Raw genomic sequence first — 68,529 nt, 5'->3', positions numbered from 1 at the left:
TTATGTAAGATTATTACAATTTTGTTTTCCTTCTAGCGGTGACATTCTTTGATAATAATCTTTCGTAATTTCTGTCTTCATCACTTTTTATTAGCTATTTAACCTTTTATCTGGCTCCGTACGCTTAAACAGGAAGACAGGAAAAGAGGAGGTAAAAAAAGGGAAAAAATCATAACAAACTACGTAAAAGTAAGACCTTATTCTAAAATGGTGGGTAAAAAAAATATGGATGGTGAAATTAAATAAGTTAAATTCTTGGACTAACATCGGCTGGCTCATATAATTCAAAGTTTGCGAATATAATGAATTGCAGTAAGTGTAGGTGATAGTTCTCGAGTCATGCAGAACCGCTTTTAAAACAATTTTGATTTAACGATTTTGATTGCATCAACACTCTCGGTAAAATATAATAATTGGGAAATTTTTACCATTCGGTTTTAATTAATGGAAACGGTAAAGTGATAACTCTAATATACGGTGGAGGTCGTGTGGTGGATATTCCGAATAACTGTTATGAATCAACTTTATTATATTATATTGTATGATTTATGTATATAAATGCAATCTTGACTGTAACCTTGACTTTAGACTCTGTTTAGGATCTACAACCTTCAAGCAGTATTAAATGTCAAACAGTATTAAAATTCCCTACCTCAATAACACGACGGGTTTCAACAATTCCGAATACCTTCGGCAAAAACTATGCATCAAAAAGTAAGGTGAATTAACTTCAACAAACGTCGATAATAGTATTTGAACTATACAAAACGACTTCTAGACGATACTAACTACTAAAACGCTTTCATAAAATCTCGGTAATTAATAAAACACCAATTCAAATATAGGAAATTGAAATTACATTATTTCATAACTGTTCTCGTAATTTAATTAATTTTAAAAAACCGAATACAGCCTAAACGAAACTTGGATTTTAATCACAACTTATTTTTTTATACGTTGCAATTCCCATATTTAGAAGTTAGAATCACATACTCTGTCGCTTTCACATACTTCCCTGAGTTCATGTTCATTCGCCGAATACGAATTCCTCCAATTTCATCTTATATCTAACAACAGTCACTTTTAGGTGACTTACAGCGCCATCAACGTGTCCATACTTTGTCGATCTCTACTACTTCCCTAGATTCATATTCATTCGGTCGAGAGCAAAATCCCCAAATTTCATTTGATTTAACAATAATCACTTTTGTATAGCATTCGACATTATCGACGTGTCCCTTTGTCTTACTGCTTGATTCTCTACTCGATTCTCCTTTTTCAAATTTCAGTTCCATATCTATGGTGTTTTACAACGGGTTATCAGAATAATTATTCATCTTCTTTGTTGTAATAACGGAATACAGTGAAAGACTTTAAATTATCACTTTATTAGAACCCCCTGCAGCTGGCTTCCGCACGGGAGGATTGAAACTTCCCCAGAAATTGCAGTACTATCAGTGCTCGCCGTTCCTAAAGTGTTTATCAGAACTGTAAGTCACAGAAAAAGTGTAAAAGTTGAGATACAAGTAAAAAAAGGAAAAAAGAAAATACGATGTTAGAGCATTATTAGAATCAGGACGACTACAAATACATATAACAGCCAACCATATCTATATTCAACAAATATTATATATTCTTCCTTTTTCCGAGGGTTATTACATATTATTATTATTCAAAAGTGAACCGTCGTGTATTTGACTATAACTATAATATAAACTCTACGTGTTTACAAAAACTATAAAAAAAAAAAAAAAACGGAGAGAAGAGAAAGAGAGAGAGAAAAATGGCTACTATACAGTTGATAAAATTCTCACACACCGGGTACCTGAAATATAGCACCTCTTTCCAAATACAGGCTTATCGGAGAGTTTATATATCTACCGACATGAGTATTACAAAAGAGATGCTACATTTACAAGTACCTACTGTGGGAGGACGGCGAACTAGAAACAATGGATTTTCTTTCGGACGTCATTGCTTAAAAAAAAAAACAAAAAGAGGAGAGAAGTTTTAATGTTGAAATAGAGGTGGAATAGATGTACAGTAAATAGAGGAGTTACAATAGGAAGGGGCTTTACCACTTAAATACTGGATGAAACGCTTGCCTCTTTAACGTGGTTGTTGCTGGTAATTAATAGTAGATTAGAAAGAAACTCTATTTATAGTCAATTTTAGTATTAATACTGCAATATTGTATTAACAAACAGTAATCACCGAATATAATGTTAGCCGTATTGAGTTAGTCAGACATTGGTTAATTTTAGTGTTATTACTATAATATTGTATTAACGAACAATAATCACCGAATACAGTGTTAACCGTGATAAATGTACTGATATCCACGTAAACGGCGGCGAGAATAACACGACAATAATAAGATTTACTAAAAATACAATATCTAGCTACAACAAAACATTTCAAAATGTATTTAGTTTAGTTAATCAGATCAACTATTTAATTTGTTAAACTAAAATCGAAGAATTTTAAAGTCGTATTAGGTTAGTTTGTGTTATAGTCATCATTCCAAAATCTAATTTATTTTTAATTACTTAGCAAATACGATTGTAAACAACTGTTTTGAATAACATAATTATATATAAGTATGCTTATTATATAACAAAAACACTCAAAACACTATTAAATAACAATAATCACCAATATTGAACACCGTACTATAGAACACTATAAATAGTCGATACAACAACTAATAAAAATAAGCATTATAGTTATATATTTAGTATACAAACCCAACGTACTTTAACAATGTGAAGTGTATATTTAAATATCAGATAACATCTTATAGTGTTTTATTAATAAAAATCAAATACGGAATTACATACATTTATATTTACTCAAAATTTTGTACACGTTCAATATTAGCAGGTCTATCGACCTTTATCACTAAAAAAAAATAACGTAAAATATCATACCAACGACATTATTTAGTCGATTGCTCTGAAAGTATTTACAGCAATTATCCATGAAAATATAAACAAAAATATTTACTTTATATTAAGAAAAAACAACTGTAATAATAATAAAAGGAAAAAAGTAAGTGACTATTTTTTTTAAAAAAAAAACAAAAATGGTAGATAGACGGAAATTGTGATTTTAAAAATGTACTTTATTCTAAACGTAATCATAACCACATTTTACTCCTTTTTAACAAAAAAATATTTTTAGTATTTTTTAACAAAATATTTCACAGAAATTTTGCTAATTTTTTTTTAATGAGAAAGAAAAGATTTATGTCTTTATCGCATTTCCATGCCACTATATTTTACGTTATATATATGTATATATATATATACACGAGTACATCGGCTTCATAAGCGACTGTGGTTTTCAACACAAATAGAAATTTACTCCATTTCTCTTAAAAACAGTTTCAAAAAAAATCCATCAAAACTACAACGAACCTTACTGTGTTCGTAGAAGGTTGAATTACCAGGTGAATGTAGAAAAAAGGGGGGGGGGAAAAACATCTAATCTTCTTGATCCATTTAGGATATATGCAGTTTATACAATTCTTATTTTTATATAAAAATCACATATATCTCAGAAAAAAAAGGAAAAAAAAACATGATTACTGCATTTCATTTTATAAAAAGTGCATGATTTTTATTAGTAGTAGTACCTACAAAATACTAGAATGTTTAAATTTTATATAAACATCATATTTCTAACACCTATTTCGTTTTCTTACGTCCAGGATGAAAACAGAACGGGTATATCTTGATAAGCTAAACCCTAATTCAATTAATTTCACTGTTAAAGTGAAAGTCGTAGAAAAGGCTAGACAAAGAATGTCCTCCAATTCTAAAGCAACAATCTTTCAAACATTATATTTACTAGATGAGAAGGTATATTATGTTTTTTTACATATCATGTGATTCATGACATTATACTACTTGTGAATATTATTCATCACGTACATTCTATAAAATCGGGTTTAAGTTTATTTATTTTTTTAAAAAAGAAAAAAATACAAATATTTCATAAAATAATTCTCCTTTTTTTATAGCGCGGTATTATAGAAATTGATCAGTTATATGAGGTATTTATTTCACTAACATACAAAACACACAATCATTGTATTCTATATATATATATACTAAAAAAAAGGAGGCATTTTTTTCACAACGTTGCTACCACGGCAGCTCTTACAGCATTAATACTTAGATTGTTATTTCAATAGCTGAAAATATTTCTATACTAAACGTGATCATATTTACAACTGAGATTTACATTCCTGGTTTCAGCTGTGTATTTTTCCCGTTCCCGGTTTGGTTTTGTACTAATCTGTGACACATTTCGTATCATTAGTACACAAAATCCTACATTAATTAAATATTATTTAACACTAATACTTTTAAAATAGACTTTTGTCGACAGAAGTGTTTCGGTTGACAATATGTCGGTCATTTTTCCTACAACGTGTCTGCTAATTAAATGATGTTTGTACTGCTATAAATACTACTGATGCATCTGTAATAAATGCATACGCCGTTATTGCGGGCGATGCATCAACTAATGATCTTGTTGCGGCTGCTACAAATGGTTCGGCTAGCAACACCGATATTACTGGTGTTACTTCTATTAATGTTGTTACTGTAGAAACTCCAATTTCTCTAATAGTACCTATGTATATGATGATAAAATGATGCATGTTGTCTCTGGATAACTATATAATAAATATCATTATTAAAAATTAAAAATGACAATGTATTGATTAATAACTCATATCTATATTTTTTTTAGAATAATAAAATGCGTGTCACACTTTTTGGAGATCAAGTTAAAGCATATGATGAAGCCATTGCATACAATGGAGAGTATGAGATCTCTAATGCAACTGTCAGGCCACTGGAAAATCAATATCGTACTTCCAATGATCAATTACCATATCAACTTAATTTCAGTCACCGAACAGTTGTTCAGCCTGTCTGCCCCGAAATTGGTCATGTAGAGCCACAATATCAGTCAATAGCTTCAATCCCGAGACTGGAAATTGCTGATGGAAGATATGGTAATATCCTACACGTGCTTTATCACTTGTATACTATCACATATGCCACGGTGTATACAAATCATTTTAAGCCTTATTTTAATAACAGACGTTTCTAATTAAATTATACAATTTCCTGGAATTATAAATGATCTTATCTTCTTTTTTGTTATTCCCCTTATAATTGTACGCACTTCAAATTATAGGATACAATAACTCATAACTATTCTTATGTTATTTATCTTTGGTAACTGTACAGATGTATTAGGTGTGATATTATTCGTGGAAGAAGCAGCATGGCAGATCAACTCTAAGTACAACACCCAAGGCTATGTCCGAGAAATTGTTATTACAGACCAAACGTAAAGAAAATACCCATACAAAATGCTTTCCAACGTTATCATACAGTTTATGCAAATGCTTAACTAGCGGGCTCTACCTGTGTTACAGACATAACCAGACGTTGACCATTTCTACATGGAATGACCTCTCGGGAACTGCGAGTGATGCGCTTAACTTTTGGGCCGAGAGATTCACCGTAGTCGGATTCACAGCACTGAAACAAAATCCTCGTAGAGGTTAAACACCTTTAGAAAAATTAAAGAACAAAGTAAGTCACTTAATGTCAATCTAGAGTTTTAAAGACTAACATATCATTTGCTTTTCAGCATTTGCGTTGTCAACTACCATGTCTACGAGAATTATTCACGACCCTAAAGGAGATAGGGCGAATATGTTACGTGAATGGTAATTATAATAACTACAAATGCTAATGTATAGGAACTGTTTGTTCGACACTCATACTTTACATATTTACAGGGTGGTTGCCCAAAAACAGCTACTATTAGACAAACAAGCGAGAGTTTTACAAATAAGGGACTCCACCCAACAACAATCCATGAAGACAATTGAAGAACTTAAAGAAAAAAAGGTATACAAAATTGTTAAGTGACTACATAGGGCTGTATAATATTGATATTATATTAACACGTTCATGCAGGCTGCAAACGCGTTGATGGAGGAAAGACATTGGGTTCAGGCAATTATTCCAAATGCTGCTTTAGAAAATATATTTGTCTATACGGGCTGTTCTTGATGTGGAAGAAAATGCAGCTTTCCGGAAGGAAGACAATTCACGTGCATTATCTGTGACAACAGAAATTGTATTTCAAGTCCAAGGTTTGTTAAAACCTAAATTCTATATAATGAGAGAGAGGTAAAATTTAGTAATACCCTGAAATATGATTTATATATATTAAGGTATTATAAATCATTTCCCAATAATAATTATAATTAAATATCTAAATACAGTTGTTAAATTCACATTATACGGTAAATACCTTGCAAATGACTTTACCGTTTTTGAATTAAACAGGGTTGCTTTCAAATTCGAAGTGGTTGATGTAACAGGTTCAATAACATTAACATCGTTTAACAATGACACGGAGAAATTATTTGGAAAAACCGCCGCCGAAATAAAAACTATGAAGGACCTTGTATAATTCTAACACATTTATTATATTTTACATATAAATGTCAGCTGCTTTAAAACATCTACTTAGTGTTCTTTATCAATAAGTGACACGTGTATTTATTGCAATTGTTTATCTAGGATGATGTGGTTGCCTTTCGAGAAATTGAAGAAAAGCTCCGCAAAAAACCCACTTTCTTAAACCTCGGTCCATCCAATTCCCTTGGTTCAAGTAGCGTGTTGGAATGGTCACTCAAAGTTGTTGGAACTGCCGAAGATGTATCTAAAAAAGACCCAACAAAGGGGACAACTAGAAATGAACATGAATATTCAAACTTGAATAAGAATGAAGAATTTACACCAACAAAACACCAAAAAAGTGCCGCAGTTAATATACCAGAATCAAATGTTGAAACTACACGCGATGAAATGCCAATTCCAGAAGGGAAGGACAAAGGAAAAAACAAAATTTCGGAAATACGTTTCCGACAGACTCCGATGTCATCAAAAGGTACTTGTTTTACCACATATTAGGGTATATTAAAACCAATAAAATCCTCTACGGTATTTAAAAACCATTCAAGACAGTTTATATGTATATACATCCCTATTCACAGGTATTGTTATAACGGATGGAAGCCATAGTGATGCTATCAACAATGTTGAAGCTGTCAACACTTCGAAGATTTCAACCGTTGAATGGACGGAGCTCTGTCGTGCTCGCGAAGGTGGAACCAAGCATTCTCCCCTAACTTTAGCGCCCATTGGAGACACCAAAAGCAGCTTGGATTGTGCCAAAAGTACAGTTGCAAAAAAAACTCCGTTTCACAACAACAGATCAGAGTACAAACGAAAGTCATGAGGCTGACAAGATAAATCTAAAACAATGATATAACCAGAATCTGGGGTATAAGATAAACCAAATTACCTCGGAATCCTGTTTTCTCCCATGGCTTACTTTTCTTTGGTAGTTATATTTTGCTTAAGACTCTTTACATTAATGTTTGTAGAACAATGTTTTTAAGAACATTTTGCTCCAGTGTAGAATTGTTGGAGAATCTAAAATTTTAGTAGGTTTTCTAAGAACACCTGCGATGGTAAATGTTATCAGAGATCACTACGGAGTTCCCGGAGGTTTATCATACAAAAATACCATTAACAAATAATTCAACGAATCTACCAAAAAAAAATTTACTCTAACGTTTCAACAATGAATGGTTATAAGTTAGATCTAGGCGGGTACCGTCAGAGTTTGAATCATTACCTACATTATTTCACTAATCAGCTGAATTAACATGAAACACAGACTGTATACATTACTACGAAATTTTAAACAACCGCCGACCACAAACTAATACCATCTGTATCCGAAATACCTACTTCCGTATATAAGAACTACTACATCTATACCACGGCAGCTGAAAACGCGAAGCACACGCAGGAAACCCAAAAAAAAAAAAAAGGCGCCGAAGGTATCAATTAAAACACGACATAGAACATTAAACATGCATTCATAAAAGTTAAAAATACCTATTTCTTTAAAAAAATGGCGCCGGAGATATAAATTATGACACAACATACAACGTTATACGTGCATTCATAAAAGTTCATAATCGTAGTTCAAGGTAATGAAAGTCAAAACAAAATTAATATAACACGCAGCCGAAGTACCTTGGTCCCGACTTTTCCACGCACAACACAAACCCTCGGCAACCCAACAATCCGTAATTATAAGAGTAATTTTAAGTAAAAAAGCTATAATTGATAACATAATTATAAGTTAACATAAATATTAAGATTAATTAGTCAACAGTAAAAATAATATACTTTTAAATTAATAAAAGTAACATTGAAAAGTATACTTTTATTGATGTCCCAGCACAGGACCCTTTATCCAAGGCCCATAACAGCAGAAACATCATTCGGATTCGGCGGCACTAAGTTGCTTCCACTGAGCCCCTTCTTCTTTAATAGTGTTGTTCACACAAATAAATAATATTTTGAATAACTGTTTCAAAATCATATAATTTTCAATTTAAATTTCCTACTAAATACTCTGTACAAAGTATTAATTGCCGTATCTACAAAGAACTAATCAGCTGAATTAACATGAAACACAGACACTGTATACGTACTTCGAAATTTTAAACAACCACCGAGCACAAACTAATATTATCTGTATCCGAAATACCTACTTCCGTATATCAGAACTCCTACATCTACACCACGGCAACTGAAGACGTGGACCACATGTAGGGAAACAAAAAAATGGCGTTGAAGATATAAATTAAGACACAACATACAACGTTAAACGTGCATTCATAAAAGTTGGAAATACCTACTTCCACATATAAGAACTACTGCATCTATACCACGGTAACTGAAGATGTAAAACACACGTTAGAAACAAAAAAAATGGGATTATTTCCGTTTTACTAAAACGCCTTCATTAATTACTTATAATGTGGTTTAACTGTACATGATTATTGAATTCTACCCTATAATTCCCATTCACTTTCCATCACGCTTAACCATTTTTCTTTTTATATTATATTATATGCGAACACTCTTATTTTATCTCACTTTCCAAATTGTTTTTAATGCATTCACTTTCCAAATTGTCTTTACGTTTCCAAGATAATAATTCCCATTCACTCTACATCACGCTTAACCATTTTTCTTACTCTTTCTCATGTATTCTTTTTATTAGTGTGCTATGTTAGTCTGTTACGGAAATCAAAGTAATGAAAGTCAAAACAAAACTAATATCACATGTAGCTGAAATACCTTGGTCTCGACCTCTCCGCGCACAACACAAACCTTCGGCAATCCAACAACCCATACAAAAAATTAATTGCCATATCTACAAAATTTTTTTTTAAAAAAAATCCAGCCTTACAACTATGAATCGCTGATTGGACCTCGACTAACCTCGTAAGTCGGCGGCATACCTTAATTCGGGAACCTAAGAAAGAAAACTTTGTTTACATTCCGGTAGCTGAATGTTATCGTCCGGAGGAGGAGGAAAAAAAAAAAAAAAAAAACAATAGTTAACAAACTATAGACAATCTTTTATTTGACCTAAGATAGCCTCGGAAAGAAAAATTCGAAGCGTTAACCAATTTATCACACTTAAGATTACGAAAAGCTCTAATCATTATATAAATTCAGTAACTGCAAAGTACAACTTCTGACCAAATTACAAACATTCATGTAAATGAATCCGTTGACAAAGCTGTCCGAGATATTTGGTATTGTTGAAGTATAGCTTCGGCATAAAAAAAAAAAAAAAAAAAAAAAAAAAAAAAAAAAAAAAAAAAAAAAAAAGAAGAAATTAACAATTATTATTTTAAATATATATACAGCAAAATGTTTCAGCAATCTGAGATACATATTTAAATTTAACCCTACCTTTAACAAAATTTTATTCATGGAGTTCAAATATAAATTATTATATAAGTTTAAATATCCTGAACTTTTAACATAGGTTCGATATTAGAAAATCTTTCAGCCATAAAGAGAGAAAAATCACTACCTAGGCTAACCTCGTTAGTCAGCGGCATACCTTGATTCGGGAACCTAAGAAAGGAAACTTTGCTTACATTCCGGTAACTGAGTGTTATCGTCCGGAGAGAAAAAAAAAAAAGAAAAAAAAAATCAATAGTAACCAAGCTATAGACAATCTTTTACTTGACCCAAGCAAGCCTCGGAAAGAAAATTCAAAACGTTAATCAATTTATCACACTTAGGATTACGAAAAGCTCTAACCATTATATAAATTCAGCAACTGCAAAGTACAACGTCTGACCAAAATTACAAACACTCATGTAAATGAATCCGTTGACAAAGCTGTCCAAGATATTTGGTATTGTTGAAGTATAACTTCGGCACACACGAAGAAAAAAAAAATAAAAAAAAAAAAGAGAGAGAAGAAAACAGCAATCGTTATTTTAAATATATATAAATATACAGCAAAATGTTTCAGCAATCTAAGATATAAACATTTCAGATTAGGTCATAAATGAACATCAGAGACGGCTAACTCATCTTCATCTCCAGAATAGATGGGAAGTTTAAAATCTATCGAATTGTGACGAGTAGTATTCTTAGTTATCTTACTAATATCAAGTAAGTTATTATTATGATTCGTCTCATTTTTCGAAGCAAGAAAATGAGACCTTTTGTGACCGCCAAGAGCTTGTCCAGAAGCAAAAACCTTTCCACAAATTGGACACTCGTAAACTTTCTTTACCAACGTCGACTTTACAGTAAGAACGCTTACGACCTTACCCTCTATGTCTTGTGATAATGATTCCTGACAAGTAGTATTATTAGTTATCTTACAATTATCGAATAAGTTATTGATATGATCCACCTCATTATTCGATACAAGAACATGACACCTTTTATGACCACCAAGAGCTTGTCCAGAAACAAAAACTCTTAGACAAATCGGACATTCATGGACCTTCTTTATCATCATCGATTTTACGGTACGAACACTCGGGGCCTCCCCCTCTATGCCTTTCGGCAATGATTCCTGACGAGCAGTATTATTAGTTATCTTACTATTATCACATGAATTATACTTATGGATAATCCCATTATTCAAAACAGAAAGATGAGACGTTCTGTGACCACCAAGAGCTTGTCCAGAAGCAAAAACTCTTTTACAAATTGAACATTCATAAACCCTTTTAGTCGTCGTTGAATCCGATCCGTCGTCCGCTCGATTTTCATCTTCTTTAGAATTACTAACTCTTTGCTCAAAATCATAGACTCGATTTTTCTTATGACTTGCTCTGTGGCCCCCTAATGCTTGATACGATCTGTATTTCATCTTGTTCTTTGATGTTATTGTGGAACGCTCACCAACAGAGCTATTCCATTTGTTCCTCGACATCATCATGAGGCAAAACGCTAGGTCTTCCTCGGTAGTAACTTCCGTAGTTGAACTAATTGACAAGTCCGCCTCAACGTCAACCGCACTCGATTTCCCCTAACCCCGAACGTAATGTTGTCGTTGTTGAGGACCAAAGTAACGATAGTCGATCGAAGTTGAAGAAGCTGGTGTATGAAGAATTCGCTTTGATCTTGGTTTTCGAGTACGATGATTCTTCTTCCCAGCCAACTCCATCACACTTTCTCTGTGTCGTGGAGTAACAACTGACGATGATGCAGTCGGTTCAGCTACCAAGAACTCATAATGATCACGTGTTGCAATTCCGTGTTCTGAATCACCCGATGGTAAAAAGTGCGACACAGATTGATCGAGCATGTGAGCTCTCATGTGCTCTACTAAAACTCTCCTGCTTACGAACTTCCTAAAACAAAGTCTACATCTACGCTTAACCATTTTTCTTTCTCTTTCTTTAGAAACAAGTTAATTAACGTTAAAAAACAAGGTAATACAAAAGAAAAAAAAAAAAAAGAGGAAATCGAACTTCAAAGTTGTAGTAATATAAATTAAGCTTCAGACATACAAATTTAGTACCTTTATTTTTCAGAAATCTGTAAGAGTGAGGATTAAACTTTGTACGCAGAGTGTTTTTTTTTTCGTTATTGCACGGAAGTTAATGTCACAGAGAAGGTGGAGATAGGAAGCTCATATAAATAAGTGAAAAACATTCCCCCGCCAAACTAATTTACATCATTTTTTTGACTTTGCTTATTGTTTTTACTTTTTTTTAACTACGATCTTCTTTTAAGTGGGGAGAAATGACAAATGTAAAACAAGCAACGGTAATAATTATGACACAGTCACTATATGCATTACTTAGATTATTTCACTAATCATTTGAATTAACGTGGAACACGATCACTATATATATAATACATAACTTGTCATCACTGAACTAATGTACTAAGTATAAGATCCACAAATACTGTCCAGGGTAAACAAGGTATAACAACCAAAATAAAAATGGCCTATTCGGTAGGTGTAAACATCAGTGTTAAATTGAGGAAAAATGTAAGTGCAATTCTTAAGTGCGTGTTTTCGTCATGCATTTACAAAACCAAGTTATAATACCTCACAAGTTGTAATGATAGCAGTGAGATAAAATAAGAGTGTTCGCATATAATATAATATAATTAATTTACAAATAATTAATTCTTAAGTAGGGTTTAAGGTTTAGGGTTTGAGGTAAGTTAAAATGTATCTCGGCTGAAGTGTTTAGGGCATATAAGTAGAAAACATCCACTCTTTCCACTCTCTAAGGTATTTAATTTTGCAGACAAATGTATTTGAGATAAAATAAGAGTGTTCGGATATTTGACTTTGCGTAGTCTCAAAGTTATAAGAGAAAATTCAATAAATATAATAAGATTTAAGATATTACTTCTTAAAAATATCTTCTTATATTTACAGCAGAACGAACTATTTAGATGCTTATTAATATTAATTAAGATAAAATTCTAAACGAATTCGGGATTTACTGCACAACTGAACGAACGTAAATTGGCCTCGGGGAGTGTGTCGAGGAAGGCTCCTCCGATGCCAAAATCAGTACGGATGTAAGAACAATAGAGAAAAGCTATGCAGGAGAGTTTGTTTAAGATAAAATGAGAGTATTTATACCTTCCTCCAATTTAATGGACTGGGCCGTGGGAATTAAATGGGCCACCGTTTGATTGGGCCTTAATGAGTATGACTTGGTAAGGGTGTAGAAGGTTATACCTTGCCTATTGAGCTTGGTTTATTTTCATTTGTGGACTGGGCCCAAATATAAGTTATTTGAACCCCAGACAACTTCTTATATTTATACTTTCAAATTTCCAGAGTGTTTTTCCGCGTTCCTATTGCCAGATACATGCATCGAACTGTCAAATTACACCTCTTCATTCCACCGATTCACCTTCTCACTCCTCCTAACCTAATCACTCCATCCATTATTTAAACCACCATTTCCTCTATCTTCTGTCTACACCTATTCCATCATCTTGCCTCAAACCTTCCTTCTTTTCAACAATGAAACCCGAAACAAAGTCCATTATCTCTAAATCGGCATCCAAGTTCTCCCACACTGGTTGTCTGTAAACGTAACACCTTTTTTCGATATCCAAGAACATCCATTTTTTTATGTCTCCCTACAATTTCGATAACCAATTTTCGGCTTTTTCTATTTTAGTTACTAAATACTTCGGATCTATAGCTAAATCCTCTACCTCTACTATTTAGTTCCTAAATTAATTCATCTTTATCTCTCAAACGTCCCCATTTCTCTCTTTCTAAAACTTCCTTAGATCATAATTGAAGGAGTTACAGGAGTTTCATAGAAGAGGTAATGGAGAAGTTTAAAGGAGAAATATGGAATATTTCAGGAACTAAATAAAGAGAAAAGAGAATTTAATTATAGGGTAGAAGTATTTAACAATCGTGATGGAAAAAGCCGAACATTGGTTACCGAAATTTGAGGGGGATATAACCGAAATAATGTAATTGGATTTGAAAAGGGGTGCTATATTTACAGGTACCCGATGTGGGAGTCGTTTATCAGCAATCTCACTTGCAATGCTCTAATGTGACCATCTTTTCTGTAATCTTGATCAGCTGGATCATCCGCGTAAAAAATTACGCAATAATTTAAAGTGTTTGATAAATTCTTTTCAATAATAACAATTTCCAAAATAAAAAAGAATTAAAAGTGGTTGATAAATTCTTTTGCAGCTTCGGCTGTGGCATAGTACTCGAAGTTTCCGAAGACGGAAACTAACAACACTACATCGTAAATCTAGGAAAAAAAACATTGAAAATAGAGATTCACATTGGAATTACAAGAAAATATAAAGACAAATTAATACAAATATTTAAAAAACCACAGAAAAAAAGGAGCAATAAAACTTATTTCCTATATTTATTGAATTATTATTATTATTATTATTATTATTATTATTATTATTATTATTATTATTATTATTATTATTATTATTATTATTGTGTGAATCACGCCTCTTCACTCCATCATCAATTCATCATACCTATTCACTATCCTTACTATTTTCAATTAGTTACACACCTGTAATATTATACTTATATATATGTAGCTCTTCCATGCTTTCCTTTTTTATTCTGTCCTGACTTTACATCTTTCAATTCAAACCTCTTCATCATTTATTTTGGATTTTGTGCGTTTCTTTCGTCATAGCAACTTCTTGATACATATATATTTCGGCTTCCTTGCGTCCTCGAATTTAAACTGCATTCTTTGTTTCAGTGAGTTTTCTATACTATAATTTTAGTTGTCTCTGTTTCGTTTGTGGTGATCAAGTTCCCTCCACCTATGTTTCGTTCTTTGTTTTTATTCTATATTTTTTACGGACCAGTAAAGTTGAATTATAAATTGTTTATTTGTGTTTTGGATTATGCTTTTCATTGTCTAATTTTTTTTAACACGACTGTTTGACTTTATTTTGAATAATTTATATCTTCTACTTATGTTTATTTGTTTATGTTTTTTGTATTCATATCCTGATTCCAATTATTTTCAATTTCCCAACAACGTTTCACCAATTATAAATATTTAGTGTAAATGGAATTTTATGTAAAGTTTATAGATAAAGATTACATGGCATATGATTTGGTTTTTGTACGCGATTGAAATTTGCGTACAAATGTGTCGACTTAGAGTTTAAGAAGAGAAAGGTAGGATTTCACAATAATGTTGAAACTTATGTTTTACTACACATTGTAGGAATCTTTTTATATATACGTTATACACCAATGGAGATTGAGGAAGAAGTTGAATTAGCGATTGAAGAATACAAAAGATTTTGTCAAATACATAAACGTATTTTGGAGGTTTTGAAATTGAACGCTATGGAAATGCAGAAAGAAGTTCTACGTAGACAGGCCGAAGTTGATAGGATATTGAAGGAGGCCGGTGAAGGTTCACAAAGTGCAATTAGCGAAGCACCAACAGTGGTAGTCAATTTTATTACATTTCTAAATCAGTTAAAGCCTATTTCAGCAGATGGTATAACACAAATTAATAGGCTCAAAGAGGATAAGCAGAAGGAAAGGGACGAGCTCAAATCGGTGGGGTTGAAATATAATAGACAAATAATTTATAAGCACCCATAAAATATTCTTATTCTAAATTTTATTAAATTGCATTAGATAAAATTGTATAATTATAAGAAAATGTAAAATATATATCTAGATCGTTTTCTTTCTGTTTTAATTTATGTTTACGTCAAATTACTGTAATCAAAGATGTTTTTTTTTTCTTTTTTACTTATATTTACATGTCCTCATTCCAAAACACAGCTTCTTATAGGACCTTATACCATTCGATAATATAACGTAACTTTCGGCCAACACATTCGTCTTCAAACCCGTGGTTCAATTAAATCACTTACCACACCTGAACATCGACGACATCAATTGCGGATATGAGGTTCGACACTTCGACGACGGCAAATCTGATATACTTTCAAATGGAATTAAAAAATCAAACCTCAAAACTTCTTGCAATTATTTTAAAATATATGACTATATATCTTCCAACAATTAAAATTGACCAATTAGATTGACCAATCGATGATAACAAGAGATTTCGACCTAAGAAAGGAGAAAAAAGAACGGAATTGACAATTGATGTCGCTGGAGGAATTGTTGTACAGTCCACAATATTAATGCTCAAAATTGGCACTATTCAAAATTGGAAATTGCACAGTACTCTACTATCCGTAATTGGAAATTGGTTTCGGTGGCATCCATAATTCGCAATAGATTTCGTTACTGTTCACAGGGAGTCCAGCGATTAACTTCTCTCTTAAACCCTACAAAGAGAGGAATTCACTGGCAAACTCAATATTGACAGTATTGAACAATGCCAATTTGGAACGTCAGTAATTTGAACAGTACAACATTTGCTTCAGCATTTGTTTTCCGGATTTGTCCTTGTCTCTTACATTCGGCCTTTTGTCCAAACAATCTCTTTCGATATGACCAAGAAGAAGAGAAAGTAAGAAAGGATAGAAGAAATAGGAAAAAAAGTTCAACTGAATGCCGAAGAAAGGAAGATAAGAACAATGGAAAGGAAAAAAGCACAATATTAAGCTGTTTATATTGGCAATTGAACTGTTCAATACTGTCAACAATGAATCTACTGTTGAGACAACCGCTGGAATCCTCTCCTTTTAAGAGTTAAGAGAGGAGTTCACCAGTACTCCCATTATGAACAGCAGCAAAATCAATTGCCAATTATGAACAGCAGCGAAATCAATAACCAATTATGAACAATTGTGTCTTGTGCCATTTTCCTTTACTTAGTCACTATACTCCTTTCTTCGGCACCCAGCTGAACTCTTCCCAACCCATTACTAAGTCTAAGGTTTGGAGTTAACAGAATAGTGACCATTTTAAATAAACAATCAACAACCCTAAATATTGTGACCATGCAAGAAAAGGTTGAAAATAGAGAAGAATAACGTGCCACAATAATATTTTATTTATAAAGTCCAGATATAGGACTACATGAATTTATATATCCTCGTCTCTTGGAAGAGGTTCAATAGTAGCAAATTTTTCAACCATAGTCGAAGAAAACACCCTGACATAGAATGTTATATTACCAGCATAATAAATAATCATTAATTCACCATCAACCAAGTGATTTTCATTAACTAAATTTTGCCACCCAATATCAAAGCACATATTGCTTCTGGTATCTTCAACGACCTTCACTAACTCCACAGGCCATATACGACTGTTAGGGCCTCGAAGAACTTCCACGGGACTATGGATTCCGGCTAACAAGGTAGTCCAAACCTACGGAAATACCTATAAGATCCGTACAATTATTTATAAACAGAAAAAAACACATTACAAAAAATATATAAAATGTAAAACGAAAAAAAAATACCTGCTTATTTCTATATGCATCTCCAAAAATAACAACATGACTTGGTAAGTTACTATACATCTCTATTATACAGAAAAATATATAGAATATATTATGACAAAGAAAAAACTGTACTTATATACAATCAAGTTCCACTAAGAAGAAGCGTATACTATATTGTGAAAGTATTTTAATTATATATACATGTGACTGATCAATCGTTAGACTTATGAATATAACTAAAGTTTCATAATATTCTTCAACCTATGTTGATTAAAACGTTTGAATCCTAAGTAAATCCTCGAAAAATTATAAACTAAATAAATTTATTCTATTTCATTAATAACAACATTTGACTAATTATAATACTTAAATTAAAATACAATTAATACTCGAGTATAATTTTCAACGTCATTTATCTTGACATTAATTTAAATAATGACTTTTAATCTATATTAAAACTGAAAACAATGTAAAAACTTTGGAAAAACAGGCAGAAAAAAACCCTATTACCAACACTCTTACTATTTAATATGTTACGGAAACGATGCACCAGTATATTATTTCGACTACATATCACACAGAATCAACATGTTGTAAATGAAGCTGTTAACAGTCCACAAATTCAGCTATAACTCAACAACAACCCCATATACACCGAGATGAAAGATTAGTCAATTTATTTAAAATAATTATTTAGTTAGAATGTATCGCAGAAAACTTATCTCACCTTGTACAGTCTACACAAACTTAATTGCCATAAAACCAAAAAAAAACAAAACAACAACTGTCTAAGCATATTCACCACCATTTGACAAATTCTTTTTAGTAAATTCCTTTTCAAAATAACAATTTTCAAAATAAGGAAGAATTTAAAGTGTCTGATAAACTCTTTTTAATGATAATAGTCTCCAAATTGATTTTTCGTTTCCAAGATAGTAATTTCCAATTTGTTTTTGCGTTATTTCCAACTGCTTTTTCAAAATAGCAATTTCCGAAATAACACAAGAAAATATTGGTAAATTCTTTTCAAAATAATTTATTATATTTATGTTACCACTTTTCCAATGTGTGAAGTGTTATCCGCATTCCCACTATCAAATACATGTATCGATGTGTAATACTTATTGTCTTTGTTCGTTGAATTGTCAAGCCACGGATCATCACTCCACCTTTTCATTTTCTCGCTCCTCTTAACCTAATAACTTTATCCATTATTTAAACAAACGTTTTCTCAAAATAATACCCAAAACAAAGTCCATCATTTCTATATCATCAATCAAATCCTCACAAACTGTGCATTTGTTAACATAGCAGTTTCCAAATTGACTTTACGATTTCGACGATCAATCTTCGGCCCTTTTCATCTTTGTTGCGAAAATTCATCCGATCTATAGCTAGATCATCTTTCTAATTATTTAGTTCGTAAACCATCTCGTCTCTTTCTTTCGAACTTCCCCATTCCTCTCAATCTTTTGAACTTCCCCGTTGGTAGCTTTAGTTTACTTTAAAGTGGAGTTAAAAAAAAAGCCACAAAACTTTCCGCAATTACTTTAAAATTTGTGGTTGGATAACAGCTAACAATTAAAATTAAGGCAGTGGGAAGATCACGAATAATTCTATTACGAAAACAAAGAAAGGTAATAATTTTAACACAATCACCGTATAGATTACTTAGATTATTCCACTGATAAATTAAATTAACAAGAAAATCCTTACACAATACCGTGCGAATCCGAAATGCTAAGATTTCGGCGACTACAATTATCTTATCTAAGGCCCCCGTTGCTTACTGTTCTCAATTGGAAATTGAATTGCCGGGGTAAAACCGTCAACACACAAAGGGCACTGTTCAGCGAAGAGGTACTGATCATAAGAAGGAAAATAAGAGAGGTACTAAATACTCTGTACCTCGCTTATTTGCCTTCTTATGAACAATACCTCTTCGCTGAACAGTGCCCTTTGTGTGTTGACGGTTTTACCCCGGCAATTCAATTTCCAATTGAGAACAGTACATCAATTGCTTGACGGAATTGTCCTCACCTCTTAGTTTCGGCAATTTGCCGAAACAAACTCTCTCTATATATATAAGTGGTTTTCTATTTTCACTTCCTTAAGCTATTTTCATTTCCTGTTTCTCTCTCTTCTATCTCTTCCGTTCGCCATTGGAGTTAGATTTGTTTGCTTAGTCTGGGAAACATTGAATTCAGGTTTTTGTTGTGATTTAGTTTTTACAGTTTGGATTAAATTGTTGTGTATTCGTTTAGTGTTTATCTATTCGGAAGAGGTTTAGGTAAGCCTTTTAATTTATTTGCATGTTCTGATTTTGTTAATTAATTTGGATTTCTCGATTTTTTTGGGTCTATTTGTTCTTTAACATGAAAGACCAACTACTATTTCTTGCAAGATAATATAAATACGTGTACAGTATGGTGCCTCGGCTACGTGTAACTGATTCCAAGACAACTTTCGTTAAAAAGGATGGGCAAAAATTGGTATGTAAAAATGGGAATTGGGCTCACGAGGGCGGCACTGATAACCTCAGCTATTGGGCTTTTACCTTCAGCGTTATCACTGGGAATATATCCATGTGGTGCATCGACTATACATTCATGGTACGTGTCTTGACTCATATGATACATGGGCCGTCTAAAGGAATTAAAAGTGTGTGACAAATTCTTTTGGAGCTTCGGCTATTGAATAGCACTCGAAGTTTCGGCATAATATGTGACGGCAACGGAGTTTGAAACTTCGGCCATTGCATTTAAATGATTGAAAGTGTTTGATAAATTCTTTTTAATAAATTCCTTTTCAGAATAACAAATTCCAGAACAACAACTTTCAAATAACATAATTTATCATTTGTGACAGTCTCTCTCCTTGTTCTTTTGTCATCCAATTTTAGGTAACAGTGGGATAGTCTAAAATGTGTGGGCGTTAAAAAAAAAAAAAAACGAGAACGGTATTAAGCGACAACAATCACCGCCATTGAGGTGCCGCGCGCATAGCGCGCGGAACCACAACTAGTTAAACTAAAAGAAAAGAAAACCAAAAACTATGGCAAAACTAACCTACCCCAAAACTACTACTCCTATTGTTTTTATAAAACAGTGAAGAGGAGTTTTTTTTTAGAGGAAGTCCACTACTACTCCCACTAAAACTAATATTACTACTCCTAAACGGACATTCACCAATCATGAGCAACAGGAGCAAGCAACCAAGCCTAAGAATGCACAAGCCCAATAGCTGAAGTAGCCTAGCGCTGACATCCGCCCATTTGAAGTGATCTTCAAATCTGATTTAATTATTGGGCTCTTCTCCTTTGGGCCGTAATTCCTTCTTCTCCATATTTAAGTATTATACTACCAACAAAATTAGTATTCCAAACGAACCGAGCCCTTAATCACTGAACCAAATTTAATTAGCTCATTCTTGGGCTTCAAATACACGGTCATAAAATACGATCCGACTCCAACATCTTTGTAGTGGCTTAATAAGCTCGGGAATTGACATAAATCTGCAAATTCCTACAAAATAATACCAACTCTACAAAAACACTAGAAAACGCATATTAGCAATAAAAATAGCTCCGTAGATCTCAAATAAGCACAAATATGACCGTGGGACGGGGAATAAATATATATATAAAATAGACTTATCATTATCCCCGTGCGATACACGGTTAGAATTGCAATTTCTTATAAATATTAGATTTAGATATTCAAATAATGTACAGTTAAAAATATATATGAACCAAATTATATACAAAATTAATAATTAAAATAGTCAAAAGAAAATTATTTAAGCGTACATATCAATGAAATCTGAAGAAAAGGTGGAGTTAAACAATGATTGGCATTAACCATGAGTTGAGCGTATTAAACAAACAAATTACATTGGCATTATCCGAGTCCATGTAATACATATAAAGTGTAGATTTTAAAAAAAATAAAAAAAAATAAAAAATAAAAAACCATTGATGACATCAAAAATTTAATTAGAGGGAAAATTTTCACTGAGAAAACGACACGTATTATTTCGGGGTTTTCTGATGTCCTGCGGGAGAGTTACAATTCCGGGACTGGTATCCTTGCACCTGTACCTGCAAAACAATGGAGACTCCGGGTGGTGGGAGCTCCGCCTCCGACGATCAAGTTAGTGTTTGTATGTGGAGTAAAAAAGGTGCGAAAAGTAAAGGTGGGAGATCTAGTTCCTTTAGGGGAGGAGTGATCGATGTGTTTAGGTTTCTCTAGGTGAGAGTAATTATTGCAGAACCCCCCCTAATGAGGATTAATGAAGGTATTTATAGTCTTGGGAAGCGTGCCCAATCTTAGGTTTAGGTCAACCTAGAGCTGATGGGGCTTTTCCCGGATACTAGCCTAGGTGGCCATCTTCCTAGGTGGCAATCAGCAGGCCACTTGGCGTGGCATGATTGGTCCATGGTGGACAAATGGTTGTGTGCCACGTGGCAGGCCCTGAGAGGTCCAAATGGAGAACACTTGGCAGGACCTGATTGGTCCACGTGGCGTACACTGATTGGGCGGGGAAAACCCCCTAATCATTTGCCCCTCACATGTGGCACGTGACTGGTCACATGTCACTTGTGACAAGTGTCGGCCTGTAACAGGCGACGGCCTGCTACAGGTGTCGTCCTGTTATAGGCCGAGAGTTTTTCTAGCCTTATTTCAAATTTTGGGGGTGACCCTTCGCATTCTCATTTTACCCTATATAAGGGCATGTTGACCAAGTCTTTTGTTCACATTTTGCGAACTTTGCAAGAGAACTCTCGGACCCCTGAACTTGAGCTCTGATTTTCTGGACGACTGATTTTACCAACCGCCTGCTTTTATTAGACGCCTATTCGATCAAGCTTCCTTTTAGAACTTAAGTTTTAGGTAACCGTATGTTCCTTTATCCTTTTCTGCTTTTGTTTTGGGGTTTTTTGATGTGTCCTGCGGGAGAGTTACAATTCCAAGAATGCCCTTCGACGCCTGTGCCTGCAAAATCACGAAGACTCCTGGGGGTAGGAGTTCCGCCTCCGACGATCAAGTTAGTAAAGATATGGGAGGTAGAATGCACGTAATGTAGAAGTTACTTCTCGCGTAATGGGAGAATTCTGCAATTAATATTGCTCGGGGTAAGTGTTTTTCTTTTTGAGGAGTATTCAATGTGAACCACAAATGTTCCAACCCCCATTAATGAGGGTCCTTCCACTATTTATAGTGGGGAAGGGATGGTTCCCCTTTTAGGGTTTAGAGGACACGTGTCAGCAGAGGATTGGAGCCCTGCTGACCAACGGCTGGATGCCACGTGTCACTAGGCCATTGGGCCACGTGTTTAGGGTATTTTTAGCCCAAACATTTGTCCCTTACTGGTGCTGACGTGGCAGGGTGCCACGTGGCGCCGGTGAAAGGTTTTTTTTTTTTTTTTTTTTTTTTCAAACTCTTCAGATTCCTTTTGAAGGATGGAAAAGCAGAAGGCGAAGAGTCACGACTTTTCACCTTCTGGGACAAATTCTATAAATAGGAGAAGATGTCCCCCGAGCTCTCATTTACAAACTTTGCCAAATTTCTGAAGATTTGAGAGCAGCCGGCAATTTGAGAGTTGAGAGCATTCGGAGTTGAGATTCGTTGAGAGCAACCGGTCTACAGACCGTCTGGGTCGTTGCAAGCTAGCCAAAGGTTTTCGAGAGGGTAATCAGAGAAACCCAGCCGGATTTTGAACCGCCTGCGTCTTCGCAAGCATCCCAGAGAATTTCCAGATTTTCTTCTAGGTACCGTCTCTATTCTTTCTAGCTTTTTCATGTATTTCCGTTTGAGTCTTTTACTCGCATTTTTGTTCATTGGTCCCATAAGTAGATGGACCCCTTATACCCATACCCGGAACCTAGCTGTGAACTCAGCCGGTTTATTAGTACGGCTGAGTCTAGTGGGTCTGCCGCCTCTGTTCTTTGGGACAACCCTTTTTCAACACCCATATCGACCGACTCTGTGTCTGTGCAGGACACAATGGCCAGAATCCGGTCTACTGCCAGAGATCCCAACTACAGAAGTGGGAGCTCAGATGAGCAGCCGCCTGAGGTCCCAGCTTCAGGCGGTGAAGTAGAGCATGGAGAGGTAGAGCAGAGAGGCTCACCCGGGGGCGCTCCTAGCACCCCGGGTGATAGCATTTTAAACGAAGAGAGTGCTCCCCTCCAGGAGACCAGAGAGCAGGTAGGCTCTGATAAGGAGGTCTCCAACTCCCCAGCCGGCTCTGATGCCGGTCACGTTCAAAGTAGCAGTAGCAGCTACTTAACCGAATCTGAGGATAGCGAGGAGGCGGAGAGGCCTTCTTGGGATAATAGGAACGATCCTCTCATGATCGCCGTCTCCTCCAAGGACCGCGAGCTCATGCGGGCTGCGCTGCCAGATTTTATCAAACGGCGGCCGCTGGGGGGTGACTATACAATAAAAGTCCCGGCTGCTCTGGGAACAATATGGTGGGAGGATGGACAACCGAACGCGAACGCTTGGTTCGGGTGCTACGAGGCGGCCTTCATGGCCGGAGTCCGCTTCCCTCTCCACGACACAATAAAAGCCATACTTAGGGGGTATGGCCTAGGTCTCTGGCAATTAACCCCCAACTCATGGGTAAATATTTTAGGGTATATCGCCGCCTGCGAGATGCAGGGCCTCAACCCCGGCTGGGAGGCGTTTGCCCACATGCATTACTTGAGTAGGAGCCCAGGCGGCTGGAGAGCCTGGTATACCTTGACCACCAAGCCCAAATACCTTATGACCTTGGACAAGCCATCCAAATGGTCGGACTGGAAGCATCGGTTCTACTTGGTTAAGGCCCCAACTACGGCAGAGAACAGAGAATTCCGGATCTACAACCGGAAACCAGAACTCTTGGGGACCAAGTGCTGCCTGCCCCCTGTCCCGGAGGATGATAGAGAGACCATCCTTGACTCCGGGTTTTTTGAGTTAGTTCCTGACACCCTCTCATCCGGAGAGATAGTAAGGGTACCTAGAAACTGGGTGCCCAAACATGAATTTTTTAGGGACGAATGCTTCTTGTCCGCTTGTGGCCTAAGCAGCATGTTTAAAAAACGTATGTATTCGGAACTCAGCCGGTTTCTTTCGTACCGGATGCTTTTATTTCCTTGCTTATTTATTATTCTAACCGTGTGCCTTCCTCTGCAGAAGAAGCCAAGAAAATGCTGCCCACTGAGAAGACACCGGCTAGGTCGGCTGCCGACATCCGGAAAGCCAATCTCGAGAAAAAACTTGCTGCCCAGGCGGCGAAGAAGGTATAACCGTCTGATCCTTCTCGTTTATTTCAATCCTTTTATCCCATAACTTATATTTTTCTCGTTTACAGGACGGGAAGCAGATGCCCCGGTCCCTTCAAAAACAGGTCAGGCCTCCGCCGACCCAACAAGAGTCTGCATCCAAGGTGCAGAAGACAGCCGACCGGCAAACTACCGGCGGCAAATCAATAAGGGTCCCAGACGGGCCTGGATCTGCGGATGTGCTTTCTGCCATCCCATTGAGGACCGCAACCGGTCCCTCTGAAGGCCGTTCGGGCCGCCAAGGTAACTTCGACCTTACACTGCTTGATCTGCCCATGCGGGTCAAGTCTTATTCACAGTCTCGATCGCAGCCGGGGGATTCTCCAATCAGCCGGCAATCTATAGGCAGAGCATATGCGAGTTTCTCACCGTCTGTTTCTGGTGCAGATAATTCTCCCCGCTGGCCGGACGGGGCACAATATGCCCGGGCCATGCTGAAAGCCGTCCCCAGGGACGAGAAGGAGGCGATCCCTGGGATCAACTCCTTTAATGCCGACCGGGTGCTGGTCGACCTGGCCGACGTATGCTCCAACAACCATGCGGTAATTTTCTTGACGTGCATTTTTAAATATGCAGTATTAACCGGCTGTATTTTTGCAGGCTATGCTGCGCGTAGAGGGGCTCAAACGAGCTTATACCCGCAAGTCTGAGGAGGTAAGGAGAAGCAAACGGGCTGTTGATGACACCCATAATGTTGCTGACTACTCTTTGTACATGCATGGCTTAGAATCTAAATCTATACGCATGGAACAGGCGGAGAAGACCAAAGCCCTCCAACAGCAGATTGATCAGCTGAAAAACCAAGTTGACCAACTGCAGGCGTCCCTGGATGATGCCAATAAAAAGTTGGAGGAACAGACAGAGCCCCTCCAACGGCTGAGCAAGGCGGAGACTGAAAATGGCCGCCTTGCCAAAGAGAATGAGCGCCTGCGCATAGAGGCGGCTGCTGCCAATGAGAACTTCAAGGCCACCTTGGAGTCGGAGCAGGAGAGGCTCATTGAAGAGAATGAGCATGACTGTGCAAACCGGATACAACGGGCGTTTTCCCTCATCCACCCGGAGGCGGACTTCACCGTCTGGGAACTCGCCTTCAAATATTCTGATCTTGCCATTCTGGCCGAGGAGGCGAATGAGCCGGGGCCCAGACCCTATGACGCTTGGGTTAGGGAGGATATTGCGCGACGACAGGCGGAGGCTGCTGAAGAGGAAGAAGTCGTTCCTGAAGCCGACGCAGCCGCTTACCCTGATCCAACCCAGAACCAACCGGAATAGGACCGGCTCACTGTTCGCCTGGAGTAGCAACTACTTCCCGGCCTGCGTGCCTAGCATTATCTTGTAATAGCGCCGGATGAGATGGGCTAAGCTGTAATAATTTTTCTTTTGAATATAAACATTTTCACCGGCTGAGCCGGCTTTTGAATGCTTTTTATGTTTCTGCACTTCAATATTAGAATTCTTGTTATTTTTTATACATATTTCTGCGAGGATAACCAAAAGAACCCCGCCGGTAACACTACCGCTTGGGTCTGCGCAAACAGCAAATAAATTTGCAAAGGTTGCCAAGAAGACCCCACCGGTAACACCGCCGTCTGGGTCTTCGCAAACTAGGCGAAGAAATTTGCAAGGGTTGCCAAGAAGACCCCACCGGTAACACTGCCGTCTGGGTCTTCGCAAACTAGGCGAAATTTGCAAGGGTTGCCAAGAAGACCCCACCGGTAACACTGCCGTCTGGGTCTTCGCAAACTAGGCGAAGAAATTTGCAAGGGTTGCCAAGAAGACCCCACCGGTAACACTGCCGTCTGGGTCTTCGCAAACTAGGCGAAGAAATTTGCAAGGGTTGCCAAGAAGACCCCACCGGTAACACTGCCGTCTGGGTCTTCGCAAACTAGGCGAAGAAATTTCGACCCAAAACCAAACCGGATGGCGTCTGGGTAATTGCCCCTGGATAGCGGTCTGGGTCTTTGCAAGCCAGGCGAATATCCATATGATATAGCTCGAATATGCACTAAGTGCCAACATTAGATTCGGGAGCCAGTCGGTTTATACTGAATTACCGGTCGGGACTTCGCAAACTAATCACGCCAGATTAGGATGTCCATTCACCGGTTGGGCTTTTGCAAGCATACCCCTGAATGAATTATGGCCTAGACCAAATGTTTAGGCCTGCTCTTAGAGAGTCAGGCGACGGTATTGAGTACCGGCTGTCCTTCCAAAAAGTGAGCCGGCTGCAAGTTTGGGGTTGCTAGCCTGCCCTTTTTTGGTGCGAAGGATCAACAGGCGGATTTGTCCGCCTGTGTGATCGCTTAGAACAATTTACCACCCAAATGGGAGATGTTCTCTTCGATGAATTCACCCGTATGGGTGTCACCGGATGAAAAAATTAGTTACTGGTGCCGCTTGTGGTAGGCACAAGACATGGCGGCTGTATACAAAATTGAATGTAATTCTCATAAATCATTTGAAAATTTTCAAAAGATGTACAATACTTAGAAGTAGTATTTTTTGAGGTTATCTACATTCCAAGTTCTAGGCAACTTTCTTCCGTCTGGAGTTTCCAGGCGGTAAGTGCCGTCTCGTACTTCTTCAAAGATCCGGTAGGGTCCCTCCCAATTTGGGGTTAATTTGCCTTGTTCATTGGCCCTACCGGTTGCCTCCATTTTGCGAAGCACAAAATCTCCTTCTTTCAAAGGTCTTTTACGAACCCGCTTGTTGTAGGCTCTAGTCATACGCAGACGGTAGATCTCATGACGCAAGGCAGCATTCCCCCTTCGCTCTGGAAGAGCGTCTAATGCCAACCGCATGGCTTCCTAGTTAGCCTCCTCATCATATAACATAATGCGTAGAGTAGGCTCATAATGTTCAATGGGAAGAACTGCTTCAGTGCCGTATGTCATGAGAAATGGGGTCTCACCGGTTGCCCCCTTTTCGGTTGTCCGGATAGCCCAAAGGACATGAGGTAATTCCTCTGCCCATAGTCCACCGGCTCTTTCTACTTTCTTCTTTATCCCGTCTGAGATCAACTTGTTAAAAGCCTCAACTTGACCGTTTGCCTGAGGACGGCCAACGGATGCAAAACAATGGGAAATTCCTTGGTCTCCCAACCAGGTCTTCAGGACAGGCGTTTCGAACTGCGGTCCGTTGTCGAAAACCATGGACATTGGAACCCCGAACCGGGTGATGACGTTTCTCCAGATGAAAGAAATCACGTCTTTCGTTTTAATCCCTTTTACCGCCTCTGCCTCAACCCATTTGGTGAAGTAGTCTACTGCTACAAGAATGTAGCGGCGGCCGCCTGATGCAGGCGTATAAGGTCCCAAAATGTCCATGCCCCATTTAGCAAACGGAACCGGACTATGGATTGCCGTGAGTTCTGTTGCCGGTTGATGTATCAACTTAGCGAATTTTTGGCACTTGTCGCATCTCTTTACTAGATCCATGGCATCCGCTTCAAGAGTGGGCCAGAAGTACCCTTGCCGTCTGGTTCTTCTGGCCAGGGACCTGCCGCTAATATGCGAGGCACAAAACCCCGCGTGCAGATCTTCCAACACTTCTCTCCCCCTATCCGGGGTTACACATTTCAAAAACGGCTGCAGGTATCCCTTCCGGAGGAGTTCCCCTTGATGAACAACAAAACTTGAAGCACGCTTCTTGAGCGCTGATGCTTCTGAAGGGTCATCCGGCAAGGTACCATCCGTCAAAAAGGACCGGATGGGATCCATCCAGGTAGCAGTTCTGTCCAAGACTCCAATGGGATCATTCTGAATACTTCGTTTTTCAATGACTTCCCAAAAGACCGTCCTAGGAGCATCACCGGAGGCTGATGATGCCAACTTTGAGAGGGCATCCGCCTGATTGTTTTCAGACCGGGGCACCTGTCGAGGATGAAATTCATCGAAGGACCCAGCCTCCTCTTTGACCGCCTGCAAATATTTGATCATAGCCGGATGGGTGGCTTCGTAGTCACCAAGGTATTGGCTAACGATCAGCTGTGAATCTGAGCAGGCGTCGACCTTTCTTGCACCGGCTGCCTTACACATGCGCAATCCGGCTAGCAGGGCTTCATACTCTGCCTCATTGTTGGAGGCTTGGAACTTAAACCGTAGTGCATATTCAAACTTATCCCCTTCCGGGGAATGACAGATAACACCTGCACCACAGCCGTTCACCATAGAGCTGCCGTCTACAAATAACTTCCAGACCTGATCAGGGTTTTCCGGGTGCACCGGCCTAGTCATCTCGACAATAAAGTCGGCAAACGCCTGACCTTTCACTGCCCGCCTGGGTTCAAAAGTCATCTCAAGGACTTGTATTTCAACAGCCCACTTGATCATTCTACCGGATGACTCTATAGCAGTCATCGTACGCTTGAGCGGCTGATCTGTGTATACCACAACCGGATGTGCCAAAAAATAAGGCTTCAACCGCTTGACTGCTACGAATAAGGCCAACCCAAATTTTTCGATCATGGGGTACCGGAGCTCAGCATTTTTAAGGACATGGCTGATGAAGTACACCGGCAGCTGAATGCCGTCTCTCTCAGCGAGGAGAACGACACTAAGGGCGTGATCAGAGACGGCTAGGTACATGTACAGAACCTCCCGGGGTAGGGGGCTCACTAGCCTTGGCAAAGAATGCAAGTGCTGCTTAAGCCTCTGGAATGCCGCCTCTGCTTCTTCACCCCATTCAAACCTTGACCTCTTCCTGATTGCCTGGAAGAAATAGAGGCACTTGTCACCTGACCGGCTGAGGAACCTCCCCAATGCCGCCAGACAACCGGTCAACTTCTAGACCTCTTTTACAGTGCGGGGAGACTTCATGTCAATTACCGCCTGTATTTTTTCCAGATTAGCTTCGATGCCTCTTTGGTCAATCAAGAATCCGAGAAACTTCCCAGACTCAACACCAAATACGCATTTCTTTGGGTTAAGCATGACCCGGTGCCGCCTGAGCGTGGTGAAGGTTTCTCGCAGGTCTGCTAGGTGATCCGTCTGTAGCTTGGATTTGACTATCATGTCATCGATATACGCCTCTACATTCCTGCCAATCTGGTTGATAAAAACAGTGTTTATCATGCGCTGGAATGTAGCCGGTGCATTCTTCAACCCAAACGGCATCACCGTATAGCAGAATAACCCCTGATCAGTGACAAAAGCCGTCTTCTCCTGATCTTTCTTCCAGAGAGGTATTTGATGGAAGCCGGAATAAGCATCCATAAAGCTCATTAACGCATGGCCGGCTGTTGAGTCGACTAGGCTGTCAATCTTTGGAAGCGGGTAGCTATCTTTTGGGCATGCTTTGTTCAGATCTGTGTAATCCACACACATCCGCCAAGTGCCGTTTGGCTTCTTTACTAGAACGACATTTGCCACCCAATCCGGGTAGTAGCATTGCCTAATGAACCCAGCATCCAACAGCTTTTTGACCTCAGCCGCTGCCGCTTGAGATCTTTCTCCACCATGATCCCTCTATTTCTGCCTAACCGGCTGCTTTTTGGGATCTACGGCTAGCTTGTGGACAGCAAGATCCGGGCTGACTCCTGGCATCTCTTCCACTTCAAAGGCAAAGATGTCTTTGAATTCCTTCAGCAGCTGGAGCAAGCCTTCTCCCAACCGTTCGAAGGCTACCGTCCCGACCTTGACTGTTCTTTCAGGACGGCTGTCATCTAGGATGACATCAAGGAAGTCACCAGCCGGCTGAGGTCGTTGGTCATCTGACCTTTCCCCGGCTAGTGATTGCTATTTCTCCTTTTTGACGGGTGCCAGTTGGTCCGCCTTTCTTTTCATACCGGCTGCCCTTGGAGCCGGGACTGCTGGGTCACAGTCATCAATATCTATGGGCTCGCCCTGGCCGGCTGCACCCACAGTTGTCTTGACGTCAGAGAGATAGCACTCTCTTGCCGTCTTTTGGTCCCCGCTTAGGGCACCGACTGTACCATCATCCTTCTGAAATTTGACCAACATGAGGGACGGGATGATGACAGCCTTAGATGCGTTGAGGGTAGGACGGCCAAATATCATGTTGTAGGCGGACAACTCCTCCACAACTAAAAACTTGACTATCATGTGGCGTCCTTGCCCCTTTTCACCCAGCCGGATCGGAAGATCTATGCTTCCGACCGGATGCACTACTCCACCCCCAAAACCGACTAGTGGGTGAGGATCCTGGTGCATGTTACCGGATGTGTACTTGAGCTTGGTCAAGCACTGATAACTGATTAGGTCAGACGAGCTCCCGGTGTCTATTAGGATCCGGCCAACCTTCTGGTTGGCAACCTTGCATTCGATGACGATGGGGTCATCATGAGGCCGCCTGACCTTGCCCCGGTCCTTTTCAGAAATAAGGACCTCAGGGAAGATGTCTTTCGACGCCTGGCCCTCATCCACTGAGATGACTAGCTTCCTGATGTTGTCTTTGGTGCCCCGGATGGTGGGACCCCCTCCGGCAAAACCGCCTGTTATGGTGAAGATGGTCTCTTCATCCGTCTCGGAGTTTACTGGGCCGGTTTTTGCCGCCTGCCCTTTCTTGGCCTGGGTATTACCCTTAGCCTTGGGTAGGTAGGATTTTAGGGCCCCCTCATCTGCCAGCCGGTCCAATAGCCGCCTGAGGCTATAGCAGCCATTGGTGTCGTGGCCAACATCCTCGTGGTATTGGCAATACTTGCTCTTGTCCCGTTTATTCACGGGGCTTTTCATTTCAGCCGGTTTGTCGAGAGACATCCGGTCTTTGATTTCCAGGAGGATGGTGGAGCAATCTTTTGTGAACTCGTATTTGGGGACTTATGGTTCTGACTTCCGCCTGATCTTCTGGGCCGGATGTCCTGATCGGTCAGCTGCCCAGACCCCTTTTCTCTTTTCTTCCTTTCTTGCCGGCTGATGCTGTTGCCGGCTCTCTTTTTTGTCAGACTTTTTATTATCTGACGGCTGCTTGACAGCACAAAGCTCCGTCGCCTGTATATAGGCTTCAGCTTCAATTAACGCCTCTTGGAGGGTAGCAACCCTCTTCCGGACGAGGTCAAACTTAAAGGTCGACCCATCCTTCAGACCTCGAAAGAAGTCTGTATAGGCCACTTCGTCTGATAGTCCTGGGATCTGAATTCTCATCAGATTGAACCGTCTGACGTACGACCGGAGGCCCTCCCGGTCGCCCTGCTGTATTGCCCCTAGGTCGAGGCTAGTCTTTTTGGCAGGAATATTCATTGAGAAATTTGACGTAAACAAGTACGCCAAAGTTCGAAAGCTGTTGATGCAACCGGCTGGTAGGTTACCAAACCACCGCTGGGCTATGCCCTTGAGGGTAGCCGGGAAGCATCGACACCAGACGACATCATCTAACCCCTGGAGGTACATGAGGTTAGAGTAGGCCATTAGATGGTCTTCTGGGTTAGTGGTGCCGTCATAGGCCCCCACCAAAACATTCTTGATCTTAGGCGGCTGTGCCGCCTGGGTTATCACTGGTGAGAACGCCGTTGGCTGTTCCCCCAAATTTAGCAGGCGCAGCTGCCAGTCCGTGGGTTGGAACGGTTGCTGCGCTTGCCCACTGAAAAGACCCGGTGACATAAAAGGGGATCCACCCAACCCATTCGGTGTGCCGAATAGGCCAGGCTGGATCACTTTGGGTCCAGACCGGGCAGAAGCTTCGCCCGTCTGGCTCCCAAGGTTCGTTCCCGTACGCCTGTGTGAGACGTCATGGAAACTGTCCGGGAAGGTCGACGTTGAGGCCGAAGCAGACGCCTGACCTCGCTTCTCTTGGAGAAATGTGCGGGCGTCTGAGAATGTTTTCTTGGAGCCATCCGGCTGTACATGCCGGATGGCCTTTCGCAGCTCCCCTTGAGGAAAACGGAGTCTGCTTGGATCAAACCTTAACCCCTCCCCCTCCTTTGGCTTGGGATGAGGGGTAGGAACTCGTTCTTTGACCGCCTTCTTTCCAGAAGGCTTCTTGGCCGGCTGACCCTTCTTTGGAGTAGCTGACCGGATGAGGCTCTTGATCTCACCCTTGAAACTATTCATGAAAGACATGAGTTCGTTTCTTGTAACGGGGGCTGAGCCCTCCACCGTTTGGGCAATTCCAGCCGGTTGACCGGCTGGGTTGCTGGGAGCAACTTGGCTGATTTCCCGTTCTCTTCTATCTTTAGCACGAGGGTGCTTCGTTCTGAAAGACCCATCCGGGGCCACATATGTTTCAATTTCGTCGCCACTTTCATGGTCCGTCTGGACCTCAGGCTCGACCACAGGCCGTTTGCCTTGATTCGGTGACACAGTATCAGAAGTCATCTTAGAAGTACTCTCCCCACAGACGGCGCCAAATGTTTCGGGGTTTTTTGATGTGTCCTGCGGGAGAGTTACAATTCCAAGAATGCCCTTCGACGCCTGTGCCTGCAAAATCACGAAGACTCCTGGGGGTAGGAGTTCCGCCTCCGACGATCAAGTTAGTAAAGATATGGGAGGTAGAATGCACGTAATGTAGAAGTTACTTCTCGCGTAATGGGAGAATTCTGCAATTAATATTGCTCGGGGTAAGTGTTTTTCTTTTTGAGGAGTATTCAATGTGAACCACAAATGTTCCAACCCCCATTAATGAGGGTCCTTCCACTATTTATAGTGGGGAAGGGATGGTTCCCCTTTTAGGGTTTAGAGGACACGTGTCAGCAGAGGATTGGAGCCCTGCTGACCAACGGCTGGATGCCACGTGTCACTAGGCCATTGGGCCACGTGTTTAGGGTATTTTTACCCCAAACAGCTTTGCTTTTGCATTTTTTCTTTCTTATTGAAAATGAGGCCTCAAAAGCATCCGGCACGGCCTAGGTTAGAAATCAGCCGGTCACCGGGGACGGCTGAGTCTAGGATTAGGGGTGCCAACTGCCCTGCGGTACTTCAAACTTTGCGCAAGTCCCGGAATCCAACTGTCTTTGTATCTATGTTGGACAGTATGGCAAGAACCAAAAGAACAAAGAGGATTAAAAACTCTGATGGCTCTTCATTTCGGGTTCAAGTTAGCGAGCTATCGGACCAGATGCCTGACACCGCTGGGACCCGAGGTGGCTCTGCTGCCGAGAGCTCTGAGGAGGGGGCCAAGGTGGCTCCTTCCCATTTTACAGTTGACCTAGCTAGTCAGCAGTCGGCTCCTTCTGAAGAAAGGTGGGTCGGCCCCCTCAGGGAGAGGGGAATCGGGCTCCTCTGATAGTGAGTCCGAAGCCAGCTCTTCAAGCCGTCTTTCTCCAAGTTCGGAAGAGAGGCATTCTTGCTTAGATGAGGCGAGACTATCTCACTCAGTCGAAAAAGGGGTCAACTGGTCAGAACCGTCCTCCTCCCATAGGGAGTTGAACACCGCTTATTACTGTCACGTCCCAAAGGGCCGAATCAAGGCCATGAAAGAACGAATAGAGACTTTTTTGTTGGACCATGTGATGGGTCCGGATTTTCAATTATTTATGCCGAATGCTGAAGATGCAGTCGTCTGGCCCGAGGGGGCTAGCTACGGGGACGCCTGTTTAGGATGCTACGAGGCGGCTATTAAGGCCGGTCTTCGATTTCCCTTGCATCCGGCCGTTCAATAAATCCTCGATGGGTACGAGGTGGGGCTATGGCAGTTAGCCCCTAATTCCTGGTTTAACATCCTTGGCTATGTAGCCGGATGTGAAATGCATGGACTTGGTAAGGGTGTAGAAGGTTATACCTTGCCTATTGAGCTTGGTTTATTTTCATTTGTGGACTGGGCCCAAATACAAGTTATTTGAAACCCAGACAACTTCTTATATTTATACTTTTAAATTTCCAGAGTGTTTTTCCGCGTTCCTATTGCCAGATACATGCATCGAACTGTCAAATTACACCTCTTCATTCCACCGATTCACCTTCTCACTCCTCCTAACCTAATCACTCCATCCATTATTTAAACCACCATTTCCTCTATCTTCTGTCTACACCTATTCCATCATCTTGCCTCAAACCTTCCTTCTTTTCAACAATGAAACCCGAAACAAAGTCCATTATCTCTAAATCGGCATCCAAGTTCTCCCACACTGGTTGTCTGTAAACGTAACACCTTTTTTCGATATCCAAGAACATCCATTTTTTTATGTCTCCCTACAATTTCGATAACCAATTTTCGGCTTTTTCTATTTTAGTTACTAAATACTTCGGATCTATAGCTAAATCCTCTACCTCTACTATTTAGTTCCTAAATTAATTCATCTTTATCTCTCAAACGTCCCCATTTCTCTCTTTCTAAAACTTCCTTAGATCATAATTGAAGGAGTTACAGGAGTTTCATAGAAGAGGTAATGGAGAAGTTTAAAGGAGAAAGATGGAATATTTCAGGAACTAAATAAAGAGAAAAGAGAATTTAATTATAGGGTAGAAGTATTTAACAATCGTGATGGAAAAAGCCGAACATTGGTTACCGAAATTTGAGGGGGATATAACCGAAATAATGTAATTGGATTTGAAAAGGGGTGCTATATTTACAGGTACCCGATGTGGGAGTCGTTTATCAGCAATCTCACTTGCAATGCTCTAATGTGACCATCTTTTCTGTAATCTTGATCAGCTGGATCATCCGCGTAAAAAATTCCGCAATAATTTAAAGTGTTTGATAAATTCTTTTCAATAATAACAATTTCCAAAATAAAAAAGAATTAAAAGTGGTTGATAAATTCTTTTGCAGCTTCGGCCGTGGCATAGTACTCGAAGTTTCCGAAGACGGAAACTAACAACACTACATCGTAAATCAGGAAAAAAACATTGAAAATAGAGATTCACATTGGAATTACAAGAAAATATAAAGACAAATTAATACAAATATTTAAAAAACCACAGAAAAAAAGGAGCAATAAAACTTATTTCCTATATTTATTGAATTATTATTATTATTATTATTATTATTATTATTATTATTATTATTATTATTATTATTATTATTGTGTGAATCACGCCTCTTCACTCCATCATCAATTCATCATACCTATTCACTATCCTTACTATTTTCAATTAGTTACACACCTGTAATATTATACTTATATATATGTAGCTCTTCCATGCTTTCCTTTTTTATTCTGTCCTGACTTTACATCTTTCAATTCAAACCTCTTCATCATTTATTTTGGATTTTGTGTGTTTCTTTCGTCATAGCAACTTCTTGATACATATATATTTCGGCTTCCTTGCGTCCTCGAATTTAAACTGCATTCTTTGTTTCAGTGAGTTTTCTATACTATAATTTTAGTTGTCTCTGTTTCGTTTGTGGTGATCAAGTTCCCTCCACCTATGTTTCGTTCTTTGTTTTTATTCTATATTTTTTACGGACCAGTAAAGTTGAATTATAAATTGTTTATTTGTGTTTTGGATTATGCTTTTCATTGTCTAATTTTTTTTAACACGACTGTTTGACTTTATTTTGAATAATTTATCTTCTACTTATGTTTATTTGTTTATGTTTTTTGTATTCATATCCTGATTCCAATTATTTTCAATTTCCCAACAACGTTTCACCAATTATAAATATTTAGTGTAAATGGAATTTTATGTAAAGTTTATAGATAAAGATTACATGGCATATGATTTGGTTTTTGTACGCGATTGAAATTTGCGTACAAATGTGTCGACTTAGAGTTTAAGAAGAGAAAGGTAGGATTTCACAATAATGTTGAAACTTATGTTTTACTACACATTGTAGGAATCTTTTTATATATACGTTATACACCAATGGAGATTGAGGAAGAAGTTGAATTAGCGATTGAAGAATACAAAAGATTTTGTCAAATACATAAACGTATTTTGGAGGTTTTGAAATTGAACGCTATGGAAATGCAGAAAGAAGTTCTACGTAGACAGGCCGAAGTTGATAGGATATTGAAGGAGGCCGGTGAAGGTTCACAAAGTGCAATTAGCGAAGCACCAACAGTGGTAGTCAATTTTATTACATTTCTAAATCAGTTAAAGCCTATTTCAGCAGATGGTATAACACAAATTAATAGGCTCAAAGAGGATAAGCAGAAGGAAAGGGACGAGCTCAAATCGGTGGGGTTGAAATATAATAGACAAATAATTTATAAGCACCCATAAAATATTCTTATTCTAAATTTTATTAAATTGCATTAGATAAAATTGTATAATTATAAGAAAATGTAAAATATATATCTAGATCGTTTTCTTTCTGTTTTAATTTATGTTTACGTCAAATTACTGTAATCAAAGATGTTTTTTTTTTCTTTTTTACTTATATTTACATGTCCTCATTCCAAAACACAGCTTCTTATAGGACCTTATACCATTCGATAATATAACGTAACTTTCGGCCAACACATTCGTCTTCAAACCCGTGGTTCAATTAAATCACTTACCACACCTGAACATCGACGACATCAATTGCGGATATGAGGTTCGACACTTCGACGACGGCAAATCTGATATACTTTCAAATGGAATTAAAAAATCAAACCTCAAAACTTCTTGCAATTATTTTAAAATATATGACTATATATCTTCCAACAATTAAAATTGACCAATTAGATTGACCAATCGATGATAACAAGAGATTTCGACCTAAGAAAGGAGAAAAAAGAACGGAATTGACAATTGATGTCGCTGGAGGAATTGTTGTACAGTCCACAATATTAATGCTCAAAATTGGCACTATTCAAAATTGGAAATTGCACAGTACTCTACTATCCGTAATTGGAAATTGGTTTCGGTGGCATCCATAATTCGCAATAGATTTCGTTACTGTTCACAGGGAGTCCAGCGATTAACTTCTCTCTTAAACCCTACAAAGAGAGGAATTCACTGGCAAACTCAATATTGACAGTATTGAACAATGCCAATTTGGAACGTCAGTAATTTGAACAGTACAACATTTGCTTCAGCATTTGTTTTCCGGATTTGTCCTTGTCTCTTACATTCGGCCTTTTGTCCAAACAATCTCTTTCGATATGACCAAGAAGAAGAGAAAGTAAGAAAGGATAGAAGAAATAGGAAAAAAAGTTCAACTGAATGCCGAAGAAAGGAAGATAAGAACAATGGAAAGGAAAAAAGCACAATATTAAGCTGTTTATATTGGCAATTGAACTGTTCAATACTGTCAACAATGAATCTACTGTTGAGACAACCGCTGGAATCCTCTCCTTTTAAGAGTTAAGAGAGGAGTTCACCAGTACTCCCATTATGAACAACAGCAAAATCAATTGCCAATTATGAACAGCAGTGAAATCAATAACCAATTATGAACAATTGTGTCTTGTGCCATTTTCCTTTACTTAGTCACTATACTCCTTTCTTCGGCACCCAGCCGAACTCTTCCCAACCCATTACTAAGTCTAAGGTTTGGAGTTAACAGAATAGTGACCATTTTAAATAAACAATCAACAACCCTAAATATTGTGACCATGCAAGAAAAGGTTGAAAATAGAGAAGAATAACGTGCCACAATAATATTTTATTTATAAAGTCCAGATATAGGACTACATGAATTTATATATCCTCGTCTCTTGGAAGAGGTTCAATAGAAGCAAATTTTTCAACCATAGTCGAAGAAAACACCCTGACATAGAATGTTATATTACCAGCATAATAAATAATCATTAATTCACCATCAACCAAGTGATTTTCATTAACTAAATTTTGCCACCCAATATCAAAGCACATATTGCTTCTGGTATCTTCAACGACCTTCACTAACTCCACAGGCCATATACGACTGTTAGGGCCTCGAAGAACTTCCACGGGACTATGGATTCCGGCTAACAAGGTAGTCCAAACCTACGGAAATACCTATAAGATCCGTACAATTATTTATAAACAGAAAAAAACACATTACAAAAAATATATAAAATGTAAAACGAAAAAAAAAATACCTGCTTATTTCTATATGCATCTCCAAAAATAACAACATGACTTGGTAAGTTACTATACATCTCTATTATACAGAAAAATATATAGAATATATTATGACAAAGAAAAAACTGTACTTATATACAATCAAGTTCCACTAAGAAGAAGCGTATACTATATTGTGAAAGTATTTTAATTATATATACATGTGTCTGATCAATCGTTAGACTTATGAATATAACTAAAGTTTCATAATATTCTTCAACCTATGTTGATTAAAACGTTTGAATCCTAAGTAAATCCTCGAAAAATTATAAACTAAATAAATTTATTCTATTTCATTAATAACAACATTTGACTAATTATAATACTTAAATTAAAATACAATTAATACTCGAGTATAATTTTCAACGTCATTTATCTTGACATTAATTTAAATAATGACTTTTAATCTATATTAAAACTGAAAACAATGTAAGAACTTTGGAAAAACAGGCAGAAAAAAACCCTATTACCAACACTCTTACTATTTAATATGTTACGGAAACGATGCACCAGTATATTATTTCGACTACATATCACACAGAATCAACATGTTGTAAATGAAGCTGTTAACAGTCCACAAATTCAGCTATAACTCAACAACAACCCCATATACACCGAGATGAAAGATTAGTCAATTTATTTAAAATAATTATTTAGTTAGAATGTATCGCAGAAAACTTATCTCACCTTGTACAGTCTACACAAACTTAATTGCCATAAAACCAAAAAAAAAAACAAAACAACAACTGTCTAAGCATATTCACCACCATTTGACAAATTCTTTTTAGTAAATTCCTTTTCAAAATAACAATTTTCAAAATAAGGAAGAATTTAAAGTGTCTGATAAACTCTTTTTAATGATAATAGTCTCCAAATTGATTTTTCGTTTCCAAGATAGTAATTTCCAATTTGTTTTTGCGTTATTTCCAACTGCTTTTTCAAAATAGCAATTTCCGAAATAACACAAGAAAATATTGGTAAATTCTTTTCAAAATAATTTATTATATTTATGTTACCACTTTTCCAATGTGTGAAGTGTTATCCGCATTCCCACTATCAAATACATGTATCGATGTGTAATACTTATTGTCTTTGTTCGTTGAATTGTCAAGCCACGGATCATCACTCCACCTTTTCATTTTCTCGCTCCTCTTAACCTAATAACTTTATCCATTATTTAAACAAACGTTTTCTCAAAATAATACCCAAAACAAAGTCCATCATTTCTATATCATCAATCAAATCCTCACAAACTGTGCATTTGTTAACATAGCAGTTTCCAAATTGACTTTACGATTTCGACGATCAATCTTCGGCCCTTTTCATCTTTGTTGCGAAAATTCATCCGATCTATAGCTAGATCATCTTTCTAATTATTTAGTTCGTAAACCATCTCGTCTCTTTCTTTCGAACTTCCCCATTCCTCTCAATCTTTTGAACTTCCCCGTTGGTAGCTTTAGTTTACTTTAAAGTGGAGTTAAAAAAAAAGCCACAAAACTTTCCGCAATTACTTTAAAATTTGTGGTTGGATAACAGCTAACAATTAAAATTAAGGCAGTGGGAAGATCACGAATAATTCTATTACGAAAACAAAGAAAGGTAATAATTTTAACACAATCACCGTATAGATTACTTAGATTATTCCACTGATAAATTAAATTAACAAGAAAATCCTTACACAATACCGTGCGAATCCGAAATACTAAGATTTCGGCGACTACAATTATCTTATCTAAGGCCCCCGTTGCTTACTGTTCTCAATTGGAAATTGAATTGCCGGGGTAAAACCGTCAACACACAAAGGGCACTGTTCAGCGAAGAGGTACTGATCATAAGAAGGAAAATAAGAGAGGTACTAAATACTCTGTACCTCGCTTATTTGCCTTCTTATGAACAATACCTCTTCGCTGAACAGTGCCCTTTGTGTGTTGACGGTTTTACCCCGGCAATTCAATTTCCAATTGAGAACAGTACATCAATTGCTTGACGGAATTGTCCTCACCTCTTAGTTTCGGCAATTTGCCGAAACAAACTCTCTCTATATATATAAGTGGTTTTCTATTTTCACTTCCTTAAGCTATTTTCATTTCCTGTTTCTCTCTCTTCTATCTCTTCCGTTCGCCATTGGAGTTAGATTTGTTTGCTTAGTCTGGGAAACATTGAATTCAGGTTTTTGTTGTGATTTAGTTTTTACAGTTTGGATTAAATTGTTGTGTATTCGTTTAGTGTTTATCTATTCGGAAGAGGTTTAGGTAAGCCTTTTAATTTATTTGCATGTTCTGATTTTGTTAATTAATTTGGATTTCTCGATTTTTTTGGGTCTATTTGTTCTTTAACATGAAAGACCAACTACTATTTCTTGCAAGATAATATAAATACGTGTACAGTATGGTGCCTCGGCTACGTGTAACTGATTCCAAGACAACTTTCGTTAAAAAGGATGGGCAAAAATTGGTATGTAAAAATGGGAATTGGGCTCACGAGGGCGGCACTGATAACCTCAGCTATTGGGCTTTTACCTTCAGCGTTATCACTGGGAATATATCCATGTGGTGCATCGACTATACATTCATGGTACGTGTCTTGACTCATATGATACATGGGCCGTCTAAAGGAATTAAAAGTGTGTGACAAATTCTTTTGGAGCTTCGGCTATTGAATAGCACTCGAAGTTTCGGCATAATATGTGACGGCAACGGAGTTTGAAACTTCGGCCATTGCATTTAAATGATTGAAAGTGTTTGATAAATTCTTTTTAATAAATTCCTTTTCAGAATAACAAATTCCAGAACAACAACTTTCAAATAACATAATTTATCATTTGTGACAGTCTCTCTCCTTGTTCTTTTGTCATCCAATTTTAGGTAACAGTGGGATAGTCTAAAATGTGTGGGCGTTAAAAAAAAAAAAAAACGAGAACGGTATTAAGCGACAACAATCACCGCCATTGAGGTGCCGCGCGCATAGCGCGCGGAACCACAACTAGTTAAACTAAAAGAAAAGAAAACCAAAAACTATGGCAAAACTAACCTACCCCAAAACTACTACTCCTATTGTTTTTATAAAACAGTGAAGAGGAGTTTTTTTTTAGAGGAAGTCCACTACTACTCCCACTAAAACTAATATTACTACTCCTAAACGGACATTCACCAATCATGAGCAACAGGAGCAAGCAACCAAGCCTAAGAATGCACAAGCCCAATAGCTGAAGTAGCCTAGCGCTGACATCCGCCCATTTGAAGTGATCTTCAAATCTGATTTAATTATTGGGCTCTTCTCCTTTGGGCCGTAATTCCTTCTTCTCCATATTTAAGTATTATACTACCAACAAAATTAGTATTCCAAACGAACCGAGCCCTTAATCACTGAACCAAATTTAATTAGCTCATTCTTGGGCTTCAAATACACGGTCATAAAATACGATCCGACTCCAACATCTTTGTAGTGGCTTAATAAGCTCGGGAATTGACATAAATCTGCAAATTCCTACAAAATAATACCAACTCTACAAAAACACTAGAAAACGCATATTAGCAATAAAAATAGCTCCGTAGATCTCAAATAAGCACAAATATGACCGTGGGACGGGGAATAAATATATATATAAAATAGACTTATCATTATCCCCGTGCGATACACGGTTAGAATTGCAATTTCTTATAAATATTAGATTTAGATATTCAAATAATGTACAGTTAAAAATATATATGAACCAAATTATATACAAAATTAATAATTAAAATAGTCAAAAGAAAATTATTTAAGCGTACATATCAATGAAATCTGAAGAAAAGGTGGAGTTAAACAATGATTGGCATTAACCATGAGTTGAGCGTATTCAACAAACAAATTACATTGGCATTATCCGAGTCCATGTAATACATATAAAGTGTAGATTTTAAAAAAAATAAAAAAAAATAAAAAATAAAAAACCATTGATGACATCAAAAATTTAATTAGAGGGAAAATTTTCACTGAGAAAACGACACGTATTATTTCGGGGTTTTCTGATGTCCTGCGGGAGAGTTACAATTCCGGGACTGGTATCCTTGCACCTGTACCTGCAAAACAATGGAGACTCCGGGTGGTGGGAGCTCCGCCTCCGACGATCAAGTTAGTGTTTGTATGTGGAGTAAAAAAGGTGCGAAAAGTAAAGGTGGGAGATCTAGTTCCTTTAAGGGAGGAGTGATCGATGTGTTTAGGTTTCTCTAGGTGAGAGTAATTATTGCAGAACCCCCCCTAATGACGATTAATGAAGGTATTTATAGTCTTGGGAAGCGTGCCCAATCTTAGGTTTAGGTCAACCTAGAGCTGATGGGGCTTTTCCCGGATACTAGCCTAGGTGGCCATCTTCCTAGGTGGCAATCAGCAGGCCACTTGGCGTGGCATGATTGGTCCATGGTGGACAAATGGTTGTGTGCCACGTGGCAGGCCCTGAGAGGTCCAAATGGAGAACACTTGGCAGGACCTGATTGGTCCACGTGGCGTACACTGATTGGGCGGGGAAAACCCCCTAATCATTTGCCCCTCACATGTGGCACGTGACTGGTCACATGTCACTTGTGACAAGTGTCGGCCTGTAACAGGCGACGGCCTGCTACAGGTGTCGTCCTGTTATAGGCCGAGAGTTTTTCTAGCCTTATTTCAAATTTTTGGGGTGACCCTTCGCATTCTCATTTTACCCTATATAAGGGCATGTTGACCAAGTCTTTTGTTCACATTTTGCGAACTTTGCAAGAGAACTCTCGGACCCCTGAACTTGAGCTCTGATTTTCTAGACGACTGATTTTACCAACCGCTTGCTTTTATTAGACGCCTATTCGATCAAGCTTCCTTTCAGAACTTAAGTTTTAGGTAACCGTATGTTCCTTTATCCTTTTCTGCTTTGCTTTTGCATTTTTTCTTTCTTATTGAAAATGAGGCCTCAAAAGCATCCGGCACGGCCTAGGTTAGAAATCAGCCGGTCACCGGGGACGGCTGAGTCTAGGACTAGGGGTGCCAACTGCCCTGCGGTACTTCAAACTTTGCGCAAGTCCCGGAATCCAACTGTCTTTGTATCTATGTTGGACAGTATGGCAAGAACCAAAAGAACAAAGAGGATTAAAAACTCTGATGGCTCTTCATTCCGGGTTCAAGTTAGCGAGCTATCGGACCAGATGCCTGACACCGCTAGGACCCGAGGTGGCTCTGCTGCCGAGAGCTCTGAGGAGGGGGCCAAGGTGGCTCCTTCCCATTTTACAGTTGACCTAGCTAGTCAGCAGTCGGCTCCTTCTGAAGAAAGGTGGGTCGGCCCCCTCAGGGAGAGGGGAATCGGGCTCCTCTGATAGTGAGTCCGAAGCCAGCTCTTCAAGCCGCCTTTCTCCAAGTTCGGAAGAGAGGCATTCTTGCTTAGATGAGGCGAGACTATCTCACTCAGTCGAAAAAGGGGTCAACTGGTCATAACCGTCCTCCTCCCATAGGGAGTTGAACACCGCTTATTACTGTCACGTCCCAAAGGGCCGAATCAAGGCCATGAAAGAACGAATAGAGACTTTTTTGTTGGACCATGTGATGGGTCCGGATTTTCAATTATTTGTGCCAGATGCTGAAGATGCAGTCGTCTGGCCCGAGGGGGCTAGCTACGGGGACGCCTGTTTAGGATGCTACGAGGCGGCTATTAAGGTCGGTCTTCGATTTCCCTTGCATCCGGCCGTTCAATAAATCCTCGATGGGTACGAGGTGGGGCTATGGCAGTTAGCCCCTAATTCCTGGTTTAACATCCTTGGCTATGTAGCCGGATGTGAAATGCATGGGGTGGAGCCGAATTTTGAGGCGTTCGCCCATATGAATTATTTAAGCCGAACCCCCAAGGCAAGCGGTACCGGCTGGTACCAGATATCAAGCCACAAAGGCTATCTGATGACTAGGGGGAAGGAGAATAAGTGGAAGGATCGGAGAAATACTTTCTTCCTAGTTTCCAGCCCTGATAAACTCCTTAACAAACGGTATAATAGGTGGAATAGGGATCCGCCTTGTTTCGGGGTTTTCTGATGTCCTGCGGGAGAGTTACAATTCTGAGACTGGAACCGGACGCCTGTACCTGCAAAACAAACGGATGCTCCGGATGATTGGAGATCCGCCTCCGACGGTCAAGTTAGTACTTGATTAAGGAGTAATTAATGCGGAAATTAAAGTGATTGGGTCTCTCTAGGTGAGAGTGTTTAATGTGTGTAATCTGCGTTTTTAGCGTGTTCTCCCCCTTAATGAGGATTAAGGGAGGTATTTATAACCTCGGGAAACGTGCCAATCTAGGTTTAGGTTAACCTTGGGCTGATTGGGCTTCCCTCGGAAGTTGGGCCTAGGTGACCGGTTATCCCAGGTGTCATGGGAAGGACACGTGTCGTGTCGTAATTGGTCCATAGTAGACGGATCATTGCTTGACACGTGGCAGGCTCCTATTGGCCCATGTGACGGACACATGGCGGAACCTGATTGGTCCACTTGTCAGATGGTGATTGGTGGGGAAAAATCCCCTAATCATTTGCCCCTCACAGGTGGCACGTGACTGGTCACGTGTTACCTGTGACAGGTATCGCCCTGTAACAGGCGACGACCTGCTACAGGTGTCACTCGGCGAAAGGCTGAGAGATTCTCCCGCCAAAATTTTTAATTCTGGAAGTGACCCTTCGCCTTCTCACTTCGCTTATATAAAGGAGTGTTGACTTCGGTCATTTTCACACTTGAAAACTTTGTGAGAGAACATTCGGACCCCTGAACTTGCTCTGACATTTTGGACCCTTTCTGCCTACCGCCTGCTCTGACAAGCCGACTGCAAAGGATTTTCAGAACTTCATCAATCGTCACTCGTTCAGGTAACCGTCGGTTCTCTTACTCTTAATTTTCTCTTTACTTTATTCTTTTTTGAAATGGCACCACGGAAGCACACGACACGACCTAGGTTAGTGATCAGCCGGTCACCGGGGACGGCTGAATCTAGAACTAGGAGTGCCGCCTGCCCTTTTCTGGACCCATCTTTGCCCTTTATACAAAGTCCGACTGTATCTGTGTCTATGCAGAGCATGATGGCCAGAACAAAAAAGACTGCCAGGATCTCAAACTCAGACGGCTCCTCCCACAGGGTGCCGATTAGTGAAACATCTGACCAGGCGCCAGATGTGGAAGTGAAACAAAGCGGCTTGAAAGCCGGCAGTTCTGAGGGAGGAGTCAAAGTGACCCCTTCCCATTTTACAATTGACAATTCTACATTCTCTCCTGCTCCTTTTAAAGGAGAGGAGGCGGGCCCCTCCGGGAGAGGGGAGGAGTTGTCCTCTTCGGACTCGTCAGAGGACGATTCCGAGTCTAGCTCTTCTGGCCATGCTTCTTTGGACACAGAAGAGAAAAACAGTCGCCTGCAAGAGGCGAGGCTTTCTCACGCAGTTGAGAAGGGGGACGATTGGGCGGAGCCATCCGCCTCTCACCGAGAGCAAAATACCCCCTACTACTGCACGGTACCTCGGGGCCGGATCACGGCCATGCAAGAGAAAGTGGAGATCTTTATCGCAAACCACACAATGGGCCCCGACTTTTTAGTGTTCGTGCCGGATCCAGAAGACACAGTCGTCTGGCCGGCTGGTACCAGTTATGATGGCGCCTGCTTTGGCTGCTACGAGGCGGCCATCAAGGCTGGGCTGCGCTTCCCACTACTTCCGACTGTTCAGCGGATCTTGGATGGGTATGAGTTGGGGTTATGGCAGTTAGCTCCAAACTCCTGGGTCAACGTACTCGGCTATGTGGCCGGGTGCGAACTGCACGGGGTGGAGCCGAGCTTCGAGGCTTTCGCCCACATGAACTACCTCAGCCGGACCCCTAAGGCAGGCGGTACCGGCTGGTATCAATTGACGAGCCACAGGGGCTACCTCATGACGAGAGGTAAAGCAAACAAATGGAAGGATTGGCGGAGCACCTTCCTCATCATTGAGAGTTCAGACACAGAGCTGAACAAGCGCTTCAACAGGTGGAACAGGAATCCCCCCCTTCTTGCAGGCGGCCGCAGCATGCCGCCTGTTCCCCCCAAGGCTAAGAAAGAGATCCTAGATAAAGGACTCTTCAAAGTAGAGTCGAAGGTGAACTCTACTTCAGGGGTACGAGAGCAAGTACCCCTGCACTGCGTCCCGAGCTTCAAATGGCTCTACGACGAGTACTTTTTGGCCGCCTGTGGCCTCAGCAGTCGGTGCTCAAGAGGTAGCCGGCCTGTCGAATACTCTGTTGTTCCATGCATTTCTTGTTATGACTTTTATTAACTTTGCTATTTGTTTTTGCAGCGGACACCATGAGCAAAATTACCGCCTCTAAGACTGCGGCGGCCATGTTGCGGGCCTCCATCATGCAACAGTCTTCAACCGACTCCCCCAACAAGGGGGCACCCTTGGTGGGCTTCGAACCTTTCACCCTCTTTTTGGAGTTGTGTTTATGCATATACTGACTCTTTTCTTCTTTTTTAGACGGGCGCTCCAAGAGCTTCCTTTCCCAACAGCCGGACCCTAAGGCCCGGAGGACGACTGTTGCGAGCTCTCCTGGTTCTGCCAGGAAACATGCGGCGGCTGAGAAACAGCCGGCCACTTCTTTTAAAACTCCAGCTGGGCCACCTAGAAGTATGAAATTGTCCTTGTAAATTTTAGACTTGCTCCCTTCTTTACTAAGTCTTATCCGTTTGTTTATGCTTGATGCAGCCGGCCCTCAGGAGCCTAACTTGGTCGAGGTGGCCAAGTCTATGATCAAGGCCGTTCCTTCAGCTGAAAGGGAGACGGTCAGGGGTGTCGGAACCCTTGACCTAGACGGGATTGCAGGGGTCCTTGCTGAGGTATACTTAGCATATTTTTGAGTATTTGAATTCCAGGACGCCTGTTTTCTTTTTGTTTGGAAACTGACGCCTGTTCCCCTTTTTACTTAGGCCCTGCTCCGAGTGAACGGCCTTCGCAAGCCGCTTGACCGGAAGAACAAAGAGGTAAAGGCTGCAAAAGCTATGGCCGCCTCTGACTGTGATAAGGCAATGTTTCAAATTGCCCAAAATGAAGTTCTGACCATTGATATTCTTTATTATCAGGCGCAGGCTACCGCCGCTATCCGGGCTCAGTTAGAGGCGGCCCAGAAGAGGAATAGCGAGCTGGAGGCGACCATCAACAATCTCAAGCCCGAGCTGAGACCTCTTCGCCAAAAGATGTCCTCATACGAAACCTTGGAGAAATCCTTGGCGAGCGTAAAGGTACGCCTGGTGACCCAGGAGAAGAGTCTTACTCAGGAGCTCTCGGAAAAGGCCGAGCAAGAAAAGAAAGAGCTGGTCCGGGAGATGATGGAAGACTCTGCTCAAATCTAGCGCATGACTTGGGGCCGCCTCTTCCCCAATGCCGACTTTGCCTCATGGGAAAAAACGTACCGCCAGTGTTCTGATAGATATAATCAAGAGATCCTGGCGGCTGCTGAGGAAGAGGCGTTGGAGGAGGCGTTGGAGGAGGAGGAACAGCCGGTAGTGGCGCTTGTGCCGCTTGGGGGTAATGCATCAAAGAAGGATGCAGCTGAAGCCGAGTCCAGCAAGAAGAGTGCTGACCAGGCGGCAGCTGCTGATATTGAAGATCTGCCCCCTTCTTAAGCTTTATGTCTTCTTTCCACGGCCTGCGTGCCGTTTGTTTGTATTTACCCGGCCAGGGGGCCGGGGCTCTGAATATTTTGCCAGTTTTTAATGACCGACTTCTTTTTAATGAATTTTTTGTTTTGCTTCAAATTTGTTTAAGTATTGAATATTCTGATATCCAATTTTACACTATACCGACTGTTTTACATGGCCGATAGTTGCAGACAGGTACGGATAGTTAGTCACGCCGCCTATGCCCCTGGACGACTGGTTGTCTGTTTCCAGGCTAGACGATCAGTCGGCCATTTATCCAATCGGTATTCGAACCATTTTAAAGACTGGATCCCCTTTAGGCAGGCGGTTCTGTCATATAAAATTAACCAAGTAGGAAAGTGGTTTCCTACTTGTCATGTTTTTAGGCTAGAGACTTTAGGCCGTCTAGGCCGACTGTTCCCCGCCATATTTAATCTAGTGTGAGCCGGTGCTTTATGAACACCTTTTTAGTTTCACACTAAATTTTTAAGGAGTGACCAAGTAAACATGATTGTTACCTAGTCGCCAAGTAACTGGGTAGTAGAGGTATCAAGCGGTGGGTACCGGTTGTTCCCCTTTATTCGCCAATGTTTGTTGGCTTTTAACTCATAGGTTGTTAACCTAGCAGGAGTAGTGGTTGAGAGCCCATGTTTGCTAAAAACAGGCGGACGACTCATACCTTTTAGGCTCCATACTAAGTTTGAGAGAGTCACTATGAGTTAACTTTGGAGTTACTCAGTCGCCGTCACTCCTGCTTGAGTAGTAAAGGTACCAGGCGGCGGAGGTCGGCTGAACCTTTTGATTCGCCAATGTTTGTTGGCTATTAACTCAAGAGGTACCCCCTGCATTTATCCCAAGTAATACAGGCGGTCATCTGACTCAGATGTCAACTGCTACCACTGGTTTGGTTAGTGATAGAGTTATCCTTGTCTCAAAAACGGCTACGTGGTTGCCCTTGGGGGCAGTCGTATAGGTGCCGTGTAATTAGTTTATAGAGCAATGTTCCACCCAAAAGGGAGCTGCTCTCTGCGACGAATTTCATCCGGAGGGATGCCGCCGGACGCCTGCTATGATGTTGGGACAGGTCGTATTAGTTTTGAAGATTGGATCAGTTGGCTTGGCGCTTGGTCTGATCATTCGGCCTGTGGCCTTGGTTAGTTCTTGGTGAACGTAGGTGCTAAGTAAAAGGAGGGTAGCCGCCTGTTTAGGCACAGGGTTGGCCAGGCCCTGATCATTTTTAGTTAAGTATAAGGGGGGTGGCTGTGTGTTTGGAACCAGTCGGCCCTCTTCTATGGAGAGTAGCCGACTATATGTCCAGACGGCATGCCCCTATGGTGATAGAGTAAAATATTCAATGGAGAGTAGCCGACTGTAAAGGTACAGGCGGCATGCCCCTCTGAAGATAGAGTAAAATACTCAATGGAGAGTAGCCGACTATAAAGGTACAGACGGCATGCCCCTCTGAAGATAGAGTAAAATACTCAATGGAGAGTAGCCGACTGTAAAGGTACAGGCGGCATGCCCCTCTGAAGATAGAGTAAAATACTCAATGGAGAGTAGCCGACTGTAAAGGTACAGACGGCATGCCCCTCTTAGTACAAAATTGAATATTAAGTATGCAAACTTTTATTAAGTAGCCCTTGACTATTTACATCATTCAAAAGAAATATTTCTTAAGATTATCTACATTCCAAGTTCGAGGCAACGGTTGTCCGTCTGGTGTTCCCAGACGGTAGGTACCGTCCCTGACCTCTTCACAGATTCGGTAGGGTCCTTCCCAGTTGGGAGTTAGTTTGCCAGACTCATTAGCCCTACCAACTGCTTCCATTTTTCTAAGTACAAAGTCCCCCACTTTGAGTGGACGCCTGTGTACTTTTTTGTTGTATGATCTAGTCATTCTCAGGCGGTAAATTTCATGGCGCAAGACAGCATTGCCCTTCCTTTCAGGAAGTGAGTCTAATGCCAAGCGCATGGCTTCCCAGTTTGCCTCTTCGTCATATAGCATTACTCGAAGAGTCGGCTCGTAGTGTTCTATTGGAAGAACAGCTTCCGCACCATGTGTTAGGAGGAATGGAGTTTCTCCAGTCGCCCCTTTTTCAGTCGTCCTAATGGCCCAGAGAACATGTGGTAATTCATCCGCCCATAGGCCGCCTGCTCGTTCAATCTTTTTCTTGAGACCGTCTGAGATGATTTTATTAAAGGCTTCTACCTGGCCGTTTTCTTGTGGACGGCCGACAGATGCAAAGTAGTGTGCAATTCCTTGGTCACCCAACCAGCTTTTGAGAACAGGCGTCTCAAATTGGGGACCATTATCAAAAACCATAGACATGGGAACCCCGAACCGAGTGATGACATTTTTCCAAATGAATGAAATTACATCCTTCGTCTTGATTCCCTTTACAGCCTCCGCCTCTACCCATTTAGTGAAGTAGTCGACGGCAACAAGTATGTACCTCCTTCCGCCTGTAGCAGGCGTATATGGACCCAGAATATCCATGCCCCACTTAGCAAACGGTAGTGGGCTATGAATGGTAGTGAGGTCAGTAGCCGGACGGTGAATTAGTTTGCCAAACCTTTGGCACTTGTCACATTTTTTCACCATCACCATCGCATCTGCTTCTAAAGTAGGCCAAAAGTAGCCCTGCCGCCTTGCCCGTTGAGCAAGCGTCCTACCGCCTATATGGGAAGCACAGTAACCAGAGTGAAGATCGTCCAGTATCTCTCACCCCTTTTCTAGAGTAACACACTTTAAGAAGGGTTGAAGGTACCCCCTTTTCTGAAGTTCTCCCTTTATTATTTCAAAACTGGTTGCTCGTTTTTTCAGTGCTGCCGCCTGTTGATGATCATCCGGCAGGGTACCATTTGTCAGATATGCCCTGATTGGATCCATCCAGGTTGAGCTTCTGTCTAGGATTCCAATAGGGTCTTCCTCGATGCTTCTCTCTCCATTACTTCCCAAAAAACAGTTCGAGGAGTATCACAGGAGGCGGATGATGCTAATTTTGAAAGTGCATCCGCCTGGTTGTTTTCTGATCTCGGCACTTGGGTCAGATGGAAATCCTCAAGGGAGCCGACTGCTTGTCGGACCGCCTGTAAATACTTGATCATGGCCGGATGGGTTGCTTCGTATTCTCCATTGTACTGACTCACTATCAATTGTGAATCGGAACATGCGTCTATTTTTCTTGCCCCTGCCGCCTTGCACATGCGGATTCCGGCTAGTAAAGCTTCATATTCTGCCTCATTGTTTGAGGCTTGAAAACTGAAGCGGAGAGCATACTCGTACCTGTCGCCCTCTGGCGACTGACATATGACGCCTGCTCCACAACCATTTGAAGTAGAGCTTCCATCCACATATACCTTCCAGACTTGGTCTGGAACTTGAGAGTCAGGAGGACGAGTCATCTCAACAATAAAGTCAGCAAAGGCTTGCCCCTTCACTGCTTTTCTAGGCTCGAAGGTAACTTCGAGGCTCTGTATTTCTATGGCCCATTTGATCATTCGGCCTGACGACTCCATGATGGTTAGTGGCCGCTTGATAGGTTGGTCTGTATACACAACGACTGCATGTGCCAAAAAGTAGGGCTTCAATTTTTTAACAGCCATGAAGAGTGCAAGACCAAATTTCTCCACTAAGGGATACCTCAACTCGGCATTTTTCAGTACATGACTGACAAAGTAGACCAAGAGCTGACAATCGTCTCTTTCAGCAAGGAGAACAGCGCTTAACGCATGATCAGAGACGGCCAGGTACATGTAGAGTACTTCTTTGGGCAAAGGGCTGACCAGCCTCGGCAAGGAATGCAAGTGAACTTTCAATTTCTGGAAAGCGGCCTCAGCATCCGGCCCCCATTAAAACCTTGCCTTTTTCTTAATTGCCTGGAAAAAGTATAGGCATTTGTCGCCTGATCGGCTTAGAAATCTTCCTAAGGCCGCTAGACAACCTGTTAACTTCTGAACCTCTCGGATGGTACGAGGCGACTGCATGTCAATGACCGCCTGCACCTTCTCAGGGTTCGCCTCTATTCCCCTCTGATTGATAAGGAATCCGAGAAATTTCCCAGACTCAACTCCAAAGACACATTTCTTGGGATTGAGCATGACATGGTGCCGCCTGAGTGTGGCGAAAGTTTCTCGGAGGTCCGACAGATGATCTTTCTGAAGTTTAGACTTGACAATCATATCATCAATATATGCCTCGACATTTCTCCCAATTTGATCAAAGAACACAGTGTTTATCATTCGCTGGAAAGTGGCCGGGGCATTCTTAAGACCAAACGGCATGACTGTGTAACAGTATAACCCCTGATCAGTGACAAAGGCCGTCTTCTCCTGATCTTTCTTCCATAAAGGAATTTGATGAAAACCAGAGTAGGCGTCCATAAAGCTCATCAAAGCATGGCCGGCTGTTGAGTCGACCAGGTTATCAATTTTAGGCAGAGGGTAACTGTCTTTGGGGCACGCCTTGTTTAAGGCTGTGTAGTCTACACACATTCGCCAGGTGCCATTCGGCTTTTTAACAAGCACCACATTTGCAACCCAATCTGGGAAGTAACATTGCCGAATGAACCCTGCATCAAGTAATTTTTTAACTTCGGCGGCTGCCGCCTAACTTCTTTCTTCGCCATGGTTCCGCTTCTTCTGCCTTACCGGCTTCTTTTTCGGATCCACATCCAGTTTATGTACCGCCAGGTCAGGACTAATGCCTGGCATTTCGTGGGCTTCGAATGCAAATATGTCCTTGTATTCTTTCAATAGTTTGTAAAAGTCGTCACCCAGGACTCTCAGAGCAGTCGTCCCAACTTTGACTAGTCGGTCAGGACGCGAGTCGTCTAAGATCAGGTCCGTATGCTCACCAGCCGGCTGAGGGCGGAATTCATCCGACCGTTCCTCTGCCAATGATTGTTATTTTCTGTCTTTTCTTGCGGCCCCTGTTTGGGATGCCTTTCTCTTCTTGCCGCCTGCTTCTTGAACAGGCGCACTCTCCTTGACATTGTCAAGGTCTTTTTTTCCACCACTCGACCCAGTGGCTATAACAGTGGGCTTGACATCCGAGAGATAGCACTCTCGGGCCATCCTCTGATCTCCCCTTAGGGACCCGACTGTTCCATTATCCCTCTCAAACTTGAGCCACATAAGAGATGGGATTATAACAGCCTTGGAATTATTCAGGGTTGGTCATCCCAGAATCATGTTGTAGGCCGAGAGTTCTTCTACTACCAGGAACCGGACTACCATGTGTCGTCCTTCCCCTTTTTCGCCCAGGCGGATGGGTAAATCCACTCTTCCCACTGGGTGGACTCCTCCTCCTCCAAACCCTACTAAAGGGTGGGATGCCGGATGTATGCAATCAGTCTGATATTTTAGTTTCGACAGACATTTGCTACTGATGAGATCTGAGGAGCTTCCGGTATCTATGAGGATTCGGCCAACTCTCTGGTTGGCCACTTTACATTCAATAACGATAGGGTCGTCATGCGGCCCTCTTACCCCTCCTAGATCTTCTTCAGTGATGACAATCTCAGGAAATGAATATTTAGAGGGCCGTTCTTGGTGAACGGAATTTACATCTAACCGTCTGATATTGTCTTTGTTGCCCCTAATAGTGGGGCCGCCTCCTGAGAAGCCGCCTGCAATGGTGTAGATGACTGCATCATCTGTATCGGAGCTGTCGGCCTGTTGATTCTTCTTGGTCGACTTCTTTTTTGAGGAAGTGTTCCCCGTAGATTTCTTGACATAAGTGTCAAGATCACCTTGCTCAGCCAGGCGGTCCAGATACCGCATGAGAGTGATGCATTCATAGGCTGTGATGACCAACATCTTCATGATAATCACATAATTTTTCTTGGTTCCGGTTGTTTGCAGAACCCTACATGGGGACCGGCTTCTCAATTGAGATCCGTCCCTTGATTTCCTTTAGGATAAATTGGCTATCCTTGTTAAACGCATACTTTGGGGAGTATGGTTTGAATTCTTTTTTCTTTTTCTAGGCCGGCTGTTTAGAGGAATCAGCCGCCCAGACCTCTTTTCTCTTCTCGTCTTTGTTTGACGACTGTTTCTGTCGTCCTTCTCTTTTGTCGGACCTTTTCCCGTCTGACTGTTTTACCGTACTACAAAGATCAGTCGCCTGTATATAGGCTTCCGCTTCAATCAAGGCATCTTGAAGAGTCGCCACCCTCTTTCGGACCAAATCAAATTTGAAGGTCGACCCGTCTTTGAGACCTTTGAAAAAGTCAGTATAGGTTTCTTCATCCGGTAACCCTTGAATCTGTATTCTCATCAGGTTAAACCGCCTGATGTAAGAACGAAGCCCCTCCTTCTCGCCCTGCTGAATTGTTCCTAAATCAAGGGTCGCCTTCTTCGCAGGGATGTTCATGGCGAAGTTAGAGGTGAATAAGTAAGCAAGCGTCTTGAAGCTATATACACAACCAGTCGGCAGGTTGCCGAACCATTGTTGTGCTATTCCTTTGAGAGTCGCTGGGAAACACTTGCACCAAGTGGGATAATCCAACCCTTGAAGGTACATCAGGTTGGTGAATGCCATCAGATGGTCTTCTGGGTTAGTAGTGCCGTCATAGGCGCCTACTAATACATTTTTCACTTTGGCCGGCTGAGCGGCTTCAGTAATTTCCTTGGAGAAGGCCGACGGCTGTTCGCCAAGTCTAAGCAACCGTAGCTGCCAGTCCATAGGTTGGACGTGTTTTGCTGCATGTCCACCAAACGGAGGTGGCTGTAAAAAATACTGTTGTTGCGGTACAAACGGTAAGTTTGGTACCGCCTGGTCGCTATGATAGCCGGACTGACGGGAGGTGCCGCCTGACTGACTCTCATGATACGACTGAGTATGCCTCATCGAGGTATTTCGCAGACTGTCTTGGAGGTTTGAAGTAGAGGCCGACTCTGACAATCGGTCACTCTTCTTCTGCTCTAGCAGTAGCCGAGCGTCTGTGTATGTTTTCCTCGACCCGTCCGCCTGAATATGACGAACAGGTTTCCTATTTCCTGGAGTAGGAAAACGGTATTTTGTGAAATCAAGGGCAGGTGGCTCCAGCTTCCTAGATTTAGGATGAGGAGTCGCCTCTCGCCCTTGAACTGGCTTCCTCTTCTGTGAAGTGGAGGGTTTCTTAGCCGACTGCTCCTTGTCCAGAGCAGGCGGCTTCTTGTTGATCAACTCTTGAATTTCTCCCTTGAAGTCCCTCATGAAGGTCATGAGTTCACTCCTTGTGATGGGAGCAGACCCATCAGTCGGCTGTTGCCAAACAGGCGGTGCGCCTGCTGGCTCGCTTCCTGTATGAAGATGTTCCCGTTCCCTCCTTTCGGTATGACAGGTACGTCGGGCCCTTAGGGTCCCGTCTGAAGCTGTGCGAGCTTCAACTTCAAATTCATTCTCAGTATCGTGGTCCGACTGAACTAGAGGGTCGTCCAGGGGACGTCTCTCTTCAGGAGTCGGTGCAAACGTGGATGCCATCTCAGAAGTACTCTCCCCACAGACGGCGCCAAGATGTTTCGAGGTTTTCTGATGTCCTGCGGGAGAGTTACAATTCCGAGACTGGAACCGGACGCCTGTACCTGTAAAACAAACGGATGCTCCGGATGATTGGAGATCCGCCTCCGACGGTCAAGTTAGTACTTGATTAAGGAGTAATTAATGCGGAAATTAAAGTGATTGGGTCTCTCTAGGTGAGAGTGTTTAATGTGTGTAATCTGCGTTTTTAGCGTGTTCTCCCCCTTAATGAGGATTAAGGGAGGTATTTATAACCTCGGGAAACGTGCCAATCAAGGTTTAGGTTAACCTTGGGCTGATTGGGCTTCCCTCGGAAGTTGGGCCTAGGTGACCGGTTATCCCAGGTGTCATGGGAAGGACACGTGTCGTGTCGTAATTGGTCCATAGTGGACGGATCATTGCTTGACACGTGGCAGGCTCCTATTGGCCCATGTGACGGACACATGGCGGAACCTGATTGGTCCACTTTTCAGATGGTGATTGGTGGGGAAAAATCCCCTAATCACGCCTCTTCTTGTAGGCGGCCGTAGTATGCAAACTCTACTACTGGGGTACGGGAGCAGGTGCCTTTAAACTGTGTTCCCAAATTTCAGTGGCTATATGATGAGTACTTTTTGGCCGCCTGTGGCCTTAGCAGTCGGACTCCAGAGGTAGCCAGCCTCTTGTGCCTCTACATGTATTACTTGATTTATTTTTGCATGTTTCTCACTCTTTGTGGCGTTTTCTTTCAGCCGAAGCTATGGACCACATTTCTGCTTCCAAGAAGGCGGCTGCTTTGCTGCGAGCCTCGATCATGAGTCAGAGGCGGACTTCTGTTGACTCTGCCAAGGAGGCACCCCAAGTGAGTTCCGAACCTTCAAATTTTTTCTTTGAAAGCCTTTCTTTGCCAGTATTAATCTTCCATGATTTTGCAGGTGGGCTCGTCCAAACCCTTTTCCTCCCAGCAACAGGACGCGAAGGCGCATAAACTGGCCACTGGGAGTACGCCTGGCTCCTCCAGAAAACAGGCGGATGAGAAACAGCCGCAAACCCCCAAGAGTGGGGAAAACAAGTACAAGTCCCAAGGGACAGCCGGCCTCCAAGAGGTACAATCTGGCTCTACTAAACTTGCCTTAACCTTTTCCTCAATACGCTCTTCATGCTCTGATGTTTTCATTTCAGAATGCAGGCGACCCTCAAGAACCAGACTTGGTCCAAATGGCCAAGTCTATGGTTAAGGCCATCCCTCTAGAGGAGAGGGAGGCGGTTAAGGGAGTCGGCACCCTTGACCAGGACGGCATCATGGGTCTCCTCTCCGAGGTAGATTTAGCATTTTTTTTTAAAAAATGTTGATTAACTTTGCCTGCCGCCTGCTCTGTTCAAATTTGATGCCTGTTTTCCTTTTTCAGACTATGTTGCGTGTACACGGCCTTCGTAGGCCGATCAGCGCCAAAAACAAAGAGGTAAAGGCTGCTAAAGCTATGGCCGCCTCTGACATTGATAAGGAAATGTTTTAAATTGCCCAAAATGAAATATTGACAACTGATATTCTTTATTATCAGGCGCTTGCCACTTCAACAATCAAAACTGAGTTGGAGGCGGCTAAAAAACGGAACGACGAGCTGGAGAAGACGGTCAAAAGTCTTCGAGACGAGCTGCGTCCACTCAAAAACATTGCCCATAAGGCTGAGGGTCTGCAGAAGTCTTTGGACGCAGTCAAGGAGCGCCTGGAGGAGCAGGAGGCGACCATCACCAAAGATCTTAATGCGAAGGCTGAGACCGAGAAGCTGGCTCTAGCCCAGGCAATGATGGAGGACTCGGCCAATATCATGAAGATGACCTGGTCGTCCCTCTTCCCAAAAGCTAGCTATGCCGCATGGGATAAGAAATTCAACGCTTGTACTGAAGAGTACAACAGAAGAATCATGCAGCAGGCGGCTGATGAGGACGAGAAAGAAGAGGAAGCGGTCGGCTCCAGCTCCGAGGAGGAAGAAGAGGTGGTGGCCCTACAACCAATGGTGGAGGATGGGCCTATAGCTCTTGTCCCTAAAGACGAGTCAACAAAAGAGGATGTTTTGAAGAATCAAGCGCCCGTCGTTGAGCTCGATCAGCCGGCAGTTGAGACCCAAGCCCCTCCCAATGTCTAAAGCTTTTATTTTTTAACTTTCTATCGGCATGCGTGCCGTTTGTTTCCTTGTATCTTTACCCGGCCAAGGGGCCGGGGTTTATGAATATTTTTCCGGTCTATATGGCCGGCTGTTTATATATGAAACTGGCGACCACTGTTTGGTCGTTTTGTTTATGATCACTGAATTTTGTTTTATTTTTGCCAAGTATAGAGGCTCCTTGATATCCGCTTGCATACCATACCGACTGTTTCAGCTGGTATGTTGTTTAGAATTTAGAATTTTGCTTAGAATTTTGCAATCAAAGTTTATCAAGTACCGACTGCCTATGCCCCTGGACGACTTGTTGTCTTGGCTCCAGATTGACGACCAGTCGGCCACGTATCCAATCGGTTTCCCAACGCATTTTAGGAAACACGTTAGGTCTGTTTAACTTTTACAAGTTAGAAGGAACAAGCCGCTTGTAATCGGGCCACCTGTTTGTTTAAGTAGAAATAGACTCCGGTCTTGCCTTCAGCCAGACGGACTCATCATAGCTTTTTGGATCCACACTAAGTATGTGGGAGTGACAATGAGTAATCTTTGAGATTACCCAGTCGTCACCTCTCTTGCTTGAGTAGTAGAGGTACCAGGTGGCGAAGGCCGGTTGATCCCCTTGATTCGCCAATTTTTGTTGGCTATTAACTCAAGAGGCACCCCTTGTACTTATCCCAAGTGATATAGGCAGTTATCCGACTCGGATGTCAACTGCTAACACTTGTTTTGGTTAGTGTTAGAGTTATCCTTGTCTCGAAACGGCTACGTGGTTTGTCCTTGGGGACAGTCGTTTAGGTGTCGTGTACTTAGTTTATAGAGCATTATTCCACCCAAAAAGGAGCTGCTCTCTGCGACGAATCTCATCCGGAGGGATGCCGCCGGACGCCTGCTATGATGTTGGGACATGTCGTATTAGTTTAAATGAGAGGATCAGTTGGCTAGGTGCCTGATTTGATCATCCGACCATAGGCCTTGTTTAGTTCATGATGAACAAGTATAGGAGAGTAGCCGACTGTAAAGTTACAGGCGGCATGCCCCTCTGAAACAGTACAAAGTAAAGAAAATGGAGAGTAGCCGATTGTTTATCCAGTCGGCATGCCCCCTGATTGGTGCAAACTGGAGAGTAGCCGACTGCCCATGGAACAGGCGGTATGCCACTCTGTTTATTTATAATATATATGAAGCAAATTTTGCATGTTTTATTAGCTGCTCTCGGCAATTACATCATTCAAAAATAATACTTCTTTAAATTATCTACATTCCAGGTTCGAGGTAAGGGTTGGCCGTCTGGTGTTTCTAGGCGGTAGGTGCCGTCCTGAACCTCTTAATAGATTCGGTAGGGTCCCTCCCAGTTGGGAGTTAATTTGCCTAACTCATTAGCGCTACCGACTGCTTCCATCTTTCAAAGTACAAAGTTCCCCACTTTGAGTGGACGCTTGTGTACCCTTTTGTTATATGCCATTGTCATTCTCAGGTGGTACATTTCATGGCGCAAGGCTGCATTGCCCCTTCGTTTTGGGAGTGAATCCAATGCTAGGCGTATGGCCTCCCAATTTGCTCCTTCGTCATACTGCATTATACGAAGAGTCGGCTCATAGTGTTCAATTGGTATAACAGCTTCTGCCCCATAAGTTAGGAGGAAAGGATTTTCTCCAGTCGCTCCCTTTTCAATCGTCCTTATGGCCTAGAGAATGTGTGGTAGTTCGTCTGCCCATAGGCCGCTTGCTCGTTCAATCTTCTTTTTGATACCGTCTGAGCTGATTTTATTGAAAGCTTCCACTTGGCCGTTTGCTTGTGGTCGGTCGAATGATGCAAAAGAGTGTGAAATTCCTTGGTCTCCCAACCAATTTTTGAGAACAGACATCTCAAATTGGGGACCATTATCAAAAACCATAGACATGGGCACCCCAAACCGAGTGATGACATTTTTCCAGATGAACGAGATCACATCCTTAGTCTTGATACCTTTAACAGCCTCTGCCTCCACCCACTTGGTGAAGTAGTCATCTGTAACCAGTATGTACCACCTGCAGCCTTTTGCAGGCGTATAGGGACCTAGGATATCCATGCCCCACTTAGCGAATGGTATAGGACTATGGATGGCCGTGAGATCTGTGGGCGGACGATGGATTAGCTTGCCAAACCTTTGGCACTTGTCACACTTTTTAACCATTTCCATGGCATTAGCTTCCAATGTAGGCCAGAAGTAACCTTGCCGCCTGGTTCTTTGAGCAAGCGACATGCCGCCTACGTGAGAAGCGCAGTACCCTGAATGTAGATCTTCTAAGACCTCTCGTCCTTTTTCTAGGGTAACACATTTCAGGAGGGGCTGAAGATACCCTTTCTTGAAAAGTTCCCCTTTACACATCTCGATGTTGGACGCCCGTTTTTTCAGTAGGGCCGCCTGGGATTGATCACTCGGCAAGGTGTCGTCTATTAAATATGCCCTGATTGGGTCCATCCAGGTTGAACTTCTATCCAGAATTCCAATGGGCTATTCTTCAATGCTTCTCTTTTCCATAACTTCCCAGAAGACGGTCCTTGGTGTGTCACAGGAGGCCGAGGATGCCAGTTTAGAGAGGGCGTCCGCCTGGTTGTTCTCGGACCTGGGTACTTGAGTTAGATGAAACTCTTCAAGTGACCCAGCCGCCTGACGTACTGCCTGCAAATATTCGTCGTTGTACTGACTTACTATCTGATGTGAGTCAGAGCAGGCGTCTATTTTTCTTGCCCGAGCCGCCTTGCACATGCGGATACCGGCTAATAAAGCTTCATATTTTGCCTCGTTGTTCGAGGCTTGGAAGTTAAAACGCAGAGCATACTCGTACCTGTCGCCTTCTGGTGACTGACATATGAGCCTGCACCACAACCATTTGAAGTGGAGCTTCCGCGCACATAAACCTTCCAGACATGGTCTGGAATTTGAGAATTAGAGGGCCGAGTCATCTCCACTATAAAGTTAGCAAATGCTTGTCCCTTCATTGCTTTTCTTGGCTCGAACGTAATTTTAAGGCTCTGAATTTCTATTGCCCATTTGATCATTCGGCCTGACGACTCCATGGTTGTCAGTGGCCGCTTGATTGGCTGGTCTGTGTATACCACGACCGAATGTGCCAAGAAATAAGGCTTCAATTTTCTAACTGCCATGAAGAGGGCAAGGCCAAATTTTTCCACTAGGGGGTACCTCAACTCAACATTCTTCAACACGTAACTGACAAAATAGACCGGGAGCTAGCAGCCGTCCCTCTCAGCAAGGAGGACGGCACTTAGAGCAGGGTCAGACACTACTAGATACATATAGAGGACTTCTTTTGGCAAAGGGCTGACCAGCCTTGGTAAGGAGTGCAAGTGTGCTTTCAGCTTCTGAAAGGCCACCTCAGCATCCGGCCCCCATTCAAACATAGCCTTCTTTTTTATTGCCTGAAAGAAGTAAGGGCATTTGTCGCCTGCCCGACTGAGAAATCTCCCCAGGGCCGCAAGACAACCTGTTAATTTCTGAACCTCTTGGACAGTATAGGGCGATTGCATGTCTATGACCGCCTGCACTTTTTCGGGGTTAGCCTCTATGCCCCTTTGATTGATACGAGGAACTTCCCAGACTCAACTCCAAAAACACACTTCTTGGGATTGAGCATGACTTGGTGCCGCCTGAGTGTGGTGAATGTTTCTCGGAGGTCGGCCAAATGGTCCGTCTTGAGCTTAGACTTCACAATCATATCATCTATGTACGCCTCGACGTTCCTCCCAATTTGGTCAAAGAAGACCGTGTTTATCATTCTCTGGAAGGTAGCCGGGGCGTTCTTCAAACCAAACGGCATGACCGTGTAACAGTATAGGCCTTGATCTGTGACAAAGGCCGTCTTCTCTTGGTCCTTCTTCCAAAGGGGAATTTGATGGAAACCAGAGTAGGCGTCCATGAAACTCATTAAGGCGTGGCCGGCTATAGAGTCGACTAGACTGTCGATCTTGGGCAATGGATAACTATCTTTGGGGCACGCCCTTATTCAAGTCCGTGTAGTCCACACACATACGCCAGGTACCATTCGGCTTTTTCACAAGTACAACGTTTGCAACCCAGTCAGGGAAATAACACTGCCGAATGAACCCTGCATCAAGTAGTTTTTTAACCTCGGCGGTGGCCGCCTGACTTCTTTCTTCGCCATGGTTCCGCTTCTTTTGCCTGACCGACTTCTTTTTCGGATCCACAACTAACTTATGCACTGTCAAGTCTGGACTTATACCTGGCATCTCATGTACTTCAAATGCGAAAATATCCTTGAACTCCTTCAAGAGTTGATGAAAATCATCACCAAGTGCCGCAAGGGCAGTCGTCCCAACCTTAACTGTTCGGCTAGGACATGAGTCGTCAAGGACGACGTCCCCATGTTCACCAGCTGGCTGAGGGCGAAACTCGTCTGACCGCTCCTCGGCCAGTGATTGCTATCGCTTTTCTTTTCTTTTGGCCCCCGGTTGGGCAGCCTTTCTTTTCTTACCGCCTGCTGCTTGGGCAGGCGCATCCTCCTTGATTTGTTCAAGGTCAGTTTTCTCTCCACTTGGGCCAGCAGTCGCCACAGTGGGTTTAATATCCGAGAGATAACACTCTCGTGCCATTTTCTGGTCTCCCCTTACGGAGCCGACTGTTCCATCATCCTTCTCGAACTTGAGCAGCATGAGAGATGGAATGATGACAGCTTTGGAATTGTTCAAGGTGGGTCACCCTAAGATCATGTTATAGGCCGAGAGCTCTTCAACAACTAAGAACCAACCACCATGTGACGGCCCTCCCCTTTCTCACCCAGGCAAATGGGTAGATCCACCCGTCCCACTGGGTGTACGACGCTTCCTCCAAACCCTACTAAAGGGTGAGATACCGGATGTATGCAGTTAGGTTTGTACTTGAGCTTCGTCAAGCACTTGTTGCTGATTGCCGGTGTCTATGAGGATCCGACCAACTCTCTGGTTGGCCACTTTACATTTAATAACAATGGGGTCGTCATGCGGCCCCCTAACGCCTCCCAAGTCTTCCTCTGTGATGACAATTTCTGGGAACGAAATCTTGGAGGTCCGTCCTTGGTTGACGGAATTAAAATCTAACCGCCTGAAGTTGTCTTTGTTGCCCCTGATAGTGGGGCCGCCTCCTGCGAAGCCGCCTGCTATAGTATAGACAACGGCGTCGTCAGTGTCACAACTGTCAGCCGACCGGTGCTTCTTTTTGGCCGCCTGTTTATGTTTGGGAGGAGCATTCCCCTTGGACTTCTTGACATAGGAGTCAAGATCGCCTTTTTCTGCCAGGCGGTCTAGAAAGCGCTTGAGGCTTATACACTCATTGGTTTCATGACCAATGTCTTTATGAAAGTGGCAAAATTTGCTTTGGTTTAGGTTGCTAACCGAACCTTTCATGGCGGCCGGCTTCTCAATTGAGATCCAGCCCTTGATTTGATTGAGGATAGCGCGGCTATCCTTGTTGAACTCATACTTGGGAGAGTGTGTTTTATATTCTTTCTTCTTTTTCTGGGACGGCTGTTCAGAGGAGTCGGCCGCCCATATTTCTTCTCTTTTTCTCTTCTTTATTTGCCGACTGCTTTTGTCGGCTTTCTCTTTTGTCGGGCCTCTTGTTGTCCGACTGCTTCCCAGTATTACAAAGGTCGGTTGCTTGAATATAGGCATCCGCCTCCATCATGGCCTCTTGGAGGGTGGTCACGCTTTTTCTGACCAAGGTTAAATTTGAAGTTCGACCCGTCCTTAAGTACTCTGAAAAAATCAGTATAGGCTACCTCATCCGGCAGCCCGTGTATCTGAATCCTCATCAGGTTAAATCGCCTGATGTAGGAACGAAGTCCCTCCTTCTCTCCCTGCTGTATGGTCCCGAAATCAAGGGTCGTCTTCTTAGCAGGAATGTTCATCGCAAAATTGGAGGTAAACAAGTAGGCGAGGGTCTTGAAATTGTTTACGTAACTAATCGGCAAGTTGCCAAACCATTGTTGAGCAATGCCCTTTAATGTGGCTGGGAAGCACTTACACCATGTGGGGTCATCCAACCCTTGAAGGTACATAAGGTTGGTGAACGCCATCAGATCACATTCTTCACTTTGGCCGGCTGGGCGGCCTCAATTATTTCCTTGGAGAAGGCGGACGGCTGTTCTCCAAGTCTAAGCAACCTAAGTTGCCAGTCCAAAGGCTGGACGTTTCTTGCCGCCTGTCCTCCAAATAGAGTAGGCTGCATGAAATATTGAGATTGCGGCACGTATGGCTAGGGTGGCACATGCGGGCCCGTCTGATTTTTCTGGGAGCCGAACCGGTGGGAGGTACTGCCTGTCTGGCTCTCATAATTTGAATTCGAACACCTCAAGGAGGTATTGTGTAAACTGTCTTGAAAATCAGACGTAGAGGTCGAATCTGATAGTCGATCATTCTTCTTCTGCTCTAGCAACATTCGAGCATCAGAATATGTTTTCTTCGACCCGTCCGGCTGAACATGACGGATGGGCTTCCTTTTCCCTGGAGAAGGGAAGCGGTACTTAGTTTGAGGCCGTGTGAGTCTCGACCTCGACCTCATTGTCAGTATCCTGGTCAGTGTAGACCTGAGGGTCGTCCATAGGACGCTTCTTGCTTTGATTCGGTACAGACTGTGATGCCATCTCGAAAGTACTCTCCCCACAAACGGCGCCCAAATGTTTCGGGGTTTTCTGATGTCCTGCGGGAGAGTTACAATTCCGGGACTGGTATCCTTCCGCCTGTACCTGCAAAACAACGGAGACTCCGGGTGGTGGGAGATCCGCCTCCGACGATCAAGTTAGTGCTTGTATGTGGAGTAAAAAAGGTGCGGAAAGTAAATGTGGGAGATCTAGTTCCTCTAGGGGAGGAGTGATCGATGTGTTTAGGTTTCTCTAGGTGAGAGTAATTATTGCTGAACCCCCCCTAATGAGGATTAATGAAGGTATTTATAGTCTTGGGAAGCGTGCCCAATCTTAGGTTTAGGTCAACCTAGAGCTGATGGGGCTTTTCCCAGATACTGGGCCTAGGTGGCCATCTTCCTAGGTGGCAAACAGCAGGCCACTTGGCGTGGCATGATTGGTCCATGGTGGACAAATGGCTGTGTGCCACGTGACAGGCCCTGAGAGGTCCAAATGGAGAACACTTGGCAGGACCTGATTGGTCCACGTGGCGTACACTGATTGGGCGGGGAAAACCCCCTAATCACGTATGATAGAATATGGGTAGATGATATTAGCAATATTTTGTTTCAATAATAATTATTAGACTATGTCAAAATCTTAATTTGACAAATCTATCATCCATATCTAGTTTGATAATTGGTATCAAAGTAACGGTAATGGTTATTCTTTTTTTTTTTTTTTTCTTCGGACTAACAATTTGGTAATCAAAATTGCTATAGTTGAAATTTGCTAAATTTGTTTCTTAGTCATGTCTCAAACATACTTTAGGAACAAATTGGTATCAATACTTAGCGTTGGAAGTTTGGGTGAGTACTCCATTCCTGACTTGATATATATGTGTATAAAAGATAAAATCTTTAGTAAATCATAATTATAACAAATTCATTTTCGTAAATAATTATACAATAAAATCCTTTTGTGTCACTTTAAAACATAATACGAGTAGTAATTATAATTATTTTCCCGAAAAAACTACTCTCTCCGTCCCATAATACATGAGACGTTGGACTTTTTTTCACTAATCTTGCATTAGGTTTGACCATAATTTTTTTACTAACATAATTAAAAATATATTTTATCATAAAATATGTTGTTAGATAAATTTTAATATAAAGTTTCATAATAAAATTTTTAAAATAATTTTCATTAATATTTAATTATATAAAAATAAAGTCAAACTAGTACATTGACATATATGCAATGTTTGACTATGTCATGTATTATGGGACAAAGGGAGTATGACGTAATTAAGTCAAAACATAATGTTCATAAAACGAGTTTAAGAATACGGGGTATTACAATCATGGTATAAGAGCTATTGATCCATTCTTTTCCTGCTTCCGCTACTACATCCTCTTATTCCATGGCTACATTATCAAAAACCTTTGCCGACACCGACAAATGATCGTGACCATATTTCTGCTCCTTTCCCCGAAAGCTTCAAACCCAAATCAAACTTCCGCTCCATGAACTCTACCGACAACTCGTAGTTCATCTACTAAGAGATCCAATTATCTTTTTTTTTTCTCCAAACCCCTTAAGAATAAATCCTTTATTTGGCCCGAGTAGTCTATCTATCGAGTGTTTCCAAACATGAACTCACTTCTCCAAACTTTTATGGAGAAACCCAAACTCCTCTCTTTCAATGAAGATAATTCTTCTCCTATAGAAACAATCACAATTTCATCTCTTTCCTCTATATGTCAAATTTTCACGCAACTCCTACAAAAAAAAAAAGACAAAAACCTCCTTTATACGCTTCTTTTTCTTCTTCTCCAGAAAAAAAAAAAAAAACAATTCTCCTTTCTCTTTATCTACTTAAAAAAAACAACAATTCTCCTTTCTCTTTATCTACTTAAAAATAAAAAAGCCTTCTAATTCTCCACTCTCTCCAAACCCTCTCGGAGGATCATCACAATGCAATGCAACGCTTCTCACCTCCACTTTAATTACTACAATGAATATGATTTGAAATGTTATATCCAAGATTGGTCTCTCGTTCCAGACGTCCATCTTGCGGGGGGTGTGTAAAGGATAATGATGACTAGATCATTCATTATTAGTGATTTGGGTATTTTTACCCCAGCTACGTGGATCAATAAGAGTGTGACATGTGTCACCCTAGGAGGAATCCAAAATAGACCTCTCGGGACTTGACACTACGGATATTCAAGGGGAATGACGGCCTCAAGGCCCATTTCTTGAGGAGCTGCAAAACGGCGCAACCCACCAAATCTAGGTCAGAGTGACCTAGGTAAGGGCACAATCCCTGATGACCCTACAAATAGGGAGATTTACGTACCCCAATTGGGGGACACGTTCATTTATTACATCAAAATCAATTCTCTTACAACAGAGAAAACACCTGATCTCGAGATCCAAGAAGATACTTTTACTTTCCGCTTTTTACTCTCTGAACACGTACTAACTTGACTGTCGAGGCGGAATTTCAACCAACTAGAGCTTCCGTTTGTTACAGGTACAGGCGGCGAGGACCCAGGCTTAGAAACGTAACTCTCCCGCTGGAGATCCAAAAAATCCCGAAACATTGGGCGCCGTCTGTGGGGAGAGTACCACTAAGATGGTTTCTCAAGTGACTGTACCGCCTCCTAAGGAGAAGCATCCATCAGCTGAGGTCCATTCGGACCATGATATAGAGTCAGATCCAGAGGTCAAAGTATTTATGACCAAAGATGGATCCCTCATCACTAGACGCATCCGTTCCAAGGATAACAGGGAACGGGGCGATAACCAGGCGGGTCTGAGCAAGTCAGCCGGCCAACCTCAGCGTACAGGACAAACTGCTCACATCACTCGTGAGGAGTTTGTCAAATTCATGATGAATTTTAAAGGTGAGGTGAGAGATCTCATCAAGACCTAGACGGCTGGTCCAAGCAAAGGACAGTCGTCCAAGAAACCATCTGACTTTGGGAAGACAAAGCCGGTCAATTTCTTACTTTGTATTATGCTCTTATGTTAAACTCTTCTAATATAAGCAGCTATGGAGATATGCCTGCTCATAATCTGCTATGGAGGGAGTGTCAGAAGTCATCTAATGATGTAGCTGCACGTTTGGCTGCAATCCCACTTGTCCAGGTAACCTAACACTCTTAGACATGGTCTCAGCCATTTAATATTATATAAGGTTGTCCATGATCAATGTAGGTCTGATATTTGTTTGTGCTATAGTTGTTGTATGGGACTTCTACCATGGAATTTTAATAATTGATAGCATGTATTCCACAGCATTTTGCTGGCCTTATGACTGGCATATGCCTTAGATTGAAATGCTAAAACAGTTGGTTTTGAAATGATAAACCAAACAACAGTTTAAAGTTCGATATATGAATCATATTTAAGCAGAGATATATCAAGATATATATGTCTGTGGTAGTGAACAATCTCACTCAATGTGTGAAGTTTCTTCCTCGTATCTTTATGTTCATCATCCTTCTTTGATGATTATTCTGCTTTCATGTATATCATCTTTCATGTGGACAAGATGTATATATAAAGCTGCTGGAAAAGCCTCTTGAAACTAATTTAAACCCTTTTCTGAGATCTACATGGAGAGCACTTAAGTTTATTATTCATATTCGTGGGTTTTGGACAATAGGAACTAAGTAAAATCTAGGTATTTGCTATTCATGGATGCTTTTGGTTGAAATGGAGCTCAATTACTTGATCAAGAACATCATGTTTCACAAATGAGGTCAATGTACTTCAGTCTTCATATCTACAAGCCTTGAAAAATTAGCTGCAAATCAGCATCTTCCTGGATATTGCAGAGAGAAAATTTTACTGTATCTTTTAATATTTCGTATTCTGTTGTAAAGAATCTTTGATACTCTGCTTAATGAGCAATTTTTACTATATTGGCATAGTTCTGATTTAGGCTTGACCAGGTTATAAGTTCGTTAATCATTACTAGAAGGTTATCATGGCTGTACTGTATTCTGACGAGGGTTGTATTGACTTAAACGGAGGAGCTCAGGCTTTCAGTTTGAATACCTTTCTTTCTCTTTTACTTCCCTTTCCAA

At 41.5% G+C, this 68,529-nt stretch overlaps 1 protein-coding gene and 2 long non-coding RNA genes across 3 annotated transcripts; 2 read left to right on the top strand and 1 right to left on the bottom strand.

Annotated features, from left to right (window-relative positions):
- Positions 1–10,494: 10,494 nt before the first annotated feature.
- On the bottom strand, positions 10,495–11,382 carry LOC110685127 (zinc finger protein ZAT1-like). Its single transcript, XM_021861589.1, has one exon. It carries the CDS (start codon positions 11,380–11,382, stop codon positions 10,495–10,497), a length of 888 nt encoding a protein of 295 aa, XP_021717281.1.
- A 7,885-nt stretch (positions 11,383–19,267) lies between these two features.
- LOC110685158 lies at positions 19,268–20,280 on the top strand. Its single transcript, XR_002503924.1, has 2 exons — positions 19,268–19,619; positions 19,734–20,280. It is a non-coding gene; the product is annotated as an uncharacterized LOC110685158 (long non-coding RNA).
- Positions 20,281–40,427: 20,147 nt separating this feature from the next.
- LOC110685157 lies at positions 40,428–41,440 on the top strand. Its single transcript, XR_002503923.1, has 2 exons — positions 40,428–40,779; positions 40,894–41,440. It is a non-coding gene; the product is annotated as an uncharacterized LOC110685157 (long non-coding RNA).
- Positions 41,441–68,529: the final 27,089 nt, after the last annotated feature.

Source organism: Chenopodium quinoa, unplaced genomic scaffold (genome assembly GCF_001683475.1).
Source record: "Chenopodium quinoa cultivar QQ74 unplaced genomic scaffold, ASM168347v1, whole genome shotgun sequence".
Classification (NCBI taxonomy): domain Eukaryota; kingdom Viridiplantae; phylum Streptophyta; class Magnoliopsida; order Caryophyllales; family Amaranthaceae; genus Chenopodium; species Chenopodium quinoa.
Note: the sequence above shows the minus strand (reverse complement) of the source record. Positions and strands in the feature narration are given on the sequence as shown.

Coding starts and splice junctions, on each gene's coding strand:
- LOC110685127 (XM_021861589.1), bottom strand. CDS start 11,382: ATGTCGAGGAACAAATGGAATAGCTCTGTTGGTGAGCGTTCCACAATA.